Source organism: Candoia aspera, chromosome 3 (assembly GCF_035149785.1).
Source record: "Candoia aspera isolate rCanAsp1 chromosome 3, rCanAsp1.hap2, whole genome shotgun sequence".
In the NCBI taxonomy this organism is placed as follows: domain Eukaryota; kingdom Metazoa; phylum Chordata; class Lepidosauria; order Squamata; family Boidae; genus Candoia; species Candoia aspera.
Window position 1 is genome coordinate 97,404,972 of NC_086155.1, and position 72,089 is coordinate 97,477,060.

At 39.0% G+C, this 72,089-nt stretch overlaps 1 protein-coding gene across 1 annotated transcript; it reads right to left on the reverse strand.

Annotated features, from left to right (window-relative positions):
* Positions 1-14,538: 14,538 nt before the first annotated feature.
* On the reverse strand, positions 14,539-24,296 carry RGS1 (regulator of G protein signaling 1). The gene is made up of 5 exons (XM_063298409.1): positions 24,104-24,296; positions 20,804-20,890; positions 18,488-18,549; positions 17,493-17,656; positions 14,539-16,170 (listed from the first exon to the last, which is right to left on the reverse strand). The coding sequence occupies exons 1-5, from the start codon at positions 24,196-24,198 to the stop codon at positions 15,985-15,987; spliced, it is 594 nt and encodes a 197-aa protein (XP_063154479.1). The 5' UTR covers positions 24,199-24,296; the 3' UTR covers positions 14,539-15,984.
* Between the last annotated feature and the right edge of the window lie 47,793 nt (positions 24,297-72,089).

Here is a 72,089-nt window from a genome sequence, read left to right on the forward strand (position 1 = left end):
AGTACCCAGCTTGCTGGGGAAGGTGACGACTGGGGAAGGCAATGACAAACCACCCCACTATAGTCTGCCAAGAAAACGTCGCTAAAACAGCATCCCCCCAAAGGATAAGACATGACTCGGTGCTTGCATAGGGGACCTTTCACCTTTCACTTTCACAAATAGGTATACCAGTATAAGTAAACATTTCAATCCTTTGGTCTTTGAGAGAACACAAAAGCTTTAGAATGGACCATTGCTCTCTGAGTAAGATTGGTGGTGCCTAGATTTTGTATGTATGTATGTAGGTAAGTTTTAGGAATTATATAAGTTTTAGGAATTATGATTGGGTACCTCTGGAAATGTTATCTATGGCTGTACTGTTTTCTGTGGATGTAAGCTATACACCTAGATATACCAGCCATCCTCCAAGTCACCCTAAGATTCTTGTCAATACATTTTATAGGATTTTGGTGAACTGACTCCAAAATTTTGTGAGAACTTGTAGGAGAATGATGAAATTGCATGAGCGTTGATAATCTTTTCAGATGTCAACCATTTAAAAAAAAAATTAAACCCCCACAAAGTTCAATTTTGAAGAGTTTTCAGATGATATCATAGGGGGTAGCAGATGCCATGGGATGTCATATTGTTGATATCTAAGATAATCAAGCCTCCAGAATGGACATACTAGAAGAGACTGCCAGTGAAGTGACAATCCCATTCTTTCCATAACTGTATGCACTGTTCCTGTTTCCTGTACTGCTACCCAGTGAGTACCTTAAATGGCTGCCACCCCTTCCACACATACTATGTTTTGTGAGCTCTGCAGGTTATGTCAAAATTATCCCTGTGATTAATGCTTACAGGTTTGAAGAAGCTGTTATCATTTTTGGAAAAATAGTACATTAAAACATTCTGCTTACTTCTTGAAATTTGGTTCCCAATAACTTTAGAAAGAAAACAAATATCTGCATTGGTAATTTTCAGACAGGTCCTTGGATACTGTAATTAAAAGAAATCAGATTTGATGTATTACTGATTTAATAACAAGTTTGGAGTAATATAGGCTCTTTTCCAATAAAACATTAAAGGTATCTCTTTTCAGCTGAATGGCTAAATATCCTGATTGGAAGAGGCTTTGCAAATCTATTAAATGTTCTTGTTTTATTAAATTAATGAATCGCCTAATGAACCTCTTGTTGTCTTTCCTCCATAATGCTTAGGATCATGAAGTAGGAAGAGGAAAGCAAACGGCCAAACTCCGAGAGCACCAAGAACTCCACGTGGATCCCTCTATACTCTCCACAATCAGAGTGTTGATAGCCTTGAAATACCAGGTCAGGTAATTAAATGGTGAATGTTATTCTTCTCATTCTCTCTTCCATCAACAGTGGAATAATTTTCCAGTCTGTTCAGATAAAGTATTTCCAAACTAGGCAGTTCATATAATCCACCTTTTTAGGACTGCACTGGAACAAAACAATGTGGGCTTACATTTGTCATGAATAACTTCAAAATACCTTGTGGGAGATCCTTAATCTTCACAACAATTAAATCATGAAGTCTTCAGTTCAGACCTTGTTTCGTTGCACTATGCAGTCCCAATATTTCATTTCAGTACTGAATTAGCAAATAACAGAGAAAATAATAGTTGCTGGAGGTGGAACACTAGGAATATAAATTCTTTCCCCTTTCCTGCCTCCAGGACTTTCCTCCCTTTTTTCTGTCTCTCAATAGGAAATATGGTTGACCTGACTGATAGATTGTACCATCTATTATTAGACACTAGAAATGGCACTGTGTAATTCCGTTCCGTTCTAATACAGCATGTTCAGACCGCTGCAAAACCAACATGAATATGAACATCAAAATAACACTTTGGTTGACAGAGCAAACTTGGTTCTTTATTACTAAAAACAATTTAAAGAGCATTGCCACACAGACCGTATGAACACCAATTTTCCAGGCACCCAGCCCAAGGTAAGGTGCATCTATCACCTCTTGTCTCTATCTCCTTGCTCTTGAAATAAAGAGTAATTATATGAAGAGGAATTGGGCTTTCATGAGTGACATTAGTGCAACATTAAGGAGAAAGCTGTAACACTGAAAAAAAGTTATTAGCATTACTTCTTCCTTGCCCTTGTGAATGGGAAAAGTTAAATATAGGATCTTGAAAACAGAAGGCTGAATTTTTAAGCAGGTTGGCAAGTTTAGAATTTTTTTTAAAAAAACTTGATTATAGGTATCTTACAGCTTGAAGCAAGACATTTTAAGGTCTCAGTCAAGACAGCACTTTTCACTATCCTAGTATGTGCCGTTGACAACCAGACTACGAGCTGAATTCAGCACTAGAGATTGAACATCATGTCATCTGAGATCAGCACATTAATTTAAGGGCAGAGAATAGGGCAGATCCCAGATACAAATCTGGCCTTCAGTACATCTCCATTCTTTTCGGTCCTATGACATCTCTTGTTGAGACGATTGACCCTTCATGCCTGATAATACTAAATATTATGTAAGGAATTTCTTTATTCCTACCTACAATATCGTTATCTGGCTGAGGTAACATGCAAGTTAGCAGTATCAGAATAAGGGATTAAGTTGGACTAAACTGCTGAGAGACTTGTTAGTTGGCAATATAGCAAGTTGAGTAAACATATAAAATAAAATCAACGCAGGTAGAAGCTGGCGGCTTCTGGTTTTGCTAATTATCTTGTGTCTCCCATCATGTGCAGTTTGTGCTTTTACTTATATGATCTGATGTAAATGCACAATCATTCTCAATGGTGAGAAGAAAAAAAATATTGAAAGATACTCCATACGTGAGTGATCATCCTAGCAAGATAGAAAAATGTGGCTGTGGGGATAATTTGTTGGCTAATATTGTGGCATAACTAAAAATATTTTATCTTCCTCCCTCCCAGAGCAGTTTCCCAACTTTTCTTGAAGTGTGCATGAATAAATTATTCTTGAAGTAAAAAAAAAAAAAAAAAGAATGAAATGGGACTGGATTTCTTCTATTTACCTTAATTATGAGACAGATAAGAACCGGTCTGGGGTAGTGGTTAAGGCACCAGGCTAGAAACCAGGAGACTGTTAGTTCTAGTCCTGCCTTAGGCACAAAGCCAGCTGGGTGACCTTGGGCCAGTCCCTCTCTCTCAGCCCTAAGAAGCAGGCAATAGCAAACCACTTCTGAAAAACCTTGTCAAGAAAACTGCAGGGTTTCTGGAGGGGGCACACATTTGGGAAAAAGACAACAGAGTTTTGACACGTTACTCATTTGATTTGTCCTTAGAAGGTCACATCTTGATCTTAAGGAGTAGCAAAAATTGCAAAGGAAGTGGAGTCCACAAATCCATCATACATGGTTGTCACTAGCTTCCCCCTTCTGTAAAAGAAGTGGAGCAAATTAGGGAATCGCTTTGAAAATCAGTGGGCCTGTTTTTATCTTTCACATGATGGGTTGCTGAGCAACAAGAACATTTTTATCCAGACATAGGAATCTCTGTCTAATGGCAGTGCAAATTGCTTCATTATTTCTGCTTTTTGGACATAGCACATATAGCTTCTTTCACTTATGGCACATGTTCTGAGTAAAATATGGAACTATGTCACAGAGTAGTCACACCTCCCCTCTCTGTTCCTGAAATTAGAGACAATTTTGGTCATGTCTGAATGACTGAATATGTGGGAGACAGTTGAACAAGAAATCACAGGGTATCGGGTGCCTTTAAGTCACAGCTGTGGTATCTCCTGTTAATTTTACCTTTTCCCAAAGGAATGAATGACAGCACTTTGTTTAAAAGAGTGAACATTCAGGAGTGATTTTGATGAAATTATATTCCTGGATGGAACATAATTTTGTCTGTCTTTGATAGCCCTGGCTGTTAAGAATAAGGAATAAAATAAATGCTATGTAGCATCAGTCTGGGATTTATTTCTTAGATGCATTAGTAAGTGACAAAACTGACTCTGGTTTTTATAAGTAGGCCTGATTTATCTACCTATTGCTCTCCAAGAATTAGTCTTCCAATTCAAGCTAACCAAGGCAATAATCTATTGGCCATTGCTTTCCACTAGGACTGGAAAAAGTTATGTTGACTATGTATTCCAGGAGGTCTGCAACAGAATCCATTTGTTATATTCCAAAGAATCTAGGATCTATTTTTTGGATTGTAAGTCTCAAATTTCAGCCGTAAACTAAATTGGATAGGCATAAAGAAAAATTGAATAGGCATAAAGAAAAGGCCTGCTTCCCACTCTACAAACTCCAAATATGTGAAACAGTTCATATACTTCCTGGAGAGATGGTTGCTTTGAAACAAAATATTGATTGTTTGATTGATTGATTGATTGATGCATATATCCAGGGTATATTAAGAGTTCAAGGGAGATTTATAGGGGAAGGCTCTTTTCTATTAATGCCACAACAACTCTGTGAAATAGGCTGGGCTGAGAAGAGAGCAGCTGGCCTAAATTCATCCAAGATTAAGTGGGGCCTTGAATCTATGTTTCTTCAGCTGATGTCCAAGGCATGTACTCACACTTATACATACATGCAAAATACTCAAACACACAATCATGCACACATATAATCAAGTGTACGTGCACATATACATACTCTCCACAATGCTCTTCCTGTTGGCTAGCCATCCCCAACAACAGCAGCAAGAACATACTTAGATGGATGACAGCTGGACTACAGATTCTGAAAGTAGGAAGCGAGGAAAAGAAAAGTTGAAATGTGGAGTGGGGCAGGCTGAATCCTAGGTTGGGAGGGCAGGAAGGGAAGGAAAGGACCAGATCCTGGGAAGAGAATTAGGGCTGGAAGTGGTAGAAAGTTGGAGGTTGGGCAACAAAAGGATTAAGTTGGGAAGGAAAACAATGGCTTGATATGGACAAATAAGGGGGTCTGAAAAAGCAGACAACAGCAGGCACAGAGGACTAGAAGCAGACAGTCACCAGAGCAAAGGAGAGAGAGAGAGAAGTTGGTATATGGTTCTATCAAAAGGAAGGAGATTATGGCATGTGGGGGAATGGCAAGGTTGCTCAGGTTCTTTAAAAGCAGACATGCAATCCCAGTGTTTTTCAGACTTTTTAGATTGCCAGCCAGCCAGTTTTTCAGACTTTTTAGATTGCCAGTGTCCAGGAAATATCAAACCTGCAGTAACCCTACTTTTGTATTATAAATACTTAGTAAGTGAATTAAACATGTTTGGTACATTTCCATTATGCTTAACCATCCTTAATTACAAGATTAACCATCCTATGGAGCCTTAACTACAAGACAATTCAGTCCTGGCTTTTCTTTCAGCCTCGTGGTTTAAATTTCTGAACCTTTATCTCTCTTGATATGCAGTATCCCATCCTTATTTGCAAGGCAAAAGGCCTGGCTTCAGTTCAGGATCTATTGTTCTTCTAGGTGTCTTTCCTTGACCAATGAAATCTTAACTACGCACAATAAACTTAATCAGATCGACTAAAGACCTAATGATTGCATTTAAAGAATGTACTAAACTTGGTTAGTGCTAACCTTAGTTAGAATTGTTGTGTATGTATGCATGTTTTATTTATTTATTTTTTATTTTATTATTCAAAGTTTGGTATGTATGTGTGTTGTTAGTGCGTTCTTGGAAACTGTTTAATTAGTTTATCGTTCGGTGTGAATCCAGACAGTGGATTAATTCCATAACTAGGTTAAACATGTTGTGTGTACTCATCCAAATGAGGGAATAATATAGAAATGTTAAACACTTTTTGGTTTATTTTCCACTTAATTGATAGAAAACAGACCTATCTCAACCACTGTGAGAAAAATCTAATTCCTCCCATAATTCCTTTTATTTCCTTAAATTTGTTCAAAACAAATCTCTATTTGGTTGCTTGAGTTGGGAAATCTGCAAGTTAGAAATAGCAGAAATACCAGTGGGATGAAGGAGACTCAAAGTAAAATTTCAATTTCTAGCCACCCTTGCTACTTATGTCTGTTCTGAGTGGACTAAGAATAGGTCTACCATCTCCAGCTTGCAAGAATCGAAACAACCACTGCATGTCAGTAATGAGATGTAGAAAACTTTTCCTCTTTGATGCTATCTAGTGATCATCAGAATTCATGCACCCCAGGTATGGCAATCCTAGTTAAAAGGACGCTAACAATTGAGATCCTATTCACAGCCAACTTCAGGCAAACATTCTCCTCAGTAAGCCAAAAATAAGCCATAATTACAGGTTCTGGTAAACTGCCCAAACTTTAATAATTAACTAAGCAATCATGCACTTCTGTCTGAACCATTCATTAACCCAATGCACCATGGCTTAGTGTAATGTATAGATGCCTCTATGTTTATTTATATATTAATTAAAATCACTCTATAGGTGATGAAACTGGATTTGATGAAAAGCAATTTATATATTTCTCTCTAAAGTGCTTTGAAGAAGCTCCTTTAGCTCATAGGATAGCTGTCTGTCAAGTTTTTCTAAGCACTGAGATACTCTTCCCTTGGTTTCTGAATATTATTTGTTCTGATTGCAAGCATGGATTCATGTAGTCTTTTGGCTAAAATAGCCTTCCTGAATCTTTGTGAAAAGACTGAAACAACTAAGAATAAGTTGCTTATTAGCTGTGGGACAAGGAAGCTCAGTGATAAGTGCTGCCAGGTAGTGGAGTTAGCAGTTCAGTAGTGATAATTATTGTTATGGGATATTTTCTGCGCAGTACAACTAATACACAATTTGTCTCCTCTTAAATCCCCTTGGAATGTGCTTTATGTCCTTATTGCAAGAGTAGACAATCTGTGGCCTTTCAGGTGTAGCTGAACTACAATTCCCAGCAGCCTGCACCCCTGACCATTTTGAAGGGCCAACTTTTGAAGGGCACAGATTGTTGATTCCTCTTCCTTGTACAAATGCAACACTACCATAGTATTACAGTGAAATCTGGAGATGGGGAATTGTTGTATTTTACCAATAGCTGGAATGGAATGGAAAGAATTCTACACATTTGCCATATTCTTCATATACTGCTGGCATTTCGACAACGTTGGCATTTGGACAACATTCATTGGCTGGTTTCCACTGCTTCATTTCATTAAATATATTTATGTGCTTAACACTTAAAATCATGGTAATGCCAATGTTCATCGCTTTGTGTATAGCAACAGATACATAGTACCAGGCTCATGGCTGGCTGATGGAGAACTCTCTTAAGTTTTGGATCTGCTGTTTATTCCTTAACAGAGTGCCGACGTTTTTGCTAAGGAAGCTGGAATATTTGTAAATTGAGTAGGCTTTCGTAGACAGATTTGCTTTAGCTCTTGCCATCATAATTCATCTCAGCTGTAGGATTCAGGGAAGTATGTGACAAAGCAATTTCCATTGGATGTAAGCAAGTCTGTAAGCTTTTCTTCATTTTAGTCTCTCCCCTGACCAAGTTCATGTGAAACTTCACCTGTTGCGAAAACTGATCTGGAATGGCCTCCTTTTTATGATTAGGTAAGAATTTGTAATAAAACTATGATAGTTCCAGATTGTAAACTGAGAGCTTCTAAAGCTTTAAGAGCAATGAGCAATTCACACAAGTGAAATAAATACACAAGTGTAACATAGTGCTTGGAATGTATGTCTGGGGTACAAACCAGGTAGTTATTTCATTTAATTGTAAGCATAGGGCAGCTCTGTTTGGATCAGGGAAAGTATTTGTGGGAAGTGTTGTACTTAATACTTCCCTCCCAAACTTCTTTTATTATCTGTCTATGATCTATCTATTTCTCTATCATCGTCTTCCCCTCACTGATGACAATGGAGCTCTGGAACTCTGCAGTTTTGTGGAAATTAAAAGGGTAAGTCCATCCAGGTTCCTAGAACTGTCTGGATCAATGCCACCTAGGGGTGTTCTGGTGAATGAGGCTGCAGGTAGTTGCTAGATAGATAGACAGATAGGCAAGTGAACAAGCAAACGTATCAGTAAATAAAGGGTACCATGTAAACCTGTAGAATCTACTATCAAGTAATGGACACCAAAGAAAACATGATGTCAGCCTTGCTTATTTTTCACACCCATTCCAGGGGGCTAAATTTGGAAATAAGCTGAACTGGGAATAAATTATTGGAGAGGCATTTTCAGGAAGAACAGGGAGATACCCGAAGAGCTAAGACTGACCTTTATACCTAATATTCTTCTACAAATTGTGTAATCAATGAAACATTGATAGAGAGAATATTTCATTCTACATCTACAGGGATTGCATGCTCAAGGTATGGCCCCCTTCCTCTTGAACACCCTATCCCAAAAAATTCAGACCACTTCTTCACTATTATATTTCAAAGAACTATAATAGTGGAAACATGGTTCTTCAGAAAGGTACATGAAGATTCTGCTGCCTGAATTTTAATACACCAGGTCCTGGTTGATGTTTATGTTCTCGACTTTTTATGTTTTCATTTTGTGTTGTTTGTAAACTGCTCATTCCATTTATTTTGAAATGAAGAAGCATCTCTCCTTTTGGGAGAGATGGGCGGTAACAGAAATTTGAAAAATAGATAAATAAAAATATAAACTAAATAAATAAATAACTACCTTTCATTCTGAGCACTGATTTAGAGGAGATGGTGGTAGTGTCCTGGTGCCTCTATTTATTTTATTTCCTTTTACTCCAGACAGGAGGGGGAAGGAAGTTCTAGCTGCCTTGGCTCCTAAAGAAATCTTTGAACAATGGGAATACATTTCTAAATTCATTCTGGGTAGCAGATACAGTAAGTGCCAGTTAATTATGCAAGTAAGGGCAGTATATATTCCATTAGATAATTAACAATGTAGGCAGGTAATGAGCTCCGCAGTCAACTGGGAACTTGAATCTGGATCTCTCCAGCCCCAATCTTACACAATAACCATCACACCACAGTGGGCCTCATAAGTTGGGTGCTTGCCTCTTGCCTGTATATCCATTGAGACAATAGTACTTGAGAACTTGAATGGTGTGGCTTGTTCCCAGGGCTCTCTTATCTGTCAGTGCTTCACTGTTTCCTTTCTGGAGAGGAATAAAAAATTGATTCATGGCACCTGTAGGGGAAATAGAGTAATTCTTAGACTTCTACTGGAAAGTCAAAAACTCAGGTTGGTGCTTAATTAAGAAGCCCATAGTCCAGGCAATGATAATGCTATTGTGTATCAAAAGATATTACATCCTCCTGTGGCTTTCATTCTACAGGCAGGAATCTCCCCGTTGCCTTCCACTTTATATTCCTGAGGTATTGTAAGCCTTGCGAGGTAGTCCATACAAGAAGCATATGCAGAAGTACTAGTTCTAACTTTTTTGTAAGGTAGCACTAACAGAATCTTGCAAGTCCAAAAATACATTTATCCCCCCCGCTTCCCTTGCTTTACAGTCCAAGAAACTAGGGAGGGTCCATATTGAAATGTTTGCCATACCCGTATCAAGTAATATGAAAATATTTCTTCCTAACAAAATTCTCAAAGAGCCTTCTCCACCCCCCAAAAAAATAAATCATTGAAATGAAGGGGACAGGATTATTAAAAAAAAAAAAAAAAACAGCAACAGAACGATTTCCAGCTTAGAACCAATCTATCACCCAGGACATTAAGGTAGGGCTTTTTTTTTTTTTTTTGGTTTCTTTCTAATGGCTTTCCTGTGAACCTGCAAGGAGGAAGTTCTCTTTAGCGAAGGAGCCTTCAGGGGCCTGTTTACTAAACTATCTCCTGAATCCTTTTCAGTCTGTGAACCAAGCATTACATCTCATCACAAAAACTGCAGTGAGGTTAAGGTTTTACAAAGTTCCATGGCATCTGCATTCTGAACTTCTCATCTTCTTTTCTCCCTATCCTTTGTGCTATCATTTTCTCCCTTATTATAGTTTAGTGCCTCATTCCCCTCCTCAATCTTTCCTTCTTATTTCCTTGTCTTTCCTAATCTTGGCCAAAGGTGTCCTTTGCTTTTTCTCTTAACAGAAGCTTTACCGTGTAGTTAGACAACCTTCAATTTCCTGTGCAGGGTTGAATTCCAACAGAACTAATCTATTGGTGGGCATAGCCCAGTAGTGTGTAGACAGGACTGAAGCATGCATGGGACCAGCATCAGAATTGAGTGGCCATCCATTCTCCTCTGGCAAATTGATTTCTTGCTCTCCCAAAACTGAATGTCTAGACAGGGGATAAATCTTTCCAGATCTGATAATATCACTTGCAGAGGCTTCTAAAATAGGGCAATGGTTCCCTGAGGCCTTAAGACTGTGGTTTCACCCATGTTGAAGTGATTCATATACTGGTTATGCTGGTGTCCTTAATAAGAATTGAACCAAGATTAGATTTGGAGAATGGAAAGACTGAAATGAGTCTGAGCTACAAGTGAAAATGGAAAGGGTGAAACACAACTGTTTATCTGTGGCATGGCAGGATTGCAAAGATGCAATCACAACAGCTTCCTTTTAATTTATGCCCATCATAAATGTCTAAGGAACAGAACAATACTCCTTGCAGTTCTGTTTGGCATCACTTACTGATTCCAAACACAGGTATTATTTTGAGAGTTTGACACTAGCTGTCAACAGGCACTGTGGCCTACTTTGGCAGAGGTTCTAGAATAAAGCAGATTTCAAGCTGAATGGATGTAAGCAAAAATGTAAATTGCTTTTGGAAGGTAATATTGCCATTGTAAATTACTCTTTGTTTTTCCATGAAGAATTCTAACCAGGCAGAAAGAGGCGGGCCTGATGATTAGCTTTGCCAGTTACTGACGTTCTTGATAAATAACCTCTACATTGTGTCTAGAGTTTTTAACAAGTCAACACCATGATATGTAGATTTGATGATGCAGCTCAGCCCAGTCCTACAATTCATCAGCTCAAAAGCTTTTGCCCTGCTTTTCCTGCACACATCAAATGCCTTCACAACTTGTAAATGCTGCCCAACGTCAGTAATGTACTGGGCTTTCTCTCAGGCTCTCAACAAGACTTTAGTTTTGCATTCTGGGGAAGTTGGAGACCAAATAATTTTTATTTATTTTTTTAAACTGACCCTTCATATTTGCTTTCTATTAAATTTTAAAGAATTGGGAAAATATTCTCTCTCTTCACTAAATTCAAGAAGTCCCAGAATCCTTCCATTTTTTGTATATCCATAGAGCAGTACAAATCTTTGAAGGTGGGCTTTCCCTTGACATTGCTTTGAGCAAGCAACCCTTCCAAAATCTCTTCCAGAGTAGGACAACCCCTTTGCTTGTGAAAGTTTGGGAGTTTCGAGCCAGTTCAGTGTAGTGGTTAAGGCACCAGGCTAGAAACCAGGGCACTGTGAGTTCTAGTCCTGCCTTAGACATGAAAAGTGGCTGGGTGGCTTTAGGCCCATCACTCCTCTCAGCCCAACTCAGCTCACAAGTTTGTTGTTGGGAGGAAAATAGGAGGAGGAAGGAGTATTAGGTATGTTCTTCAGTTATTTATAAAAATAATAAAGGTGGGATAAAAAAACACAAAAACAAGGTATGTGGCCATATTGTTTCCCTCTGCCTTGCTTCTGAGTTGAGGCTTCAAGCAATGCAGAGTACCAGGGGCATCTGCAGGGGGTAGGTGGTATGTCAAAGAAGTTGAGGTTGTGGTTGTGATTGAAGCTGTACCCTTTTTGTATGTGAGGTGCTGTGGAATGTACAAAGGGCAGGACTTCAATCATGCAATTGTGACTGCCATTTTGACCCTTTCCTCCACTGAAGACATCCCTGCAGAATACTTTGTCAAGGAAAATGTTCCATGTCTTCACCTTAGGAATGAGAAGCACTTCATCTCTTATGTGTAACACATCTTGTCAAGTTGAAGGCAAGCTGCTTCATGCAGGCCTGTGCAAACAACCTAACAGTGAAATATATGGCTGGCCCTACCTTTAGGCAGAGTTTGGATGTCATGAAAAAAAAAAAATCAATTCTAGTCATGTTTTTCCTAGTTTTGTAATTTTATTCCCAAAGTGAGGGAGAAGTTTTGGGGAGATGTTCTAATTTGTGTGCCAAAATAATAGACTGGCCAAAGGTAGTAAGGTATGTCTTGATTTTTCTAGGTGCTAGATGTTATCTGCTGTTCTGCTTCAGATAACAACAAGTTCTGGGATGATCCTAGTGTACTAATAAAGGCAACACAACAGTGAAGTAATATAAGTATTAAAAGGGTGAAAACAAAATGCTTTAATAGACTTAAAGATTTCAGAAAAGCAACCTCAATACAAAGTACCACAAAACATGAACAAACTGAAAGGATTTTGTCTCATAGCAAAATTTCAGTGTTCTGTGGTGTACTCTAGTGTACTGTAATGGTTTAAGTTTTGATGTGGGGCCAATTAGACCCACATCCATGTCTCCACTCGACCACTGACCTCATTGGATGGCTTAGAGTAGTCCCTCTCTGTCTCAGTACACTGTCACAGGATAGGGATGTTGGGATAAATTAAAGGAAGACCACCATGTTTGTTGCCTTGATCTTGCAGAGAAAGTATAGAATAAAAATGCTCAAATAAAGAATAATAATAGCAGGCCCAGTGCCAAGTGAACTTCTGAGGATAGTATTCCCAAGTGAGGGAACCACAACTCTATAAGCCCTAACTTATTAACATTACTAACGTTATCACTTCCAAAGATAAAGGGAGTTGAAGAAAGGCTTCTAATGAAAATGTTATTATATGGAGACAATTACGTGAGAATAAGCAGCTCCATGTAGTTTCTGGATCCCATGGATTCCACACTGTTTAAGGTTCATAAGGTTAAGGCAGACATCTTGAATCATACTGGGAAAGAGATCAGAAACCAAGATTATCTGTTATAAATCTGGCAAAATATGTTCTATCTTATTCCAGTCAGTGGTCAGATCACTTTATTTTGTGTTTACTATAGCCTGTAATATTAAAGAGCAGCCCCATATCCAATACAGATAGGATATTATCACTCCAGGAATAAGCATGCCCAAGCTATCTCTATCAGGAGAGAAACAGCATCAGGTAGCGTAGTGTTTCATGGGATTAGAATTACACGGCCAAAATTATGAACTTCCTCAAGATATGCAGTGATCTTTTGTTAAGAACATTAAATTTTCAGTCAATCAACCAATGTATTACCAATTTAAAACACCAGTTCAGTGGTCCCATAATTCCAGTTGAATCTGATGAAAAGGACAGTACATCATCAGCATACCGATGACAGTTCACTTCAAATTATCATTTCAGTCTGTGGTTTCTTGTAGCTGTTAAGCCTGATAGGAGGCAAAATATAACTCTGACAGATACCATAGCAAACTTTAGTCCCCCTTCTAGACAATTGGTCTAAGGAAAAAAAAAACAGGTCTGATTGAAAACTGCTTTACACATTTGCATTCTCAGGTTTCAGTTCTAAAAGTGAGGCAAGAAACTGATTGAAATGAGTCCAATCAAATCAGTGTTTCTGGAAATGAGTGGCAACTATCCACCTTATGTACAGGTGTAGATTTTCTTATGGTTCAGTCTTTCTTATGGTTAAGTTAATACAGCTGAGTAAGCAAGACATAAATTGGAAAGCTGGGAAAGGAAAATAACCCTGTAGATTCAGGAGATGTGTCATTATAAGCTATTTCCAATTGCTAAACACACTTGCATAATTCATTGCCATCCATCAAGCTTAACCGAGTTGGGTATTGTGTACTGCTTGCTGCTTGATATCCTTTTCAAAGTTGTTGTTAGTAACAGAGAAAAAATAGTTACTGAAGCACAAGTGACTGCAATATGTATTTTAATCCAGTGGTCATTAGTCATCAGTTTACAATCTGCAATACATTAAATATTAATACATCACTTACTATATGGCTGATATATACTTTTTTAAGTTTTAGCTTATATTCCCAGAAAATCAAGTTCCAGTCTATCAAGATTCACAGAAACAAACAATACATTCAGCTCCATAAAGCTATAGCTATCCAAATATATATTTTCAATGGGATATACTGGGGCTAGTAATGGTCATTTTAGGAGCTTGGCTTAACACACCTAAGCATAATGGCTTGGATCTGAGGTAAATTAAGTTAAGGAAGTTTGAACCAGCACGTACACATAAAGGTATCTGCCCCTTTCTCCTCTTTGTAGCAGTTTGTAGCTTCCGGAAAATCCCTTCTGGAAGGTAAGGAGGCTCTTCAGAACAATGTAGGGGAAGAAGGGAATTGTCCCCAAATCACATGAACTTTACTCCTAAATCCTTCAAGCACAATCTCACATGGTTCACAGCCATATGTCACTCGGTGAGCCAGTGTGTATGTTTGTGTATGTATCTGTGTATCAAGAGTTTATTTACTTTCATCCCGTAAACTTCTTTAAATTCACTAGCTGTAAGATGAAAGCTGCTGTCAGTTTGAAATATCAGTTCAGCAACTTATTTGCAGGGTGGCCACCCCTCATTTCTCTTGCAAGCAGAGTAGCATCTGGGCAAGTCCATTCCTGGATATATTTGGGGGATCTTCCTCCATTCTCCACAATTGTAATGAGACCGGAAGGAAAAGATAAGCCTCCTTATCTTCCAGAATGGATTTTCTTCATTCTCCACAATTTTAATGAGACTATGTGGATTTGAACCAAATGAGTGGCAAGGTTCTGATGGGCCATACCTCCACTACTTGACCCTTAATCAGCTGCAAAAAAACCCAGTAAGACTAGCTGGAAATATATCAGTCTGGTATTGTTTGAATTCAGAGCTCTGCCAGTAGAAGAACAAATAAATAAATCACAGTTCAGCTTTGCAGGGAGTGAGATGGAGGAGTTCTTGGGAATGAGGCCATGTGTCTGATTTTACAGAGGCCAGACCTGTCTTTGAAGGTATCCTCTATTTGAAGGACTGTCCAGTCCAAATCTTCTTGAAAGAGGAAGAACCCTTAGAAGGAAGAGCAGGAGCCTTGAAATAACTCAGCAGCATCAACAATCCACAAAGCAGATTGCGCGAGCGCACATGTCACTAACAGAAATATTTCATTAAATTATAGCATGCATGTATATATGTATCTCAGATCCGTACCCTCTCCTGTCCCTTTTTGGGATGATGCACTTCCCCTTTTTTCTTTTGAAGCAGTGCATAAAGGGTCACTTACTGCCTGGCTGTAGGCTTTTGTGTCTCTAGAGATGGCCACTTACTGTACTATGGGTAGATTTAACACACCATTATACAACTTGCAGCCCAACAAATTGCCCCTATTATAACCTGTTATATGCTTGAAAAACTCCCTGGTTTTGCTGCCCTGGGAGGAAAAATCTGTGGTTGATTGCCAAATGCAACAGTCAGGATTCTATAATTTGTGAATACCAGGTTGGTTTCCAAATCCTTTGATCAAGATTTCTGATTGATTATATGCCATCAAGCTAATGTCAACTCTTAGTGACCATGACAGAATTCTCTTGTTGTACGATATTCTATTTCCTAACATTCCTCATGCATAAATAATGCAATATCTGATAATGATTTGTGCTAAATTCAAAACTTACTTGTGGAGCCTAGATCAACTTGGGAATTGTTCATATATACACGTTTATCTCTTGAATCTATGCAAGTATGATTTGCATCAATTTGCCTGAGCCATGGAGCAGAAAATGAAAGCACAGCTTTGCACTTATTATACTCATTATATCTCACAAGCAATACCTTTCAAGGGAATCTGTTCATACATTTAGCTCTGCAAAATCAAATGCTGAAGAAGGAAATAATGCACATAATGTGAACTGCCTAAAATTAGTCTTGAGAGATGTGCAATCAAACTCAGAACTTTTCTCACAACAAGTGTGACCTGCAAGAATATTAGTAAGATATGACCAAGGCAGTATTGTCTCTCTTTCCTTTTATTCTGTCTTCTTTCTTCTTATAAAAGTATGTTCCAGGCAACTCATCTTGCTAGATTGCAGACTGTCTCTTGTTTGATAGTTCCATCATTTCCTTTCCATCCCAGTTCCAACAATCAACTGGTGTACTGAAGCACAGCCACACTTGAAGCTTCACAGCTGATCCTCAGTTCTCACTTGAGATAGTTGCTTTCAACCTTGTTTAGAAGGTTATGGTAGAGTTGAGATTTAAGGAATCTCGGATAAGAGTCTCTCTCCATCAATACATACACAAGTCTCTGAGCCTCATCAAAACTTGAAGGTGTGGGATCTTGAACCTCCTTAGCTACAGATTTTCTTATGTGAAAGTCAATGTTGACCTAGGGAGACCAAAATGAAACATCAGCATCTTTTTTTTTTTTAAAAACTATCCCATGGATGTAGTAATGTTTGAAGTACAAACTCAATGTTATTTTAACTATTGTGAAGCATTTACATATAAGTGTGGTTCCTACTTTAGATTTCTATTCATGTTAAGGAATTTTGACATGGTATCTTATAGGGGAGCCTTGCAATTTTAGGATTGTGGTCCAACATGACTAGAAACTACTAGGTTGGGGAAGGCATGTCACACTTCATATGGTAAACACTGGGTCATATGTGCATGCTAGTCTGAAACTTGTTGGTGATGGCCATTTCCCCCCCCCCCCCCTGCTCTTAGTAAATTCAGATGTTGCCACCTTTCCTTCCCCAAATTTCTTTTATTGTGCCTTCTCTAATATTAAAACTATATTATATTATATTATATTATATTATCAAAATATGGTCTAAATACCATTTATTTTCAGTTTCACTTTACTTATTTAACAATTGTGTGCTATATTATTCCATATTAAATAGTTTAAGTAATCTGATTAAACAGATTGGAATCCGCATTACACCTTTGAGCAGCTATTGAGAAATTAGATAAATCCCCAAACTGAGTCCATTGTTCTCACTGCACTGATATTGAAATATCTAAGCTATGCACCCCTGGAACTTCGGCATCTTAAAAAAAAAATGTTGGTGAGACTGATTTTAATTAATTAGTAAAACAAAAAGTCTAAATATCTTGGTCTTGCAAGGATAGTAACATACAAATATTTTATTATTAAATAATAACATTTAATGATACATTTAAGATCATGAGATGGACATATGAAGAAGCAAAGATCACTGATTTGTGGTTCTTTAGCACATATTCTATCGTATACTGCTGGGCATGTTTCTTCTTGACACTACATAAAGCTGAGCACAGTTTAGAAAACTGTCCTGTAATGTCTTCATCAGTAATACAAACAGCAATATAGTCACCCATAATTCAATGTACATATAACTGATACAGTTCAGACAGTTTGCAAGTAGCCTCCTTCATTAAGAAGAGAGGTTTGCATGTAATTGAGGGCTTATATCATAAATAGTAAATTAAATAATGATTATGGGATTCCATCCTTAACATAGGACAGTCAGACTGTTCATGATTGAGGAACCTCATCCTCACACAGGGGCCATACCGCCTTATTTTTCAAGATGAAAGAAATAAAAACACTGAAGTGCTACAAAATCAATCTAAGAATATTTTTGACCATGTGAAAATGATTCTATTAGAGCATGAATATTTCTGGACAATTATTCACAGTTGATTGATTGATTTAGACCTTACTTGTTTTCTAGCATCTGACTGGACAAACTCTTGATAAATCTTTTCTGCTTTGTCATGCAAACAATCAGCCTGTGTTTTCTTGTAATCTTCACATGCCAGCCAAAACTCAATGTTTTCATCACTGAATTCTGATTTCAAAAATTCTCTGAATGCCTCTTGACCACCTACAGTGAATAGAAACATCAACATGATTTCAGCCATTGTCTTAAATCAGGTGGGGAGACCTAATCTGAAGATATATAATATTGCTGGAAACTTGTAGTATAGGCATATTAGGAAATAGAAAGGAAAAGAGAGCACCAGAAAGTATATTGGGCTTTGACCACTTCGGTCCTCCTGAACTACTTTTGAATTCCTTTCTCATTCTACTCCATGCAGATTTGATGTTTTGGTCAAAATGGTGACTAAATTTATTAGTGGGTTATCCAAAAAGAGTCAAGTGATCAAACTGTGAGCAGCTTCCCAGTAAATTCAATCACTGATTATAGATAGGTTGAAATAAGAAAAGATGAACATCCTACCAATATTTTACAAAAATAATAGAACAGCTGGGATTAGCTGTTTTCTAGATGGAAAAATACTAGAAAGCTGCAAGCACATATCAGTAACCCTCTGCAATTTCTCATAAATGCAAAAGACAAAGAGGAGAAAAAAACCAATATTGTCTGATGTTGCTTCTTTAAAAAAGATCAGAATTAACAGAACTAATCAACAGATATACATAGTTACAGTCTCCATTAGTGTTAAGAGAATATGCTTTGGATGTACTGTATGTGCCCATATGTACATATGAAAAGTCATTAAACCCGGACTTACAATATTTGGTTGTATAAATGGAATTAGTTGTTTAAACATCTGAAGAAAAGGCAACATCAGTGCTCTGGAGTATGCTTCTCAGTCAAGGTGTATTTTATGAAAGTGACAGCTTCATTTTTCCAAGTTTCTTTCAAGATTATAAACTTTAAGTCACTAAACTGTTAGAAAGAAATGCTTACACTGGTTTGCCAGAAGCTTTTCTAGAGACTGGGACCACTGGATGACTTCTTTTGCAGAAAGCCTGAAATGACATAAAAAAACCCAAACTGTTTGAAATAGAGAGGCCTCCCCTGGAAGAGACATACATTGATGTATGTGTTTGGTGTCTGTGCAGTGACAAGCAGAAAAAGACATTTTTTTTCCCCACCATTTTTAAAAGGTATATATTAACTATACATTTTAATGCTTCTTATTTATTTAATCACCATCTATCCCGTCTTTCTCTTCAACAGAGTATTCTATCTGGATAATGCATATATAAAAACAAAGCAAAAAGCAAAATCTAAAAAAATATTTTTTAAAATGAGTACTAAAATGATTTACTATGGAACTATAGTTGGCAGAAAACATATCAGTGAGAAATGCGAGCATAATATGGTATATTTATAAATCATGTTTACATCCTATCTTCTTCCCCAGAATTGGCAATACTCTGCATGGTCCATTGAACCAGTGTTGCCTTGTGTTACTGGTAACAATTCCCCATCTGAGACTTTTCCCTAGGATTAAATGAAACCAAAAGTGGAGGCCACAGTACTGGAACTAGGGAGGAGAATCAATATCTCTCCCCACTCTATTTATACACTTCACAACTGGTTTTTAAAAGCAATTTAAAGAAACAGGAGTTTCACAGCTGTCCAAAATATTCTTCAGTTTGACTTGAAAATTCTTTGAACTGAGCCTTAGAAGTAGCTCATTTGTTACCAGCCTCCATTTTCTCCAGCAAATGCCATAGCTGGGTGGGGATTTGATGCCATAATTCGATAGATCAGCACCACACGCCACCCACTGTTACATCCTATTGACAACCTACTGAGATCATTAACTGAGATTAACCCAAACAAAAGTATATATTAATACTGAAACCAGCTATGAGAAACCTTTGATTCATTCGGGATATTGTGTCAATATTACAACATCATACTGACCATCCTATCTGATTTTAAACCTGTTCTGTAATATTCTACCCTGCCTTCACTGACCCAGCCTCCTGTTAAATCATCATAGAATAAGCCTAGAAGATTATATTGGGAATAAGATTGCCATTAAAAAAAAACTGCTGTCATTATTGTGCTTTGAAGAGTTGTTAATCAACAGATATTGGGGAAGGATGGGAAAAGTAATATTGGAAATCAATGGCAGTATTAACTGGTTGGCAGATGTCTTGTGGAGTGCATGAATGTGGGCCGATCTATGTGTATGGTTGAATGGAAGAGAAACTGATTTGGATCACAATTGTAACAGTTGAAAAGGAAGATTCAACTCCTCCATAGTGATCCCTGGAAAAGTCCTCCACCCCCACAGTTTCAAATAACAATATATTAATGATCAAGGAAGCTTTTTTGCTCTTTTATCTATGTAATAAACCTGATATACTGCAGACATTATCTCAGCAGTATACAATAAAATGAAAACAAATAAAATAAAATAAAATAATAAAGTAAGCCCATCATAAAATAGTATCTTGGAGATTTATTTGGAGTGTAGCAACTGGGGTGATGGAAGGATTTGGAGTGTAGCAACTGGGGTGATGGAAGGATTAATATTTGGAGTGTAGCAACTGGGGTGATGGAAGGATTAAAACTTGCCTCCCCCCATGTTGGATTGGAGGTCTTTGTGTTCAATATTATTTTTTAAAAAATCTAATGCAAATGATAGATATAAATAAATCTAACAGATGTGGGCTGCAGAATCCTGAAGAGAACTGGATGGCAGCACTGAGGCACAAACACTCTAATCTCAATGTTTGCAGCTCAGATCTGGTAGCACTACCTTTAAAATCTTGCATAATTAGGTCTTGGGCCTCATACTAGCAAATGCAGGGTGGGATGGAAGAACCGTGCTCTGCCTTTGTTGGAAGTTGGGGCAATATGTTTTAGGTAACATGTACTGCATGTCTTAAGCTAGCCTGCTGCCATCAGGTATCCTTTATTAATCTTGTAAGATTTTACTGCCGGTCCTCTTAGTTCAATGGATAGGATGAAGGATCATCATTTTGTCTCTTGACTTAGCTGGCAAAAGGTCTTTTGACCAGCTTACAGAGACAGCTTTTTAAGATTGCCAAAATAAGTCTTACTTACTAATCATTCCTAATTTTTGCCCACTCCTCTTTGGCACTAAAAGATGCACAGAGTCAGTTTAGTGCATTCATAATTGTGAAATAAATGGGGGTACTTTTACATTTGAGCATTCACATGGTATGCATGTGCTTTCTTTACATATCTTTGTTTGCCCTATTTTATACTGCAATTAGAGCAATATAACTTGATACTTACATTACATCTCTTGAGCTGGAATATTTCATGTCAGCTGATTCAATGGATGGCACAAGACCCATCAAATAATTTTTCGCTTCCACACCCCTAAAACAAATGATAGAATATATTAAGTCATTTATTGTGAATAAATCTAGCAGTCCTTTATACAGATATGTCAACAAAATCCCATCCCAAGAAAGTGGTAATATAAGAATCTGAGAGAAATACACTATTCTTATGAGCCTTCATGGAGTAACCATTTTGTGCAAAAGATAGCAACTAATGTCAATGTCAGAATATTTCTGATCTGTACCAGTTTCTTACAATAAGATGGTTAAATCATATCTCAATAAAAAGATGGCTAAGATGGCTTGGGGATCCTTTCAAACTCCAAATAAACATCTGGAGAAGCAAATTCTATGATTCAAATTAATCAAACTGCATTGCTGTTCAGCCCAATTTGCTCAGAACCCAAAGAAAGTACAGAAATATACTAAGCATTCCCCCTGATTTCCTCCCTTAGCTTATTTCTAAGGAAATAAGTTTGATGTGACTTTGGCAGAACTAAATTAATTAAAATTCTTATGTAGCAATTTATCCCTATAGAGTCCTAATGCTAAACATTTTAATTTGTTGATTAAATGTAAATTTGTGGATATGAATTTAACAAATAGCCTAGGGCACATTTTAATTAATGGAAACTGCAAGCTAATCATTTGCTTCTTTATTCATTAATAAATAACACTAATTCCAGTGGGACTTCTTTCAAGGTTAATATATAGAGAGCAGGTTTAAAAGTGTTTTATAGTGGGTGGATGGCTTTCTACAACTTTTATGAAGTCCACAATTACTTTATTTTGCATATCTTCTCATTTAAGGCCAGTCTTTGTATTCCATGCTGTTCTAGGGCCTGGCACTTGATCCTTCATGAGATATATTTTTTGATCAATAAAATGCACCTCATGAAGTAGAAGTCCCAAAGGCTGAAAAGATCTCTTCTGATGTCCAAGGCTTACACTTATCAGCTGCTATCATGGAAGAATGGCAGTGGTGGCTCAGAGAATTCTCTTGGAGATGGAGCATCACTGGCAGGTTGCATCACTACTAAGGCTACCAGATTTGGACTACCAGAATGCATATGGCCATTAGTTGGCAGCAAAGAGTTCTTTATATCTCTTTGCTATCATCTAGAGCAGGGTTTCTCAACCAGGGTTCTGTGGAACCCTAGGGTACCTTGAGAGGTTACTAGGGGTTCCCTGGGAGATCATGATTTATTTAAAAAAAAGCTTCAAATTCAGGCAACTTCAGATTAAAAAGGTAAGTTTAATTATTTTTAGTTTAAGAATCCTGTTAATGCATCTATACAGGCCTACACATGAAACAAATATAACAATTTTGTAACTTCTGGCCTATATTTGAGCCTGAATATGCAGGGGTTCCTCGAGGCCTGAAGAATATTTCAAGGGTTCCTCCAGGGTCAAACGGTTGAGAAAGGCTGATTTAGAGGTTGCCTTAATCTGTACATACTGAGGTTGTCTGCTATGCTCACCCACAACCCTGTTCTACCTGCCAGTCCACCCTCACTGCTCTAGGCATATGTCTAGGTTCATCTATGTGCACACCTCAGCCCTTCAGCACACCATGACCAGGTTTGGGTATTTTTTTTAAAAGGTCGAAGGCCTTGTCAAGGACCCTTTGCCTGAGGATCCCAAGGTGGTGGCCAACCTTGCCTTGACTAAATCTTTTCTACTATTGTCTCCCTTAGTTCTATACTGAATATGAAGTCAAATCAGGAAAGGAATGGAGGAAGAAGAGAAATGTATTTTTATGATTAATAGTTGTGACTTCTAATCTATTTATTTATTTATTAAATCTATGTATTTATTAAATTTAAATTTAAAAGGATACCCAATTCCATATAGACTCTGGGTGGTATTCAACACTGTAAGAATAAAACGAAGAACAATGTGCATCCAGAAAAAAGAAATCACGCTAACATACAAAAACCCCTATGCAGCTACACTAACCAAGACCTGGGGAAACAACCAGGTTTTCATTGAGCAGGTTTTCAGTCATATGGGTGGGAGTCATGTATCTCTCAGAGGGCAGGAGGTATGGCAGAGAAGTTGCACTTCTTGGATCCTGACAGATGCCACTGTTTACTCAATGGGATCCAGAGCACTCCCATTCTGCCTGATCATACAGGACAGGCAGAAACTATCAGAGACAGGTACTCATACATGAGAAAGTGCTAAGAAAAGAAGGGGGAGGTGGCACAACAATAATTTCCATCTGAGAAAGAACTGAAGACTTTTCTTTCACAAAAAAACATTGCCCTGTTGAACTGGCATTTTGCTGATGCTTTAGCTAAGACCACAAAAAATGCCTAGGGGAGCAACTGTGTCTCTAAGCTGGAAAAGATGCTCTGGCGTGTGCACACACGCATGCACGCACACACACAAACACACAAACATATATTCTGTACTGATTCATATGAACACTGACATGTTGATCCCTTCCAAAAACTGAATGCTGCCTATATTCTTCTAAGAAATAAAAGTAGTGACATTTTTTTTTTAAAAGGAAGCTGCTTATTTCAAAGATTTCTGTACTGACTTTGATTGGTATGACATTTATTCAAACCTCATACCTTCATATGAACCCTAAACATTGGATGTTTCTGTAATGATTGCCTATCCTAAAACACCGTCAGACCCATGAACAGGTTCATAAAGATATCTGATCTATTAAAGAATAGTATGCAGGATCAGAAAGAAAGCTGAGAATGGAAAAAGTGCGCCAAATGCAAACTAAAAAACCCTCGGTACAAACGCGATCCCTCCCACTGTAGAATCTTCCCAGGCTCACAATCCCAGGTGCTCCTAACGGCTTCTGATGGTCCGTGGGAAAAGTCCTTGAGCAGAGCACATAACCCAAACACATTCCATTGAAATGAACATAGATACAGAGCTTGGCACAAGGTTTCACAGCAGCTCCCTCCCAACAGAAACGCGTGTTAGCACCATTAGGTTGGTTTAAACAGAACTGGTGACTCATTTTTATTTGGGTTACTGAGCAGAAACTCTAACTCCTTGGTATCTATTGATCGTCCAGAATTTGCACACAGATCTGATCTTTGGAATTCTGACTGGATGTTTGGATTCCTGCCTTGAAACAAACAGGAAGGCTCCAAAACAGTTGGAGGTTAAGCTTTTGCCAATCTGGGGTCCAAAACCCAGTCATGTGATCTGTGTAGAAGAAACTTCTCCTAAGTAAGTTTTTGCTTAAAATACATTTCAAAAGAAAAGATGCACTTACAAAGCCTTCGTCTTCTTGCGGTGATCTTTGCTGTCTGAAATCTCGCATTTCTTTATTTCAGTTGAAGTGGTGTGCCACATAAACAGCCGAGGCATTTTTAGTTTTCTCTCTCCTCAGATTGTAATGCTTCTACAGTCCTAACATGCAGAGGTCTGACCTCTTGCAGTGCTGATGGCTTTATATAGTGACTCATATCACCTGTCTTGTAAGAAAGAAGCTTCTTTCCCACAAGCAGAGATACTTCCTTTTTTTTTTTAACTGTCTGATGACATACGTAGACATTGGGACTTAAAAAAAAAACCACAAACTATTTGTTGCTGTTAAACTAGATGGGACAGGTTTCAGAAGTTAAACATTTTTTTTTAATTCTTTCCTGCAGGAGTTCTTTACTTATTTACAGTCAAAGACCAAAACTGTTATACAATACAAATAAACATAGATAAAATACTATTAATCTTATATACTGTATACCTAAGTAAAAAGCTGGAGATTTTACACACACACACACACACACAAACACATGAATGATGAACTACAATTTATTTAACTACAGTATATTCAGAATTAATTCACTATGAGTTAATACTTAGGCCCAAGTCCTCCTTATAGCAATTGCCACTGAACAAAACTTAACCACCTTTTTAGAAATGTTCAAAAGAGCAGTCCACTAACAGGTGATATACAGTAGTTTTCCTTATCTAGAAAATACTTGGAATATTTTGGAATTTGATTTAGACATTTGTCTTGCAGGCTGTATGCACAGAAGTAATAGCAGCACTTAGCTGAGCCTTTTTTTTTTTTCCTAATCTGTTCAATCATGTTGAATTATTGGAAACTGCCTGGACACGTCCCTGCAGTTTTCTTGGCAAGGTTTTTCAGAAGTGGTTTGCCATTGCCTCCTTCCTAGGGCTGAGAGAGAGTGACTGGCCCAAGGTCACCCAGCTGGCTTTGTGCCTAAGTTGGGACTAGAACTCATGGTCTCCTGGTTTCTAGCCTGATGCCATAACCACTACACCAAACTGGCTCTTAGCTGATCTCAAAATGCTGAGGTTGGGCCTACATCAGCAGGAAGTCTGTAGGGTCTTGACTAGACTGGGAAGTCAAAAACAACTCCAGGTCATGGCAATAGAAAACCACTTCCATACTGTTGCCAAGATATCAACACAACACGGCCATGTTCTTTATCTTTTCTTTTTAACAAATAGAGAGGTTTTTCACATGTAGGTGCTCACAGTACTACAGTGGTTGGGGCAGTGAAGAGACGTAGGAAAAAGTCTTAAAGTGGGTGAAGACTAGCTTCTAGTTCAGAGCCTTTAGCTACTACACCAAACTGGCTTTCAATTTTAATTCAGTTCATTTCTATATATGTGGATCATGTCAGAGATGGTGCAGTGGTTAAAGAGCTGGAGTAGAGAGGACAGACCCAGGTTCTAGTTCTCCCTTAGGTACAGAGGCCAGCTGGTTGACTTTGGGCCAGTCACTCCTTCTTAGCCCTAATCAGCATCAGGCTCTGTGGTGAGCTGGTTGAAAAATAAAACTCATGACATCATGCATTGATAGTTTTGCTATAAGAACTGCAGTAAGTGCAACTAATAGACTCTGCAACCAAATTGGGCAAACACTTGGAATAGCAAAATATGTGGACCTTGTGAAATTTCAGCCTCAAGGGGTATCAAACTACAGAAGCACTTTACAGATTTTTAAAAGCAGGGCCTTTCATCAGCAATTTTCCAACTGAGTCAGTTCACCTTTTGAGAAAAGGAGGCAACCTGTTTCCATCTCTAATGCAGACTGTGATAAAATTATACTTTTGAGTGTGGAGGAGGTAGTGATATGAAGGAGGCGTGATGTTTCAAGGCTTCAGTTTTCCCCTCCTTTCTATCAGGAGGTTAATTTATTTATTTTTAGCTTTAAATAGAACAAGAGGGATCCCCCCCCCTTTTTTTCCCCTCTGGCATTTTTTGCATCCCTCTCTCAGGCTAGGTATGCATGTTCATAGGAATGCAGATGGATATTATTTATTTATTTTGGCCCTTCCTTTTCTCCTTGAGCTTATGGCAGTATGTATAACACCTTCTCCTCAAATGTTTCCCTACCACATCAGTGTTGAGGCAAGTTGGACTGAGTTTCCAATAAGCTTCCATACTTGAGGGGGGATTTGAATCTGATGCCCTCAGCCCTGGTCAAACACCTCAACGCTCAACCACACTGACTCTTTGAAATGAGTTGACAGAATCCCAATATGTTAGAATGAACGGAAATATTTGTCCTTGTAGAGTATGTGTGTAGGTGTGCGTGCCTGTGTGATGTTATGTAAAGTATAAAAATAGAAGAACAAGGGGTGGCCTGGAACAGAACCATTTTGTCACTGATATTCCAGATTTTTATTTGTAGAAAGTTGCTTTCTTTTTCTTTTAATATTGGGAAGCATTAAAACGTGATCTCCCTAACTTACCACACAAAGGGATAGCAATACATTTCACAACCTCACGCTTCCCCATGTGTAGAAAAAGCATCCTTTTATAAGGACAACTCTTTTGGAGATGTGTCTCAGTCGCCTTCTGTTTCATCTAATAATGAAATGAGTTTCAGTTTCCTTTAAATGTTTGGCTCACATAAGTAAAAACCTGCATTTTCTCTTTGCCGATCAGATCCAGCCACATCCACTTCTAAGAAGTCACCTGGTTTTACAGTCTGAGTTTTGCTGTGAAATCAGCAAATTATGTTTCAAGAACCAATGCTGTACAGTCTGATGTTTTGGTTATCATATGCAAACATTATTCTTCTTTGCTGGAAATTCCTACAGATAGGCCTTAACCTGCAAATGAGTGTTGTTGTTGTTTTTTTGAACAGATCTTGTTCCCTCAAAGGACATGGCAGTTTCTCTATAACCAAGCGTGGATTGACAGAAGCTAACTGTGTGATTTCTGTATATTCTGACTTTGTGCTGTGGTCTGCCAATTGTTCAACAGCAACTTTTGTTTGTTTTGCAATACCAGGACATCCAGAAAAGGAGATCTAGTTAACAAGTGCTTGGGAGGAAGAAGCCACTTGCTGTGCAGGCCATGTGTAACTAGAATGGGGAACATTTTTTTTTAAATACATATATTTTTATTAGAATATTTTATTAGAATAGAGGTATAAAAAATGAAAAGAAAAAGAAAAAAAATAGGAAAGAGGAAAAAAAGGAAAGTGAAAAAAGAAAGCCTAGAATTTTGACTTCTGCCCTTCCTTCTATTGAGTAATTGCCATCTTACTCTTTCCTCTCCCTCTTTAACCCTTTCTAATCCCCAAATCCATAAATCATCAGTTCTGTCTTTTCTTCTTTCAGCAAAAAGTCTATATAAGGCTTCCAGACTTTTAAAAAATCTTTATTGTTTTTTTCCCTGTCCAAACTGATCAGTTTTGCCATTTCCACAAGCTCTGTCATGTTAGAATCCAGTCCTCTACCATGGGTATTTCATTATTTTTCCATCTTTGTAATCTTGCCACAGTTACCACATACAATATTAGTTTCCCATATCTCTTTGCTAGTTCAGCACCCATAAAACTGGAATGGGGAACACCTTGAGAGTTCCACCTTCCTCTTGAAATAGTGATTAGTGGAGCATCAGGTAGCTATTTGAAGTTAAAGAAAAATGGAGATTGAAGGGAGATTCTTTCTGTTCTGGAAACAGTAATATAATAGGACGCTTAATGCTGCTGCAAAAGAAAATTGCTTTTTGCAATAAGTCTCTATTACAGGCCACTGTAAATCAGTGGCTTATTCAGATATAGGAGCAATGATGTGTGATAGCAGTACTAGCCAGAGAGTTGAAATCAGGAAGTGTGGGAAGCCAGGGAGGTGCCAGTGTAGTGGAGATATATGCTACAATAGTCAACAACAGTAACACCATCACAGTCATAAGTTAAACCTAGAAACACTCCCTGCTCAATAAATTAAATTAAATTAAATTAAAATCTAAAGACATTCTAAATCTGAGAATAAGCTAGACAAGCGTATTTCTCTTTCAGGGAAAAAGAAAAAAAATGGCAAATTAGAGGATAAGTTTTAGCTCAGTACTGATTAAAATAAGTCTTCTACATGTGTCATCAGTCTGGGGTTTACAGTTGGAAAGCACATGTCCGACTCAGTTCTGTGAAACCCCGTGCTTTTTATCAAGGTACCAGACATGTGAATAATTAAAACAAAAAGAAATAAAAATCCGGATATGCCACCTGCTGTATGAGTATGCAATATGATTTCCTGTAGTTTGATGTATTGCTGTACAGGAAGCTCATGCAGATAACCAGCTGCAAAGACTGTGAAAAATAGATGAAGTTTTTTTGTGCCAGGTTTTATGCAGAAAACAACAGGATATCAGTTCTTACAGTGCCCAGGTATTGCTGAGAAATCCAGTCTCTTTAGATAGTGTGGAAACTGATGCTAGGGTTCCAGGAGAAACAAACCAAATTGTTTAAGATTCCCTGTAATTATAAAAACTCTACCATGAAAGAGTCTGTCTGCTGAGTGAGGCACTGCATTGCCTTTGCTTCAAGTTCACATACCCAATTCTGCCTCATTTCTCACGGGCAATATTATTAACTGAGTCAGTTACTACTAGAAAAACGTCTGCACTGATACTTTTGGGAACAGTTAGCCTTTGCTGTTCAGATGTTAGATTGAAGTCTACCAACCTTTTGTAATTTACACGAAAGGATCCCCAGTTGTCAGATGCTTGGGAAACACTACCCCTTAGCAGATGTTCAAAAATCCAAAGTGTGGAATGCTCCAGTTAAGTCCTGTCTTCTGCTGATGTCACTGCTGAGCCGTTACAGAAAAAAAAATATATATATCTGAATCCTGGGAAAGTTGAAAGTACAGGAAAGAAACTCGGAAGAACTCTGCCTTGATTGTGTTAGGTATAAGTTGAAGTAGAGAGGTGCTTTAACAAGCTTTCAAGATTCTGTTTCCTGCATTAACGTACATTCCTAGATTCTTAGTGACTCCTGTTTCCTGATTTGAGTTCCTCAAAGGACTGACAGTCACTTAAAATCATCTGTAAACCTGCATTATGAAATGTTTACCTCATGTAGAAGCCCATGTGGCATACATGTGAAGGACTGGTTCCTGCACAGAAAAAAAAAACTGAGTTATATTTGGGGGTGAGGATGGGAAAGGGCGAATGTTCCAGATGGTGAATGTTCCAATGTTTTGAATACCTGAGTAAGGCTACTGACTGATCAGAATGGGATAATCATGATCTTGGATGATTTCCAATTGCCTGGAGTTACAATAGTTTATCAAAATTCACCAATAAAAATTTTAGGAAGAGGGAAGATAGGTGAGTCTACCTCAGGGGTCCCCAAACTCTTCAGTTCATCAACCCCTTCATGAAGTCTCAGATTGTTTATCAACCCCCAAACGTTTATTATATGAAAATAATTTAATAAATATTACTTTAACTAATAGTACAGGTAGTCCCTGACTTGATGCTGATGCTAGGGAGAGTGGAAGGCAAAAGGAAGAGGGGCCGACAAAGGGCAAGATGGATGGATGATATTCTAGAGGTGACAGACTCGTCCCTGGGGGAGCTGGGGGTGTTGATGACCGACAGGAAGCTCTGGCGTGGGCTGGTCCATGAAGTCACGAAGAGTGGGAAGCGACTAAACGAATAAACAACAAAGTCCTTGACTTACGACCACAATTGTGAGCGGAATTTCAGTCATAAGTTGTTGCAGTCATAAGTCAAGTCACCATGTGACTGGACCCAATTTACAACCATTTTTATGGAAGTCATCAAGCAAATCACAGGTTGTTAAGAGAATCACCATGGCCATTAAGCAAATCTAGCTTCCCTGATCAATGTTTTTTGCCATTTTTTGCTGGAAACTGGCAAAAAAGGTTGCAGATTGCAATCACATGACCGCAGGATGCTGTGACTGGTTGTAAATGTGAGCTGGTTGCCAAGTGCCCAAATTACATAACTATGGGGGTGGTATGATGGTCATAAGGGTGAGTACTGGTTGTAAAGCACTTTTTCTGAGGCCATCATAACTTTGAACTGTCATTACATCCATGGTCATAAGTTGAGGACTACCTGTACTACAAATAATAATAACAACAACAATATCAACCCCTTGGATAGTCCCATCAACCATTGGGGAGTCAATATTGACCACATTGGGGAACCCTGGTCTACCTAGTTGTTATTATCATACATAGAGCTGTGTTACATAGAGCTGATCTGCATGATCAGGCTGCCCCAGCATGAATATAGGCCACTACTGTTTCTCAAGGTCAAGAACCTACAATGTCATCCTCTACCTGCCCTCAATACACTATAAAGGCAGCCTCCACTTATCTTTTCCTGCTCCACATCAAAAGTAGTGTTTTCTGACTTTTGCTTATTAATTTCACCTGTGGCATTTCATTTCACTTCAGACACATTATGCAAAGAGCTAGCTCTCTGGAGAAGCCTCTAAGCTGGGAAAGGTGGAAGGAAAGAGAAGAACATTATGACTAACAGCAAAGTGGATGGAGTCAGTTACAGTGGTGATGAGTACCCCACTGGAAGACCTGAAAGACCAGGTTAGGGATAGATTGTCATGGAGAAAATCTATGTGGTTTCTAGGAGTAAACAACTTGATGGCACATAACCAATCAATTAATTTCATTTCACTGTTAGGCAAACATCTCCACTTGAACTGGCTGCTATGTGTGTGACAGGAATGTTCCCCCTACTCTCCAGTAATTTTGTCCTGGGTTGCTGGACTGGTAAAATGGTGAAATGATTTTTTAAAGCCAGTCCTCTTGCAGACTGGTGAAATGGTGTCCTCCCTCCCTCCCTCCCTTCCAAAACCAGTTCCACAGGAAGAATAGTAAAGAGAAGTGGGTGGTGGGAGAAGCAGGGGATAAAAGGGTTGAAACCAGATTGTTGCTGTGTAGGTTCCTTGATGTTCTAAAAAAACCCACCTTCTCTCCACAAAACAGCCTCATAAAGATGAGGAAGAAAAAAACCAGTCCCCACCCCAACACACAAACATTTCCCAGTATGCCTGTGTCTCTCACTTCTTCTGGGCTGGAAATCAATAATGTGTTTGGCTTGTTGAAGTTCTCCTAAAAGGACTTCGAAAGCAAGTGCTAGGAGAAGGACTAAGAGGTGGGGTGCAACAGTGGAGTTTCTTCCCCACCAGTTCACTGATCATACATTGAGAGCAAGCAACTCCTGCACCAAACACCAGAAATCCTCTAAGGTCCCTTCATCTTTACGATTCTATGGATGCCTGGTATTGTTTGTGCAAATAAAAATCACATGTCCGCAAAGATCTGCCCATAGATTGTAAAGTTATTGGCAGTTGCTTTCCCAGCATGGGTAGGAAGGGTAAAGAAGCAGAGGAATCCACCCTTTGCAGCATGGTTAACTGGGTCTGGACAGAGCCTTGGCCATCACTATGGCCAAAGTAGAGAAAGGGATTTTTTTGACATGGTTTGATTTCCAGTTAGTTTACATAGTGGAGACAATATGATTAAGGCCTCAGTGTGGGAAATCCCTTTGATTTGCATTAAGTCCTCAGTAATTCATCTTCTGTATTGTTAAGAGTGAACTGTATCAATAGTTTTAAAAATGAATTTTACTAGTGTATTCCATCAGGGATATGCATGAATGTATGAACTGGATATGATGGATGGATTTGCACAACATGTTTAACCTGGTCACTTCAAGACCTCAAAGCTATATTCTCACCAAACCTAAATTGTTTGCTTTTTGTTTTGTTGTTGTTGTTGTTATTTTGGAGGGGGGAGCTCTGTGTGCTGTGTGAACCTAGTCGACTTAACTACTTTATGATTTCGTGCATTTTATGAACTCAGGTTAATTCAGTGGCAGATTGTGTGCCATGTGAACCCAGCCCATCTGCAGTTGATGCCTGTGATCATTATAGGTACTTGTATACAATCTCTGCACTTGCAGAAGATTGAACTAACATGAATTATGCTAATTCAATATCAGTGATCTACAAATGAAATATTTATTTATTTTATTTAATAAATTTATAGGCCACCCATCTCATATGCATGACTCTGGGTGGAAATAAAACATAACCAAAGGAAAACAATATAATACTTCTTTTTTTCCACTCAGAAGCTGGTTCTTGTATAAACTTTATGATGGCTATTGATTTAATACCCTGCTTTCCCCTCCAAATGGAAGGACAAAGTGGTTAGCATTGTACAAAGCAAATGTGATCGCAAATGACAAGCAACCTCTGTGAACAATGCCGGGCAAATAAAGACAGGCAATAACCCTTTAATTCAGTGTTTCATGTAATTAGTTCCAAATATGATGGGCAAAAGACAGATTAAAACCAACATTTTAGCTCTGGAAACCCATCCACATCCCATTTTAGGGCAAATCCACAGCCTCTCTGCCCCAATGTGAAGATGTTCCACTAACTGCTTCTAGAAGACATGTCTGCATGTCATTGCCTGTTTCTCATTGTCAGAGAAGGAAGCCCAATGATGGTTTTAGATGTTTCAGTTTAGATATAATCCCTCTTATTCTGCCTTCAGATGCTGTGTGAAAACAGTGTAGGGTGTATTAATGCATATAGAGGTGATTGTCAGAAATGTTGTGTTCCATGTTGGCAAACCTGTGGGTTCAGCTGGTTCTTAGTTACCTCTAGAACTATATCTTACATCTGATCTCTGACCTATTCTCCCATCCTTCAATCTTCTTATAGCTTTGAGAAAGCCCCTTCCACAGTCACTTTTTCCCCTCTTTTTAAAAGGGTTGTTGACCTAGAGCAGAGTTTTTCAACCAGGGCTCCGTGGAACCCTAGGGCACTAGGGGTTCCTTGGGAGATCACAATTTATTTAAAAAAATATTTCAAATTCAGACAACTTCACATTAAAGAGGTAAGTTTCTTTATTTTTAGTTTAAGAACACTGTTAATGCATATATACATGCCTACACATAAAACAAATATAATAATTTTGTAACCTCTGGCCTATATTTGAGCCTGAATGTGCAGGGGTTCCCCAAGGCCTGAAAAATATTTCAAGGTCTCCTCCAGGATCAAAAGGTTGAGAAAGGATGATCTAGAGTGCAAAGCCATGAAATTGATCAGCATCTCCCTGGCTTAATGCATATAGGTAGTTGGAAATGTAATTGAAGAGACTTTCTTTTACAGTTCTGTGGCATGCCTGGTAAGGAATTTCATTCCCAGTTGCTGCTGCTCCTAGAACACTGATCTCCTCACTTCCTCTCTTCACATTATGTTTTTAGGGTAGTGAATATATTTCAGACTGTCAGCACAATTAATCTCAAACTCCAGCTTTTTCAAAAGTTTATATGCAATGGCTGCCCAAATTTGGATGACCACTAGATGGCAGCCAAGAGATACAAACCCTTTTTGCTGCCACCCAGTGGGGCAGCAGGTCAAACAGCTGATTGGTCAATGCATGTTTTTTTTTTTAATGTTCAGTTGGTCAAGTGTACAATGGGAAAGAAAAAGGAAAGACAAAACAAAACAAGAACTGGTATATGCAGTAACCAGAACATTGTGCATGCCAACTAAAGGAGGCTTTTCACATGGTGTATGATGTTGGGCAAGGCTGCAGTTTCAGTCAAGGGAATCACCAGTCACAGACTATAATGTGTTGAAGCTGCATGGATAGTGGCACAGCCCAGGTTGTGTGCAGCTTGGGTATGCAGTAAGGGCATGCTATGAGGCAGCAAGGTTCAAAGCAGCATGATTTTGTACTGGTTCTAGGATGAGAGCATGACAAAGCAGATGTATGGATGTGCATTTAGATCAGAGTTTCTCAACCGGGGTTCTGTGGAACCCTAGGGTTCCATGAGAGGTCACTAGGGGTTTCCTGGGAGATCATGATTTATTTAAAAAAAAATATTTCAAATTTGGGCAACTTCACATTAAAGAAGTAAGTTTCATTCTTTATTTTTAATTTAACATTACTGTTAACGCATATATACAGGCCTACACATGAAAAAATATAATAATTTTGTAACTTCTGGCCTATATTTAAGCCTGAATGTGCAGGGGTTCCCCGAGGCCTGAAAAATATTTCAAGGGTTCCTGCAGGGTCAAAAGGTTGAGAAAGGCTGCTTTAGATAATATAGGCCTTAGATAGTATAACTGGCCAAGAAAATGAGCCAAATTGTTCATAATAGGTTTGGTGGGATCAATGAGAAGCAATCACCTCCTAACCCTAGTTCCTTCTTTCTTTTTGGGTTGTTGAATATTTCAGACTGGAAACAGCATGGCTAATCTTCTTGGATAAAAAAGAAAAAAAATATCTTGGGTGAAACTAAGGTGTCTCTGAAGTCCTTATAAAGTTGTATCTCTGGAAAATGGAGCAGCACAGTAAAATTGTAGAATCAACCAGGTTCGCAGGAAAGAAAGCGATGTCGACAGAATTATGGGATGCTAAAGTGGTTACTTGTGTGATCCATACTTGCTTTGTTTGATGAGCTCTTTTTTTTTTTTTTGCATGTTCCCCTGTTGACTAGCAACGTTAAAGAAAGGAAAACACTAAGAAGTAGATGGTGGCAAAGGGGAACTGAAATGTATTTAAAACTGCATGGATGTGGGTGTTTAAATTAACCAAGTGCTTTTCTACGTAGGGCCTGTTGGTGTTGCTGCTGTAAAAACACCTGATTTTTAGTCATCCTCCTTTGTCTTGCCTGTCTTCATGCTTGGTGAATTCTCACCAGTGGAACTCTACTGTCATTGAGTTTGGTCTTAGCTAAGCTTCTGTTGCTATGAAACGTTCCAAATATTAGGGAACTGCAGTACAGAAAAACAGAAAGGCTCATAGTGTCCCGTCACAAAGCTGACTACCTGGAATAACCTCACTGGAATTGCTCAAGCTGGCTCATTGACCCAAGCAATTTTTTTTTTTTTTTTGGCCTCTCCTGGCATCTTGTACGCTTATGAAGAAGCTTTGTTAGATTTTTTTCCCTATTTTCCAACATTTTCCCATCTTCTGTTGAAATGGATTGACACTTGTTCCAATGCTTTTAAAGGGTCAGGGAAAAGGCTGCATTCACCGATAAATCAGAAAAGGAATTGCAGTCCAGAGGAAAAAAACCCACACAGTCTGGGCAGCGAGTACATAGATGCCTCTCAGCATATCATGGATCTAAGATAGAGATGCGTATCTTGCGCTGTCAAAATCCTCATATGCCCCTAGAAGCCTTGAGAGCCACCCCTTTTGTAGATTCCCTCCCAAAAAATTGCTAGAAAATTATAATTTTCATCAGAGGCAAGGGAAAAGGTATTAAATATATCTAGCATAATCACATGGAAATAATATGTGGATTAAATGTGAAAGTAAACTAAATTATCTATTGCTTTTGTCTTGTTCCCACCCACTTATTTCTTGGCAACCTCTTCAAGAGTAGCCTCCAACAGTATGGCCCTTGAACTGAAAAAGAACAGTATGTCTGTGGTCTAAGATCATTATACTTACATGAGAGGAAATAAATTTCATTTTCTTATTTTAAAATGTGTATCTAAAGTCATTTATATTCTTCTGCACCCAATTGGACTGAGCTTCCTCTTAACGTGCACATCTGTACTGAGTTTTGCAGGTAAAACTTCCTAAATTTACTCTTGAATTTACAATATTGGTTTCATTGTTCCACAGAGGAAGAGATCAAACTTTTAAATGTCTGTGATAAATGTTGATAAATTTATTTATTTTCTATCTTGCCTTTATTATTTTTATAAATACCTCAAGGCAGCTAACACACCTAATACTCCTTCCTCATCCTACTTTCCCCACAACAACATCATTCATGTTTTAAATGTATTCAGTTTCTGGGGTGGCTTTTCATATCAAGTTTGATGTTCCTCTCCAAGACAGGCTGTCCACATCCAAGTTTCAGGTCCTCTTTTTTTCTTAATCAAAGCAAGTTTCATTAGATAACACAGTTGACAAGGAAGTCCATGCATGGGGTACAGTTTGTTACATGAAACTGCGAACTTCCGGTATAACATATCTTCATTTTGTATCTTGAGTTTGTCATAAGAACTGAGGGTCATATGACACCCAACTTCCACACATCTGTGTCATCTGTGACCAGGGTAGCAGTTGCAGCACAAACACAAGTTATTTTTTCAGCCTTAAAAGCATCTCCAGGGAGCTTACAATATTAACACTTTAGAACAAAAAAGCTAAGAATAGTGGGCAATGCCAGGTCAAAAAGCCAATTAGTATGAAACAGATTTGAAAACAATAGTTTCTCCTCCCTTAAGAATGCTATCCTATACATATTAACCGGAGTGGAGACCTCATTTAATTCAGTGGGCTACTGCTAAATGGGCATATATAACCAGATGTGGGTAGAGTTCAGCAGATGTGGGTACAGTTACTAGAACCTGAAGGCCCACCAACTGGAGTCATGAAGGTCAAGTATAAATGTCAGAGTATTGCACTGGGATTGTGAGTGGCATGCCAGGTGCTGTGCTCCAAAAAAAAATAAGTGGAGCAAGAACAAAACTAAAGTCGATTTTATTTCTTTTAAATTTTTAATGTTTCCTGGTGTAGGATTCAATGACTGAAACAGGCTAAAGGCTTGGCAAAATAAATAATAACAAAAAAAGCTTCCCAGCTAAAAATCACCTACTGGATTATCATGGACCACTAAAAGCATGACAACATGCTTTCTAGGCCAGCTAGCTATGCCTCCATTGGTTATAGCATATGGAGCAAAGGTCAAGCCTGCACAATTATCCTTAAGGCTTTGGGATGGGGATAGAGAATTAAAAACCACATTGTCCCATGGCTAATTTCTTGGGGAGCACATGCCAATGATGAGGAGGGTCAAAGAAAATGGCCCTATCCCGGAAAAATACTTGCACATTTTGGCTCTCAAATAGAGCTCTTCAATGCAAACCAGAACTTAAACTGGTTCTAGAGACAAACCAGAGATTTCTTTCACATGATCCAAGAAGCAAACACTAGAAACAGCCCTGACAGCTGGATTTTGCATGAATTCAAGATGCTAAGCTCTTTTTCAAGGAAGCCCCACATAGATTATATTTCAGCTGTGTGATCTTGATGCGTCAAGGCATTTAACAGTGGCCAGCTCTGCTTTTCTTTGACAAAATATACAATTATAGCACCAGCCAAAAAGTAATTCCTGGCTATAGATGCCATGTGTCAGCTTTTGAGGTAATCCAGACAAGAAGCACCAACCATGAGAACTAATACTACCTTTATTGTAAGGTTGCAGTAACAGAATCTTGCAAGTCTGAAAGTACCTCACCCCTCCTTTTTACTCTCCCGAAAACTAAGGAGGGTCCTTTTTGAGATGCCTTCTTTATGCGCCACCCCCTCCTTTGGACTCAGATGTCATTTATCAGATCATTGTCTGAGCTGCAGTTCTTCCTCCTGTTTCCCAAGGTCATTCCCACATACCATTATATAACTGAACATCCAGAAACAATGATAAAACCTAGGAAAAAAAACAGATTAGATACTGTGTTGAAGGCAAACCTAAAATCAATAAGAGCTGCATAGAGAGATGGACTAAGTCTACGCATATACTTTTCTATCAGGTGTTGCTGCACCGTAGCATGGTCTAATACAGTGTTTATCAACCTTGGCAACTTTAAGATGTGTGGACTTCACCTCCCAGAATTATCCAGCCAACCTCATCATCCATCAAGATGGATTTGATTTGAGCAGGCAAGACATTTAAATTGTAAAGGTTTAGCATACATTTTGCTGATTTGGCTCAACAAATTGATTAGGTGGAAGTTATCAGGATCCTGTCATGTTCATCGTTTCAATGTTAAAGTGCATCATAATGTTTTGCATGTCATTGGGCTGATGCGTGTTTCGGTTGGGAGGGGAGGAGGACTCTGTCTTCTGGGATGTTATCTGTTCTCAGCAGGATTGGAATGTGTTTGGGTTATCTTGTGTGTTCAAGGTTTTCTTCCCAGGACATCAGCAGAAATTGTTACCAGCACCTGGGGTGGGGAATTTGAAACGGTTGGGCGAGGGGAGGGATTACGTTTGTGCAAGGGTTTTTAGTTTGTATTTGGCGCGCTTTTCCTCATTCTCAGCTTTCTTTGTATTTGCATACTATTCTTTAATAAATCAGATATCATTAAGCTTATACTTGTGAGTCTGGTTTTGTTAGGGTAGGCAATCCTTACAGATCCTTTCTCTTGTCTTTATTGTTTGTCAGAATTATTATAGTCAAGTTCCAATCCTTTGGAATCTTGGTTGAGTGCTCTATTGAGCTAAAATGAGAAAGCAGAACTGGGGCCCACCAATCCAAATTACCCTTCATAAATGATGAGATCTGAGCTGCGGGCTTTTCCTGATTAAGGAATTAAGACTGCTTAATTGTGTCCTTAAATTCTGAACACAACATTGGGGGCCACTGGGGTTAGTAGGTTGTATCCAGCTCCAAATCCACATAGGAGGTCTCCATCTGGGCATATGAAGCAGCAAAATGAATTTCCCTGATACCAGCAGCTATGTGGGAGGAAGGACAGAAATTATTCTTTGAAAAAGACAAGGGATACCAGCTGTCAAAAAATAGCAGGCTTCTTTGCATAGGCTTCAGCTGTCAAGCATTGCTTGGCAGGCTCCCAAGGTGTCAATTATCCCTGTCTCCAGAGGCTCAGCAGCAATCTGTATGCCCATCCTTATCTGAGGCTGTTTGCCTGAGGAGGCTAGTCTCAAGGGCACTGCTAGTTCATCATCATAACAACTCTTTACAGCTGCCACTTTTTGTTTTACATTGAAAATACTGATGGCATCCTGGTGGCTTCAGAAAGGAAAGAGAGCTAGGCCTTACAAAAGACATCCTTTGGAAATATGGAGAGAATGCTCAAAAGGGCTTCATTTTAAACAATATACTTGGAAGGGAAGGGTGTTTAAACATCAGTAAAATTCACCTGCAGCCCAATTGTGTGATAATGATAGTGAATAATTGTCCCATAGAGAAATGGACTGCTTTTTTGAATCACTGTTGTGCAGGCTGAGAGTGATCTGTAAGTAAATCTGGTTAGTTTGAAGATTGCAGTTCTTGTTATTTCTAGGTCTTCTGTCTCTCATATCTTTTCTTTTTGCTGTTATATATTCACAAATGAAAATTACACTCTGTGCAGCCAATAAATGTCATGAGTACTGATGGCGAGCAGGAGGGGGCCTCTATCCAGGGGGGAAAACGCATGCGTAGTACTGAGGAATTAAGCAGCCATTCAAAGAGACACAGATCAGGCCCGCCTTAGCTTTTGGGGTTTATCTGTCTGGGTTTTCCCACGCTTCCTCAGTTTGTTAGGATTTTCTGTCTTATGTAGCAGCAATAAACACTAGAGACCTATTCCTCATCTCAGCGTGATTCCTGACTGTTAGGACAATAAACACTGTCTGAATATAAAACTTGTGATATCATTTCGAAAGGTCTCTTCCTGGCAACTGTTGGTGATAAATCGTGCAGCTGAATGGGCAACAGCTGCTTCAGAAGAAGAAGCTATTGAATCTAGGGAGCCCAGGAACCAAAGTTTGGAGTCTTGCTCCTCATGGTGGGGAGGGTGGAGAGTGGTGGAAGGTTCCACCTCACTTTTGTTTGGCAAGTCCCATTCTATTTGCTTAGAGCTGTGTTTCTCAAGCCAGGGCAAATTGGACTGTGGTGTTGGAGGATAATTCTGAGAGTGCCTTGGACTGCAAGAAGATCAAACCAATCCATACTCCAGGAAATAAAGCCAGACTGCTCACTTGAGGGAATGATATTAAAGGCAAAACTGAAATACTTTGGCCACATAATGAGAAGACAGGACACCCTGGAGAAGATGCTGATGCTAGGGAGAGTGGAGGGCAAAAGGAAGAGGGGCCGACCAAGGGTAAGGTGGATGGATGATATTCTAGAGGTGACGGACTCATCCCTGGGGGAGCTGGGGGTGTTGACGACTGACAGGAAGCTCTGGCGTGGGCTGGTCCATGAAATCACCAAGAGTCGGAAGCGACTGAACGAATAAACAACAACAAGTGTTTCTCAACCTTGTCAGCTTGAAGATGTGTGGACTTCAACTCCCAGAATTCCCCAGCCAGCATGCTTAAAAAGCACCCAAGATATGTTCCACTATTAGTACTGTTATAATTGTTATTACTTGCATGACCATTCCTCTTCTGAAATGAAATCATTGAAATCCCACCAGATCATTCTTTATTGCTTACAGGTTTAAACAGGGCTTGCACACCAGAATTCAGTCTTCGCCATTTCTTCCTTCTTCCTGTTGCATTATCCTCTTTTCTTATACCAAGGAATAAAAAGTTCTCAACCAGCTAGCCATATACAGTTGATTTCTGGATCTGTTGAATTAATAACAAAATTAACTGATCCTCTATATGGAAGCATTAATAATTAACATGTGGGAAAACACATCAATGTCTAGAATAACTTCATATATAAAAGTAAATCTAATGTATAATTTAATCTTGTTTGGAAACTATTTCTGGAGTATAATCTTATACATGGAATTGTGCCATATCCTAAATTTGGGTTCTAGGGTTCATATTTTAATATGTCATATAACCTATACATTGTTTACAGTAATTTTTTTCAATGTATTATTTATTATTTGTAGTTTTTCTTCTTCCTTGTACTGATTTGAACCATGCTAATCAAATATTTTTACAGCTTAATGGAGACATGACCTGACTAGAAACTATGTATGAAATGTCTATTGCAGTCTAAGTTGATAATGGCATATTAGAATATATTAGCTTTATGATACTTTCGATTTGTTGGTTATTCAAGACCTGTTAGTTATTCACCTCTATTTATTGCTTATATTGCTTTTTCTTTCTTTTGAACTTTTTACTATACTTTCTAGTTCCTTTTAAATCTGTATTTGGAGCAGCATTATTTCTTTTCCTTTTTTCTTCAAAATTATAATAGTAATAAATAAATAATAAAAAAACAAGAAAGAAAGAAAAGATTGCTGACCATAGAATAGGCAACCTTCCAGCAGGTGAAGCTTTGGTTTATATGGGTTATATCTATCAACATTTACTGTATTAGAAATTTAAACTGAGAAATGTTAAAATATATATTTGACTTTGCAACCCCCCAAAAGGGTCTCGGGGACCCCCAGGTGTCCCCAGACAACACTGAGAACAGCTGATCTAGGGGAATAGAGTGTTGGACTAGAATATTAGAAATATAGGATTAGATTGTGACCACTGAGTCCAACTCCCTGCTTATTGCAAGAATCCTAATTAAAGCATTCTTCTAAAGCATCCCTCCAATCTTGGGAAAAGATAGCTAATGAAGTGGGAGCGCATCACTTCTTTAAGTAATGATTTCACACTACCAGATGACATTATTCCAGTCCTGACCTAATGTAGAACAGAGAGCTGTGGTGAGCATAAAAGAGTTTTTTAAAATGTCCTACTCTGTATTCCTTGGGGGTCTAATGGTTAAGGCACCGGGCTAGAATCCAGGAGACTGGGAGTTCTAGTCCCGCCTTAGGCACGAAAGCCGGCTGGGTAACCTTGGGCCAGTCCCTCTCTCTCAGCCCAACTCACCACACAAGGTTATTGTTGTGGGGAAAATTGGAGGAGGAAGGAGTAATAGGTATGTTCCCTGCCTTGAGTTATTTATAAAAATAATAAAAGTGGGATAGAAAATAAACAAACAAATAAATAAATAAACAATTAAAAACAGCATTTTGATATGATTACAGTAGTATTCTTGCACAGTATTTTGTATTTAGCAGCAGGAGTATCAAAAGTGTTGATTACTTGCTTACATCCCCTTGTGTTGCCAATATCTGATTGCTCAAGCAGATCCATTCTTGACTGGTCAAATGGCCAACTGTGGGCTGGTGAAATATTACCTGACTGCTTAAAAGCCTTAATTTGAATTGTAACAGATAATTAAAACTTATTCTTATGGTAAAAGCTGCAGTCTACAGAAGACTCCTGATGCCAGTTGCATGAAGATGTTTTTCGGAGCACTGTGCTAGATCATATGGAGCTCCTTCCTCCCCATAATTAATGAAATGGGGTGGTAGTCATTCTGAGAGCTGTGATTGGTGCTGCTATAGTTCCGTTATTCTGAGAATGCCTTGGACTGCAACAAGATCAAACCAGTCCATCCTTCAGGAAATAAAGCCAGACTGCTCACTTGAGGGAATGATATTAAAGGCAAAGCTGAAGTACTTTGGCCACATAATGAGAAGACAGGACACCCTGGAGAAGATGCTGATGCTAGGGAGAGTGGAGGGCAAAAGGAAGAGGGGCCGACCAAGGGCAAGGTGGATGGATGATATTCTAGAGGTGACGGACTCGTCCCTGGGTGAGCTGGGGGTGGTGACGACTGACAGGAAGCTCTGACGTGGGCTGGTCCATGAAGTCACAAAGAGTCAGAAGTGACTGAACGAATAAACAACAGTAGTTCCATTAAGAGCTTTTACTCTCACACACTCAATCTTTTGAAACATTATTTGGCTTGGGCCAAATAAATGTGCTCCAGCTGTTGTATACCTTGACTAGCTGCACCCATGTCTATGCATGCAAATATATGTGGAAAGAAAGCCTTTGCTTTTTTAGATGCCAAGGGAATAGGCACAATGGTCACCGATGCAAGAAAAAACTTAACACTTCAGCTGGGTTTATACAACACATTTAACTATAAACCTCAGGTAATGAAACAAAATTATAGTTAATGAAACACAGTTACAGTGCTTACATAAAGGCCATTTTAAAGGATGGGGTGTGTGGCTGTTGCACTGGACCATCTATACAGAAGGGGGCTTATCCCAGTATAATAGAATTTGCAATGATCAGATAAAAATTATACATACAGATATAGATTTCCAAGGCAGAAAAACTAGCCAGTTATACTATTATCACGACAATTATTTTAGTATTTGACATTTCCCCACACTGTCCTGGGTACTAAGCTATTGACTTCAATGGTCCATAAAAAAAGAAAGAAAAAAAATACTGTAGGATGTGGCAAGAAGGACATGGGATTGGGAGGAAGGTTCTGATGACTGTTTTGCTTTGGTGCCTCTTAGTCTTAAGAACACCCTATTCATATAACATGTTCATATAACATGATGAGGCAATAGCTGGGTTATCAGAATAGTCTGAACTGCAGACTACCTTCAGTTTAGTCTCTACCAAAGATAGCATTCTATCATGATTAATCTGCAGAGGGTTGCATGTAAATGGTGGATAGGGCTAAATAGTCTAGTTCAGGCTTTCTCAACCTTTTGATGCTGGAGGAACCTTTGATATATTATTCAGGCCTCGGGGAACCCCTGCACGTTCAGGCTCAAATATAGGCCAGAAGTTACAAAATTATTATATTCGCTTCATGTGTAGGCCTGTATATATGCATTAGCAGTGTTCTTAAACTAAAAATAAAGAATGAAACTTGTATCTTTAATGTGAAGTTGCCCGAATTTGAAATATTTTTTTTAAATAAATCACGATCTCCCAGGGAACCCCTAGTGACCTCTCACAGAACCCTAGTGTTCCACAGAAACTTGGTTGAGAAACCCTGGTCTAGTCCATTCCTTCTCTTTTAGATACCTTCTTCTTTCCTTCCTATGCAATGTGTTCCCAGAAATGAGAGGTAGATATAAAATGCAGAAGGCCTTTAAAATTTGGCCAAGGTCTGAATAAAATTGGGTCAATAGGTACAGGAGGCTCCTGATTACCCTATTTCACTCTGTAGCATAGTGAAGATTCTTCATCACATCCAATGACTGAGTGGATTGGTTAAGAGATAACATTTGGTCAGTCAGTTAACCAGCCCTTCCTTGTGATAAAGGTGTTTATGCCAGAGAATATGGCTTTATGAAAGAAATGTGGTTGTGATTGGAAATAAATATTAATATCTAGCCAGTTTGCTTTGAGATTATGGATAAAGAAGTGTGGATTTATGAACATATTGTAAATAACAGTGGGACATGTTTAGAGTGGATGTCAGCTAGCAATGTTCTTTCTTTAATAATCCTTTCCATGTCCCTACCACATTCTTTTCCATCTCTCTTAACAGGAAATCTATATTTCATAATATCAAGTATGGTCAGTCCTCACTGGGTTTAGCTCCCCATCCATTATTTTTACTGAAGGGGGGTTGGCTGTTCCTCAGCAGGTCATTGTGAAATCATTAATGTGAGAGAAAATGTTTATTGTACAAGTGTTGATTTAGAGAGAGCCTAGATCAAATAAATAGGCTTGAATTATGGAACGTTGTTGCACAAATATGGAATTGAAGGTTGGGTGCTGAATGTGGTATGTGTGGTATATGATGGAAGTAAAGCTTAAATGGAATGCTTAACTAATGGTTCAACACTGTGCAGGGAGTCAGAGAAGGATGTGTGATGTCCTTTTGGCTTAATGTATTCATGGACAAGGGTATAAGAAATGTTTGTGGTAATCTTAGAGGTGTGTTGATTGGGGATTTACCATACGTATATTTTTCTATGCAGACAATACCATGTTGTTCACTGAAAACCTGAATGATTTGCAGTACATGTTATATTGCATGGTGCAGCAAGGAACATGAATTGAAAATTAATGCATCAAAGACTAAGGCAGTTGTGTTTGACTGGGAAAATGGAATAAAAACAAGTTATACATGAATGAAAAAAACACTAGGACCAGTAGGTGAAACCAGTACTTTTACAGAATGCTTGCTAAAGATGGGAAAATGGAGAAAAATTTAAGACTTACAAAAACTAGTAGAAAGATAGGGGTAAAATGTTGCCTGTTACAAGAAATAAATATTTGTCAAAAGAAGTAAAAATGGCTGTGTGTAAGAAAATGCTTCTGCCTACTTTGTTACATGGAAGTGAGAGTTAGGAGAAACATAAAAGTATGTTGAATGCAATGGATTGAATGAACAAATGTACCTTGAATGTGAAAGTGAGTAGCCAGTAGAAAAGAAGTATGTTGAGCTGATGTGGCTCTATAGGGAGAATGACGGAGGAACAATTTGCTAAACAAATCAATGAAGGATGAGTGAATAAGTAGAGAAGAAGAGGAGGAGCAAGAAAATAGTGGTTGGATGGGGCTGATGAGATCCTGAAAAAGATGTTAAAAGTTTAAAGAACAAAAAGCAATGAATAAATTGGTGAATGGATATGCTGGAACTGAGGTTGGTTTGCAAAGACAGAAAGGTATGGCGAGGAATAGTGGAGGTATAGGTAATGCATTTTATTTATTTATTATTAAATTTATATACCGCCCATTTCACCATAAAAGTGACTCTGGGTGGCTTACAAATAAAAAGCATAAAACCATTATAAAAATAGAAAAAGTACAAAAAATGGAAGATAAAAGAGAGAAACTAAAACACAGAGAGAGCATCTTAAGCCACCAAGCACCCCCAGGGCTGCCTATCACTCTTTGATCCCCAAGCTAGTTGGCAGAACCAAGTCTTGACACTCCTCCTGAAGGCCAGAAGAGTGGGGGCCAACCTCACCTCAAGGAGCAAGATGTTCCACAGGGCGGGGGCAATGGCAGAAAAGGCTCTCCTCAACCCCACCAGCTGAAATTCTTTAGCTGACAGGATCTGTAACATGCCCTTCCTGCTGGACTGGTTGGGACAGGTCAATGTAATTGGGACGAGATGGTTCCTCAGGTAACCTGGGCCTATGCCATGAAGGGCTTTAAAGGTCGTAACCAACACCTTGAATTGGACCTGGAAGCACACTGCCACCCAATGCAGCTTGTGCAGCAGAGGTATTATATGCACAGTCCCAGAGGTGCCTATAACTGTCCACACTGCCACGTTCTGCACCAGCTGCAGCTTCCAGATACTTTTCAAGGGTAGCCCCATGTAGAGAGCATGAATGTAGAAAGCAAAGTTAGCTCTATTTCCATTCCCTTTTTCTTATCTCATACCTTGATTTTGTTTGCTTACTATTTCCTGTTTCTGCTTTATACATTGAATAACATTGCTTTCTCTGAAAGGGAAGGATGTCATGGATGTGTGTGTGTGCGTGTTCATGTGCATACATGTACATGTACATATACATATACATAGTGCTCTTTTGGGAGGTGCTTCAGCAGTACTTACCTTCCCACCCAGCCAAGTTCCCGAATTTATTTATTTTTATTAGCTTATTTATTAAATTTGTATGCCATTGAATCATCTATATTCATGGCAGCTTACAACACAACATTACAATAAAGCATCCATAGTAAGACAACTAGCCCATAGCCCCAAATAACATCACACCATAATGTGGTTCATAACAAATCAGAACTAAGCACATTCACTCACACACAACCTACAATTGACGATGATGTAAAATAACAATGGTGAACAATCATTATCTCAAACCCCTCCAGAAAACTTCATTCTTCACTAACTTATGGAAGGCCATCATCCTTCCAGTCAACCAGGCAGAGGAGGTCCCCATGGGAGAAGCTGCTGCTGGTGCTCCAATTTTATTAAGTAAAGGGGTCTAAACTGAAGTTCTAGCTTCTAGGGCAGGCTGTTCCATGGCATTGGTGCCATGATTGAAAAGCAGGACTGTCTAGCTTTAGCCCCCTTACCTAATGAAATTAGAGTACCACAAGATCTTCTCTTATGGGGATCTCCTGTCCCTGATTGACTCTGGTTGGAAAAGGTGGGTCTGGAGGAAACTTGGTGCCAAGCCATATACAGTAGCACTTTATAATTATACCTTATCTGTGTGTCTGGTAGGTGCCATTTGATTTCAGAAGGATCCTTACACAGAAAACAAGCTTATTATTCATCTATGGGTCCTGAATTGTCATGCCTGTGACAAATGCAGCAGTCGTGGAATAAAATAGAAATCTGACATTACATCATCCTGCTTGTTTCAAGGTGAAATTCTGCAACATTAAAAATTAACATTTTCAAAAACACTATCATGATATGCAAATTTGTAGATTAGAAGGTGAAACCCTTGAGGGAGCTTTTTGTAGGAGGAAGGACTCAAGTCAATATAGTCTATAGTAGCGGTAGCAGTAGTAATTTATTTATTATGCATTAATAACTAAGTACACTACAGACACAGAGTAAAACAAGTGAAATGACAATCTTACTATTAATTATACCATCATAAGATAAAATAAGGACCATCTAAACAAAAAGGTTTATGACATACAATAACCACCTCTACAGATTCAGAGTGACTGGTGAAATTTACCTCTTTTAAAGCAATGTCAGAGGACCCCACAGAAAAGAAGCATTTTAGTGCTTTAACTTTAAGTGATCCAGTTCCAAGTGTAATTTAGGTGGGAGTCTGCTCCAGAGAATTGGAGCCAGTTGGGAAAATGCTCTTAACCATGACATGACTAGAGCCAGTTTGGTGTACTGGTTAAGGCACCAGGCTAGAAACTGGGAGACTGTTAGTTCTAGTCCCACCTTAGGCACAAAGCCATCTGGGTGATGTTGGGCCAGTCACTCTCAGCCCTAGGAAGGAGGCAATGGCAAACCACTTCTGAAAAACCTTGCCAAGAAAACTGCAGGGACTTGTCCAGGCAGTCTCCAAGAATCAGATACGATTGAACAAATAAAAACAACATGAGATGATTATTCTAGCACACAGTAGAATCGAATAACCCTGGCTCAGTGTTGGTCAAGTGAACAGCTTTATCGTCTGTCTGTCTATTAAATTTATATGTCACCCATCTCACTGTATAATTCTCTGTCCAAAGAGAGAAAATAAGTGGTTTGAGAGAGGGGTTAAGGAATCCATTCATGCAAAAGTGGAAAATCCTTCCCTCAATAGAGGTGGAGGCCTTAGACACAACCTATCCCCCATTTTTCATGCTGCTCTTTCATCAGTCCCCAGGAAGATTAAGATCACCAGGAAGGCCACTCTTAATGATCCACTTGGGGATGAGCAAAGTATTTAGGAGTAAGACATCCCAAAGACAATCCACACCTCCATGGCACAATTAACAGCCATTCAGGCATAGGGACAATGCAGCCACCCTGGAAGACATATATGGGGTCCCCTCACCAACCTTTGCCCAGACTGAAGAAGCTGCTTGGACAAGCAGCGAAACATTTCTACCAAAAAGAAAGAAATTCAGTTGCCATGACTCAACTTACAGACAATTCCACCTGGATGACTGAGAATCTTCATCAACAGGTAAAAAGAGAGTAAAAAAATCTATAAAAATATACAATTAAAACAGAGCCACCAGGAGTTTTTTCAATAGCTGGATGTGCCCAATAAAAATATTTCTTGAAGTACATGAGTGAGAGCCAGGGTAATGTCAGGTTTAAGATTAAAGTATTGGACTAGGAGCAAGTAGACTCAAATTGGAGCCCATTTTCAGCCATGGATGATCATGAATGGGCCATCACTCTTTCTCAGCCAAGCTAGATCACAGGATTGCTGCTGAGGAGAAAAATAATAAGAAGGAATGCTATTAGGTGATACACCATGGGATAAAATAATGAATCTTACAATGGAGGTAAACCTTTCTGCCTTTACATCATAATTATTGCTTCAGTGCCATTACTTGAGGAACCAGCAGCATTTTCAGCTTCAGAGACACCTACTTTATTAGAAAGGATTATTAAATCCTAGAAGACAAAAAAAACCACAATTAATCTTTATAAATACTGTTATCAATAAATAAACTTGATATACAACTTTTAAAGTCTGAGTAGAAAAGGATTCAGAGGTCCCCATTTTATCTAAGGCAGTCACTTGGGTCTCCTGGTTAAGGTGGGGGCTAGGATGAAAACCATTTGGGTGACCTTGGGTAAGTCACTTTCAGACCTAGGAAGAAGGCAGTGGGAAATCTCTTCCAAAATGCAGTTAGAAAACTGCATGGACTTGTCCATGTAGTTACCAGAAGTTAAATCTGACTTGAACTGCCCCCACCAAAACAAAAACAAAAGGTAGTGTAAACCATAGGAGGTTGTTTCAGCATCAGTACCAACAATTTCAATAGATCTTAGATTATGACTCATTCAACAAATGCTAATACTTTGGACTTCCTGGACTGCATTATGTTTGTGTAGAAAAGGAATGATAAATCATCGTGTTGTCAGAAATGCAACAGGAATAATGATTCATTAAAACATAAGTTTTTGCAATGTCCTAGAGTTATGTTTGGGTCAAGAAATAATTACATATATTATTTTAACTCTAGGACAAGGTTTAGTATTTGCCTATATTTCTTTGAACTACCTATTACATAGAAATTGACAGCGGAATAATGGAAATGGATTCTCTGTGCAACTGGTATTGCTGAGAGTCTAGTTCTCCAACACTGGTAAGACAATGGCTTCAATTACTCTGGAGACTGAAAACCTGATTTACTTGTGACTCATGAATGAGTATATAAACTTAGGTTATATATCAATGATTAAAAGAAACTTTCTTGTAAGATGATCGATAAAGATAGAGTTGATTTTGCTGTTGTTTGTTGTTGTTTATTCGTTTAGTCGCTTCCGACTCTTCGTGACTTCATGGACCAGCCCACGCCAGAGCTTCCTGTCAGTCGTCACCACCCCCAGCTCCCCCAAGGATGAGTCTGTCACCTCTAGAATATCATCCATCCATCTTGCCCTTTGTCGGCCCCTCTTCCTTTTGCCCTCCACTCTCCCTAGCATCAGCATCTTCTCCAGGGTGTCCTGTCTTCTCATTATGTGGCCAAAGTATTTCAGTTTTGCCTTTAATATCATTCCCTCAAGTGAGCAGTCTGGCTTTATTTCCTGCAGTATGGACTGCTTTGATCTTCTTGCAGTCCAAGGCATTCTCAGAATTTTCCTCCAACACCACAGTTCAAAAGCATCGATCTTCCTTCGCTCAGCCTTCCTTATGGTCCAGCTCTTGCAGCCATATGTTACTACAGGGAACACCATTGCTTTAACTATGCGGACCTTTGTTGTCAGTGTGATGTCTCTGCTCTTAACTATTTTATCGAGATTTGTCATTGCTCTTCTCCCAAGAATTAAGAGTCTTCTGATTTCCTGACTGCAGTCAGCACCTGCAGTAATCTTCGCACCTAGAAATACAAAGTCTTTCACTGCTTCTACATTTTCTCCCTCTATTGGCCAGTTATCAATCAAGCACTCCAACAACTCACTTCCTCTTCATTCTACAGTATTGGTGGTGGTGGGAGGCTGTGGTAGATAGAATGATGATGGACCTGTTGCACATATTTGGGAGTGGCCAAGATTCTCCATCCTTTCCCAATGTTCAGTGGGAAGTTGGAGTTCTCTTAGTTTTAAAAGTGTGTTAAGTCTATTTTAGAACCACGTTGCATTTGCATTTACTTTGCATCCTACCTTAACATGGTAGGAAACTGAACCACCGCTAGTTAGCAATTGCTCTGCCAAAATTCATTGGCCAAGTTACAGATGGTCAGACCCACATAAACTGTAGGCCATAAGTTGGCCAAGACATTTTTGAAAAGACAAGACAAACTATACATTATATTGCATGCTTCTAGAAGCACCAGTCTTATTTCTAGCCACCTCTCCTTTCCTTAACTCTTATTCCTACATATATGAATGCCAACGCTATATTGAAAAGGGAGGAGCATGCCACTGATCAATATACCTAACTGAAGCATACAAAGTTGAAAGCAAAGTATGCAATGCAGACCAGCTCCTTCTTCAAGTGAGTGCCATCCTTGTGGATGATGTGAACAAGATTACAAATTCAAATGGAGAACTGACCTGTATTTTGGAATTACACAATAATTGTTTTTGCTCTGCTCACTTTACAGTGTTGGTTTTATGGTTTGAGAGGTCAACACAGAGATCTTCTGAAGGTCATTTGATGTGTGAATTATGGAGGAATCACTTTGATGTCCTATACATTTTTTGGGGGAGAAGGAATTTTTGTAGATTCTGTATGTTGTAACCTGCTGTGGCCTATTGGAGTCAGCAGTCTATAGATTTATTTATTTATTTATTTATTTATTTATTTATTTATTTATTTATTTATTTACTGGTTTTGTTTTATTTATGAAATGTATATACCTTTCAGTCATAACAGACTCTAAAAATTAATTATAGTACATAAATAAGACAAATTGTATTTGATTGCAAATCTCTACACAGTCACCTACGATTGGAATTAAGTCTTATGAAACTCATTTGAACTTACTTCTGAGAAAGCATGTTAAGCATGAAGTTTATGGAACAGTAGGAGGAAAGGAGATTGCTGTTATCATAAAAATGAAAGTCTTATGATAGATGAAAGCAGTGTTTCTCAACCTTGGCAACTTTAAGAAGTGTGGACTTCAACTCCCAGAATTCCCCAGCCAGCATAGCTGACTGGGTATTTCTGGAAGTTTGAAGTCCACACACCTTAAAGTTGACAAGGTTGAGAAACACTGGATTAAAGACCGATAAAATTATTATCAGATAATCTTTTATGAATCACATTCACTATATCAGATGTATGAAGTAAGGTTTTATGAGAGGTGGTTTACAAGCAAAAAGAGATTTGGGGACAGTGATATATTTACTCCAAATGCATAAATATTCTATGAATATTAATTAGCATTAGAAAAGATATCTGATAATATTAACTTTTAAGTTTAATTTACAGGTCTAGTATCTCAAAGAACATATACTTTGTAGGTAGAATGAATGGACAGTTTATTAGATCCTCTCAATCCCCTATTGATCAAGGATAGACAACTCTGGCTCTTGTGGTGGTTGAATTACAATAGCATCACCACTACTGTTTGGTAATGTGATATGAAATTGATGGGATTGGAATCCAGCAAGTTCTAGAGATCTCCAGGTTTTTCTCTTCTGCTATTCAACATCAATAACGATTTATTTATTTATTTCTGGAAAACATTCATAAGAGCGAGATGTGATTTGGGTCTGAACTAGACGTTGCAAAAAAAAAGTATGGTTGCTGCTCAGAATAGCCATCAAACAAGGTCCTCTGGATTCTGTCCCCTCCCCCTTACAAATGCAGCAGAAGGTGAAATCAGACACAGAGTTCTATCTGGTGTTATGGAGGACAGCAGAAGGAGTTACACCACTGACCAAATTATGCACTCTTCTTTTGGAATAACATCCAATGATGGGAATGGCGATGACCCCTGGAATACAGTATTGATTTTACAGAATTCAGTTCAGCAGACTTCAAATATCATGGACAAAATCTGAGTTCCAATTTAAGTTTGTCAAATCAGTACAATATTTTTACATTTTGCATACATCACATATCTTTTGCAAACAGTTTAGGTATATTAAATTTTACATATGCATAACATCTCATTTACCTTTAAACATAGATTCAGCTTTAATGTACACTCTTTTTGTAACTTGATTAAATCACGAGTTCACTATACTTGTAAATCAGGATCCTGTGGCCATCCAGATGTTACTGAATTATAACTTCCAAGACCCTTCCCGATTAGCCAAGATGTCTCCTGCTATTTGGAGTTGCAGTTAACCAACATCTAGATGTAAGGATTGCCTATTCTAAAACACCATCAGACTCATAAACAGGATCATAAAGATATCTGATTTATTAAAGAATAGTATGCAGGATCACAAAGAAAGCTGAGAATGGAAAAAGTGCGCCAAATGCAAACTAAAAAACCTTCGGTACAAACGAGATCCCTCCCCCCGTAGAATCTTCCCAGGCTCACAATCCCAGGTGCTCCTAACGGCTTCTGATGGTCCACAGGAAAAGACCTTGAGCAGAGCACATAACCCAAACACATTCCATTGAAATGAACATAGATACAGAGCTTGGCACAAGGTTTCACAGCAGCTCCCTCCCAACAGAAACACGCATCAGCACCATGGCATGTGAAACGTTACGATGTACAGTGCACATTGAAACAGTGAACATGACATACTGGCCCCCCAAAAGAAAGAAAGCATTAAGGGGAAGGTTTTAACGGGTAAGCCAAATGGAAACGGTTAACTAAATCAGGAGCATTAACGTGGTGAGCAGGCACCCATTCAGGATGAGGAAAGTGTTTCCAGCAGATCAGGTACTGGAGGGTGCCTCGAAGCTTGCGAGAATCAACGACCTCCTTGACTTCAAAGTGCTGTTGCCCATCAATCAGGATCAGAGCAGGCGGAGGAGGTTGGGGATGCCAGCAGGAAGAGTGGTGGACAGGCTTGAGCAGGCTGCAATGGAAAACGGTGCAAGCGTTTCAAATTGTGAGGCAGGTCCAACTTAACAGTAACTGGATTGATAAGACCAACAATAGGGAAAGGACCAATAAACATGACACTAGAGGGTCCTCCCCAATGATAAAGTATCTTTCAGTCTTCTCATTTTGTGTTCTGGTTTTTAAATTTGGATTTATCATTTTGTTGGGTTTACTTATTTTATTTCTGCATTTGTATTTGAGATTTATCTTCATTCATATTGCTGAGTATTTTTGAAAAATCCTGCTTTCCAAAATTTGTTGCCATGCCTTTAAGCTTGATTCCTGCTCTCAGTCCAATAACATATTATAGCAGCTATTTTACAGATGAGGGCATTTTTGTATAAATGTTAAAAATGTGGGTAATCCACCTTCATGACATAAAATTAATATGGGGGATTTTTCATGAGTGCAAATATTTCTTACCTCAGCCATAGTAACTTAAAAAAATATAATCAAATCACCTCTGCACGATTAGTCACCCATGTCATCCAGAAGTGAAGGCTTTCTATGAAATCATGGTGAGACAAATTCTAACTTACAAAGGAAGTGTTGGGCAAACTATTTGACTAAAAACCAAAGTGAAAAACTCACAAAACCTCTGGGCCAGAAATTTGGTTTCATATAACATACATACATTAAACAGTATGCATACAGTACACTCAATAAAGGGGACAGTTCCACATTTGCAGTCAGGATATTTACAAGAAATAATGACTGTAAAATTCTTATGAAGAATTGGTTCAGGTTGATGTACTTTCTTCATGCTTCCATCTGTTTTGTTAAAATCCCCTGTTTTTAGTTAGAATTCAGCTTTAGAAATGCTGAGAAAAAGACCCTACTATTTAATGGAATGGGGCAGCCTTTTCAGGAAACTGATTTAAAGGGTCATGATAAAACTATGTTGTATGTGGTTAAATGATTACTATCATCACATTGTTATACTCCTTTAATGGCACAATCTTGAAAAAGAGGGTTGCATAGTAAGACTGGTCACCTTGGTTTGGGAGATGGTGTTCCAGGCATCAGGCACTCCCTCACCCCAAAATCAGGGAAATTGGTCCCAGTGGTGGTAGGGGCACTTGGGGCTGTGACCCCCAAGCTGGGAGAGTGGCTCCAATAGATCCCAGGAACAACACCAGAGCTCTCAATCCAGAAGAGTGCAGTGCTGGGAACAGCTAAGATACTGCACAGAACCCTCAAACTCCCAGGCCTCTGGTAGAGGAGCCAAGGTTAAGGAAGACACATACCACCCATAGGGGTGAGAAGGGAATTTATGTGTGTGTGTGTGTGAGTGTGTGAGTGTGTGCATGCATGTGTGTGCCAGGTTTATTCTTGGAAATCTGGTCCTCTTTGACTCAGCTCCAGCTCCATGGATGAAGACACACACACACACACACACACACACACACACTTAATATATCGAGGTTTTTGCATCCCAGAAATGCTAATTCTTTCAGCAAAAGGAGTGACCAAAGCAGAAGTCATTTGCTCTGATGTATGTGCATAAGCCTGCTGCTGTTCCCACAACTCAAACCTGCTCCTGCTTATGCTAAGGATGAGGTTTTTGAAACTGGCACATTTCATTGCTTCATTCATATTGCTGCAGGTTGCATGTATATGGGTAAGTGCAGATCATAAAATTCACTGGAAATTTCAATCAGTTGACTGCATCCCATAACAAAATTTAGCTGCACTTAGCATACCAGGCATATGGAAAAGTTTTAAAAATGTAAATAGAACCAGTCAAAATATCTGAGAAATTTATTTAAATGTGGGTTATTTACATGAAGATGATGGGTGAAAATAATCAGTATATGGCACTTTTATCATTCTATAGCTTCTACATGTCATAGATAACGATTTCTTTGGGCTTTAAGGTTGTACAAAAACTGGTTTACAGGCCACTTTTGATTGAGAATCATTTGAATTCAGGTTTATTCAGTCTTGGAGCTGTACTGAAATAGTGTCATGTTCACTGTTTCAATATGCACTGTACATCGTAACGTTTCACATGCCATGGCACTGATGTGCATTTCTGCTTGGGAGGGAGCTGCTGTGAAACCTTGTACCAAGCTCTGTATCTATGTTCATTACAATGGAATGTGTTTGGGTTATGTGCTCTGATCAAGGACTTTTCCCGCAGACCATCAGAAGCCGTTAGGAGCACCTGGGATTGTGAACTTGGGCAGATTCTACGGGGGGAGGGATCTCATTTGCACCAAGGGTTTTTAGTTTGTGTTTGGTGTGCTTTTATCATTCTCAGCTTTCTTTGTGATCCTGCATACTATTCTTTAATAAATCAGATATCTTTGAATCCCTGCTCTGAGTCTGAGAGTGTTTTAGAATAGGCAATCATTACATAAAGCTGAGAATCACCAAAGTTGTACAGTTAGCTCCTACCAAGATTAGTTTCTTGTGAGGGAAAATAGTTAACAATGGCCGAGTCCAAGCTCACAACCAAGGGACTTGAGGAGCTGGCTAGCTTGATGCCCGATGGTCAAGAGCGGAGAACTAAGCCTCACCCCAGAACCTTCAGATTTATGGCAGGATTCGAGTTCCAGCCCTGAGGTGGAGGAATCTGACGATGGGGGAGAACCAGAGCAACCGGCACCCAGCGAATTGCCCGCAGAGTTGATCACCTGGGATGAAATGGGAGAACCCCAGCCAGGGACGTCCCAGGCATCCTGGAAGTATCAGTTCCCGCTGACCCTAGACATAGAATCTACCATGGTATCAACAGAGAGACATCCTAACACGCGAGGGAGGGAGGAATCTCAAACCCCTGAAAGGCTAAGAGTGATGGAGGCCAAAATAGAATTGATGGAGTACATGTTAAGAAACCTGTCTCTATCATTGGGGGGGCAGGGGAGGTGCAAAGGAGATCCCAGCTTCACGCAACCATCCCCCATCCTCCCACCTGGACCGCTGGCGGAGTGGGGCTGGAGACGGCTCCAGGATGAATCTCCACCCTGCAGAGCTCGACCACCAGTGTTCCCACCCCGAAGAGGGAGAACTACTGTAACCTGGGGCCCAACCACTGAAGCAGCCACCAATTCCACTCCAACAGGAGTTGGGGTGAGAGACTTTTCTGTCAAGTTTGATGGGGATCCAACCAAGTTATCTTTCTTTCTAACCAATGCTAAAAGTTACATGAGGAAGTTTGGAGCATACCTCCCTTCCGAAGAGGCTAAGATAACTGCCATTGCCACCAAGTTGAAGGGCCGAGCGGCTGACTGGTATGTTCAATTAAGTGAGGCTGACTCCCCTGAACTTGACTATTTCGAGGACTTCATGTGGGCGTTAAAGCTGCATTTTGAGGATCCTCTAGCCAAGGCAAGAGCTAAGAAGGCGCTGAAGGATCTTACCCAGGGCCAGCTGTCTGTAGCTGATTACACCCTGGAGTTTAAGGCTTTAGCTGGGAAAATCCCCAACTGGTCTCAGTCAACCTTAATAGAACAGTTTAAAGAGGGACTCAACTGGTATGTCCTGCGGTGGGCGTTGTGTAGAGAAGACCCAGAGTCATTGTACGAATGGATCTGTCTGGCCAGCAAGGCTGAGCATGCCCAGCATACCTTCATGCAAACCAGATGACCTGAAAAACCACCAGCCACCATAAGGGGACCCTGAAATGCTGCAATTGCTGGCCAGGCTATAGAGCCTGGGAAGAGGAGAGAGATCGGCGCTATACGAGGGGTCAGTGTCTCTGATGCGGAAAGGAAGGGCATAGAGCAGCTGATTGCCCAAAAGCCAAGACTGGAGATCGAGCAGGCAAGCTGCCAGCCAAATCGCCGCCCTCCTCATGGTGGATGACAGCAGCCAAGGGGGCAGCCGAGGAAGTATTCTACTTCCCGGGAGAGGCTGAAGATGACTCTAAGGAGCCAGCGGGAAATGCCAGCCACCTGCCATGAAGAGCACCTGTGGGCAGGTGGAGGAGGATGGGCCTGAGGATGCTATGGTGAGTGCTGACTGTCCCACTTTAGCAGTAAAAGTGAAATTGGGCTCCCTCACAAAGACTATAGAAGTCTGGGCTTTAGTTGACTCTGGGTGTTCCAGGTGTCTAATTCACCCTGATCTGGTTGCTGCTTTGGACCTGCCTAGCTTCCCCCTCCAGCAGCCTTTGATCTTCACACAGTTGGATGGTTCAACGGTGGGGGGGGGCAACCCATTTCACTGGAACTGTCGCAATGCAAATGGGCAGCCACCGTGAGACTTTAAAATTCATAGTAGCACCTACTGGCAATCCCTTGGTAATTCTGGGGATCCCCTGGTTGACCTATTGAAGCCCATATATAAACTGGGACCACAAACAGTGACTTTTAAAGATGGGTTTTACCAAGCTCCTACAGTGGAGAGAGCTTCACGTGCGGGGGTTGGAAGGGCTGCAATCACCACGCTGTGCCCTAGCTTGGCACATTTAGAAGGCTTGTCCGATCAATACCAAGCCTTTGCAGACGTTTTTGGGGAAATGGAAGCAGATCAGCTACCCGCCCATTGGAAAACTGACCGTGCAATAGAGTTGGTTCCCAACGCTCAATTGCCCAAGCCAAAAATTTATCCAATGACTCAGAAGGAGCTTGAGGCATTACGGGACTTTATTGACACAAATCTGTCAAGGGGTTTTATTGAACCTGCAAATTCCCCAGTTGGGGCCCCTGTGCTATTCCAGGAAAAGAAAGATGGCACGCTTCGACTCTGTACAGACTATTGGGGGTTAAATTCCATCTCAATTTGCAACAAGTACCCTTTTCCGCTCATGAAGGACATGTTAGCTCACTTGTCTAAGGGCAAGATTTTCTCCAAGCTCGATGTTCGTGAAGCCTATTTCCGCATCTGCATATGAGCTGGAGATGAGTGGAAAACTTTTTTTAATTGACCACTGGGTTCATTTCAGTACAAAGTCCTCCCTTTTGAGTTGGCAGGGGCGCCCGAAGTCTTCATGCAATTGATTAATGAAGTATTACATGATCATTTGTTTAAAGGGGTCCTGGTTTACTTAGATGATGTTTCCCCAGGCTGCTTACAAGTTTCAAGCCGATAAGCATCGTTCCTTGCAACACAACTTCAAGATTGGGGATCAGGTGTATCTATCTACCAAATTTATCAAGTCACCACAACCCTCTAAAAAGCTTGCTCCCAAGTTCAGTGGTCCTTTCCCTATTGTTGGTCTTATCAATCCAGTTACTGTTAAATTGGATCTGCCTCACAATTTGAAATGCTTGCACCCTGTTTTCCATTGCAGCTTGTTCAAGCCTGTCCACCACTCCTCCCGCTGGCATCCCCAACCTCCTCCTCCTGCTCCGATCATGATTGACGGCCAACAGCACTTTGAGGTCAAGGAGGTTGTTGATTCTCGCAAGCTTTGCGGCACCCTCCAGTATCTGGTCCGATGGAAACATTTTCCTCATCCTGAATGGGTGTCTGCTCGCCACGTTAATGCTCCTGATTTAATTCGCCGTTTCCACTTGGCTTACCCTTGGAAGCCTGCTGCTTAGTGTTTTCTTTCTTTTGGGGTGCAGTATGTCATGTTCACTGTTCCAATGTGCACTGTACATTGTAACATTTCACATGCCATGGCGCTGACGCACGTTTCTGTTTGGGAGGGAGCTGCTGTGAAACCTTGTGCCAAGCTCTGTATCTATGTTCATTACAATGGGATGTGTTTGGGTTATGTGCTCTGCTCAAGGACTTTTCCTGCAGACCATCAGAAGCCGTTAGGAGCACCTGGGATTGTGAACTTGGGAAGATTCTACTGGGGGAGGGATCTCATTTGCATCGAGGGTTTTTAGTTTGCATTTGGCACGCTTTTATCGTTCTCAGCTTTCTTTGTGATCCTGCATACTATTCTTTAATAAATCAGATATCTTTGAATCCCTGCTCTGAGTCTGAGAGTGTTTTAGAATAGGCAATCATTACAAATAGACTTACTTGGCTTAATGGATGCAGGGAGCAAAAAGAGTTATCACTGATTTGTCAGTAGTTTTTAATACCACAGACTGTGAAGCCTGATACCCATTAGATAAATTTTATAAACTCAGGAACATATTGATATAGTAGTCCACTTACTTCCAGTCCATACTGCAGGAAATAAAGCCAGACTGCTCACTTGAGGGAATGATATTGAAGGCAAAACTGAAATACTTTGGCCACATCATGAGAAGACAGGACACCCTGGAGAAGGTGCTGATGCTAGGGAGAGTGGAGGGCAAAAGGAAGAGGGGCTGACCAAGGGCAAGGTGGATAGATGATATTCTAGAGGTGACGGACTCATCCCTGGGGGAGCTGGGGGTGTTGACCAACAGGAAGCTCTGGCGTGGGCTGGTCCATGAAGTCACAAAGAGTCGGAAGTGACTGAAATAATAAACAAAACAAGTCCACTTACACCTGCAGAGCTGATTTCACAAAATAGCTTTGGAGATCCTCAGTGTAATCCCCTAGTTTCTGACCTGTATAGTCCTAAAACTGTATGGTTCAGATTCCCAGGTTGAACTGCAAAATATGAGAGAGAAAGAATAGAAGTATATTAGGAAAACTTTTCCTTCTGAATGATGTGAAATTTGGGTCAAGTAAAAGAAAGCATTTCTTTGTGCAGGATGCATTAAGCTACATCATCTGTTGCACCGTATAGCCAACAATTTGGATGTCTTCCAAATAGGAAAACCTGAAAATGTAATGGTATGTGGGAATGACCTTGGGAGACAGAGGGAAAGCCACAGATGGGACAACTGGCATGTAAAAGATGCCTCAGCCCACAGAAGGGGATATGGCATGGGAAACATTTTAGAAGGGACCCTCCCTAGTTTTAGGAGAGGAGGGGAGAAAAACTTTTAATCTTGCAAGATTCTGTTAATGTAATCTCACAATAAAGATAGAGCTAGTACTGCTGGTGGTGCTTCTTGTCTGGACTACCTCGAAGGGCTAAAAAGTCCAACTAAAGAACACATTTTCTATTACTTTTCCTTTTAGTTTGGGCCTGGTGATGCCCTGAGGGAAGACTGAAAAATGTTTTGTCTTTTATAAAAACTCCCCACCAAAAAATGAACATTTTTCCTGCATTTGTATTTTTGCATCCCAGACTATTAGCCCTAGCTTGACTCCAGGTGACTTTATGGACATACCCATGTAGTTTTCTTGGCAACTGTAAGCTGTCTTTGGGGCTGCTCTCTTCAGCCCAACTTTTTAGTGTTGGTGTTTTCCTAAAGGCTTTCCTTTCAGTTTATCAGATTCTCTTTAGGTGACTGCAACTTCAAGAGACAACATTTCTGTCTAGACATCCTCCCAAATGCACTTCAAAAATTGAAAAACAAAATCAGTTGCATCATTTTATATTATTGGTATGATGACATCATCTTACAAATGACATAAATTATCTTATCGGCATCTGTTTATGTCGTTTGCATCATGACTGATGTGAATATCCTAACTTTGTCTTTAAGGGATATTTGGGAAGGAGAGACATCCTCTTCACAGTGAAAGGTCTGTTAAATCAAGGTTTCACTGTGCTACCTAAATGCATCCAAGTACTAACCAGCTCTTATTTTGCTTAGTTTTTTCAGGTTCAACCAAGTCATCTAGGTGTTGTCTCCTAACTGAGCAACAGCGGTAGTTTCAGAACTATTCCCATTTATTCTTCTTGTGAAACCAATATTACTTATGATCATAGAAATGCTTTGAAGGCATTTTTGGTTGAGACTCTAATCCAGGAATGCATGATACATGGGGAACACAAGGGTTGCTCATTACACTAACTTTTCTATTTGTCACGTTCAAACTTTCACTTGTTTAGACTTATTTCTTGTTCGGATTTGTACCTGGACACCCTCAGCAAATCTTTCAAAACAATATTAGAAATTAAGATTTGCGATACTCACTCTCTGTTCATGCACTGAAACTCAGCTGTGCCACTGGTATTGTTACCAGTTTTGGATATCCAGACATGTCTAATATTTGAGCTTTGTCTAAGCTGTTATAGGCCTACCACATCTGGCCTGCAAAAATCCCAAGTGCTACAAGAGATGCGGAAAAACCTTTTGTCTGAATGTTTACAGCCCAGAGGCAATAGGGCTAGTCTACTAGTTATGACAATAGGCCGTATTAATGCAGGAACAAAGGCACTATGCGTATAAATATCATTTGCTGGGGTAAATAATGGATATATATTCCAAATGCTACAGACATCTTGTTAGCTATGACAAAAACCTTTCTGGTGATCTTTGGGTTGAATTTGAGGTGTATAATCTGAGCAGACATTGAACATATCTGTGAGTACAGGGACTAAACCATTATTAAGCTCATATATGTTTCTGATAAGAACCAATCTTTCAAGATTGTGACCAGAACTATAAATACATGTACAATTGAGTATAGGGCATAGAATTCAAATCCTTAACATTTTATAAAAAGGTTAGGAAGTTTCCAGCCCACATGTTTACTGAGAAGTGAATACATGAACATAGGCTAGGGGTAGACAAGTGCTTTGGGTTCGGGCGATGGCATTGAGAAGTTGAGACCAACTTCTAAATTGATTATTAGTAACATTTGCCCAGAAAGCAGATGGTTGAAGTTACTTCCTACCTTCTCCTTGGACATGTTCTACCACCCTAGCTTTCTTTCCCTTTGTTTTATTTTTGTTCCTGGCTAATAAACATCCTCTGACAAAAAGCACTGAATTGCACTTGTCTCCATTTTTTACTTTTCCATAAAGTTATGAGATGTCCAGAGGTATTATTGTAAATAATGATGGTGCTAGGGGTTCCAGCTAACTTCACAGTGTTAGTTTTAGTTTTACCTTGTTTCCAATAAAGAAATCTTTACTGTTTACCTGGAGGGATAGGGTGACTGGCACATTTGTGTTCCTGAATGTTATGCATTCTTTCCTTCATATAGGTGATACCTGTGAAGAGCAGAATCTGGGTGAGGTTTTGTGCTTTGAATAGGGCTCTAACTGTCCAAACTAGAATAAATGTAAATTGAAAAAAGGCAGTTTGCTTGATCTGCATAATTTGTAATTTTTGAAGAAGAATTTGTCTGTTGATGATAATCCAGATTCTCTATACTAAAATATGGTTTCTGTTCATTTGATAATTCGGTTGACTTCCATGAGAACTGAGAGATTTTGGCAGTTCCAGGAATGGTTGCAAAATGCGTATTACATTATTCCTCACTCCTCATCCTTGAAATTCATGTACAGCTCTTGACAAAGAATTGGTGGATACGCCAGGAGCCAAGAGCTGCTTATGTATTTGTTGATAGCAACGGTGGTTTGTTGCTAAATATGTATCCAAACTTTCTGGGGTCTGTGTATTCTCACTTTCAGTTACAAGTCTACAGGTGTGTGGTAGACATTGTAATTTCCAATGCAATATGAACACTCTGGGGGGACAGACAAAAGGCTTAAATATCTATTTACTAACTATGTGACCATGGTTCAGACCTATGTCCTACCACAGGGAAAGACAGCTGTAACTCCCATCATCCCTGATCATTGGCCATGCTGGCTGGGGGCTGGAGAAGAATCCAGTGGATCTGAAGAACTGCAAGTTTCTCAGCCCTATTCTCTATACCCCTCCTTTCAGAATGCAAAGGAGGTGATTGTGACCCTTTGATTTTTGTTGTTGTTGGAATATTTATGCCACTGAGAAACTGTGAATGGCATTTTTGGTCTTAGAATGAATTTGCAGTATCTTTAAGGCCACAGCCAGCATGCCATATAGATGGAACTGACATATGACATATTTCTAACTTTCTTTTTTAAAAAAACAAGGATTTCCAAGAAGAATTTAAATAACCTGATGGAGAAAATCTACTTTAGGATTTACTGTATTGATTGGCATTTAGATTACTTTGACTGGAGGGCTTCCTTCAGTTTTATAATTCTACATATACTCTGCTTGCCCTACATTTACTGATACCTTTCCTAAAACAAGAGTTTCCTTAAATTCTTTCTTCCCTGTTTAAGCACTGCTATGCCCACAGTTCAAAGGAGATTTCCTTCTGGGCTGCTAAGTCTGAGAAATAATGATCTTGAAAAATCCAAGAATAATCTTGGGGGAAGAGAAGTCTGATTTGTGTGAAAGTCTGATGCATGGAATTTTATATTGTCATCTCATGAAGTCCCTTGTACCCCAAGATCCTTTTTTCTCATCTGTAAAATCCCCATATCTACCTCAGGAAGTGGGATGAGCATTAAAACCCAATCCTGTGTGGCTGTTTCTTTCCCAGACCGTGTGATTCAGTCTCCACTCTGTTTCTCCTATTTCTCCACTTTTAAAAAACCAGATTTACTTTTTTTGGAGGTTGATGGGAGAAAATCTTCCATATATTGTTGGATAAATGTGTTTTGAAGCAGTGATTTACTGCTCTGGAGTACTGCAGAGTACTTATATAAACAGAGCTTTTCAAGGACAATGTTAGAGTCTCTGTTTCATGAATAAAACCATCCTATGAAATTAACTAGAGAATAAGCAAAACTCCAAGGAAAAGGCAAACAAGAAGTTTCCTAAACTCTGCTTTCTCCCAGGGTTGGTGGACACACAAATCTCACAAACCTCAACTTTAAGAAAGGTTTGAATCTGTACAGATTTTTTTCTTAAAGGTAGCAGTTCAGCAATTGCAGTGCTATCGGGTACCAAAATCTAGTGGCCTCTGTAGCATCACTTACTTCCTAGTAACTCTTCCTATATCCTCATGGTCACATTGTAAACACAACGGGTGTTAGGCTGAACTCTTTGTAATATGCTTACTGAACAACAATAGCATTTGGAACAATGCTGCTAATTGAGGTGCTTCACACTTAGAAAGGGGTTAATGTAGATCCTCCCCAAGCATACTCACTTGCTCTCACACACAATTCCACTAATCTGCCTAATCTACTTTGGAGTAGTTTCAGAACAGCACATCAGATCCCTTGCCAGAATTTGGCCAAGCCAAACTGAAATATCTAATTGGTTTAGCTTTACATGAGTAGCCTTTGCATTTCTCAGTACACCACTTGCAAGGGAAGTTTTCTTGGCATCCTTTAAAATCTGAACCTTGCAGTACCTTCTTATTGTGTTTTCTGTTTTGGAGAGATGATATTTGCAACCATCTTATGCTATGGTTAATCATGCAAATATATTGAAGGACCGATGTAGCAAACTTTCCTAGAAGTTTTATGAATGCATTCATCTAGAGCTTGGGTTGCAATAATGTCAAGAACATCTTAGGCAGATTAGAGGCCTGGTTTTATGCAGCCAGTTGCCTGTGGATCCCTCTTATATATGTTTTTTTCAGTCCTGTTAATTCCCTGTTACAGCTTCATTTCCCTTGTAATACAGAATAATATAGATGCACTTGACATGTGATTCTGGGTGGTTGACTATCAAATAAAAGTGACCAAAGAAAATAAAGAAAATTGTAAAGGCCATTAAAAACAACACTGTGTATTCAAAATGATTTAAAAGACATACAACCATAAGACCAAGGTGAGATTACTCATCTTGGCCTGGCTCAATGCCCAAAGAAAGAACCAGACCTTCAGCACATAACAGAAGGTTTTCAGGATTGGGTCCATCTGAATCTTGGGGTGTTTGCTGTTCCATAGGGCAAGTATCATGACATAAAAGGCACATTTCCTGGCTCCCCTTAGATAACATTGTTTAATAGAGGAGAGCCAGACCATGCCAGCCTTATCAGACTTCATGGGATGAGCAGAAATGATTGGACTCAGGTAGTCCTGCAAACAACCTCATCCTGTGCTATGCTGAATATCATGCTGTTTAAAAGATGTGACTTAAAAGGCCCGGTATCATGAGATAAGCTGGATTAATTGTGGGCTGTGATTGTGGTTGCTGCTATTAAAGTGACAGGTATCATTGTAATCTTTATCTACTTTGAGAGTTAATTCCATTATCTTTCACATCCTTCTTCACAATCTTGGACATTTTTGGATCATATTATAGCTATGCCTGCTAGGGCTTATCTGCACTGTTTGGTTGCCTCATTGTCAACACCAGTAGACAACTGTTTCTGGAAGGCAGAAACATATGATGTTGACCTCTATCAATCCTCCCCCTTGCCTGCCCCAAGCATTATAAAGCAACCTCAGGGCATGTTTTCCTTGTCACTTTCAAAGAACACCTTTTCATGTTACATTGACTCAAGGTTCCTGTCCATTTCAAATAGTGTGATTCAGTTTATTGAGACCTAACCCCAGCACTTCATTGGTTACTTTGCATAGGAGGGAACACCCCATTAATTTAGTATTTCCCATGCTCTCTAATATCTTGTAAAACTGATTTTTACCATGAATTCTCTAACAGCACAATGGTTATAACATTACGCTTCTAAATGGAAGGTATTGTTTTGAAACCTGACAGAATTTTTTTATAACTGTTTTTCTTTCCTTGAACTTCCTACTTTTCCCTGTGCTGTTTTTTTTTTTTTTTTTTTTTAATTACTGGTCCCTTGTTTAATAATTTTCCAGTCACTTGAGGTAGAAGAGTTTCACCCTCAGCTGCCAAATAACTCAAGTAATCTCGTGGGTCCTTCTTATAAAAAGGATGTGATGGTTCATGATGAGAATAATTACTCCAGGACTAAATCCATTTTCATACTTAAATAGCTTTGCCCTAGAATATGTAATGTGTTGCTGTGGTTTGCTTGTTTTTTGTCCCTTTTTAAAGTGTGTTGCCTGGTTTTAAAGCATTACCAATCAACAAGTATAAAAAGTTAAGGGATAATGTACTTTTGTGAGTCTTAGGCAGAAAAACCAAGGACTTCATAGTAGCTGTTCATGTCAAGGGGCTTTGAATAGCCTTCAAGGCCTTGCCACTTAACATTTCTCTGCTATCTGGTTCATGAAATCCTCCATTTATTTACAGCTAGACATTCACCGTTGAGTTTCGAGTGCTACAGCCTGATTATTCCAATCATTCTATTTGGCTGCAGTCAAATAGAGGTCAGTGGAACTTACTTTTGAACAAATCTGTACAAAAGTCTCCCAATGCCAGTTGTCTGTGTTTCCTCCAGTCTTCAAGCCTTCTTAAACAAGGCAATCAATTTCCTCTTAGACAGCCCAGATGAAAATGGATTTGGAATTTAGTTACTGGCAACCTGTTCTATTTGTATTTTATTTTTTCCTTTTCTTGCAGTTTCTATGGCACTGAAATTTATTTATTTTTTATTCAAGGAGAAGGGATAGCTATGTTTGGCATGATAGAAGAGAAACATTAAACAGACCAATAACTGCCCCAACAAGTCTGGTTCTCAGTGCAGAGCAGGAAGAGAGTAAGAATGAAAATAATTGGATGAATCAATGAATAAAACATAACTGTTTTGTCACATGGATGAGTTTTCTATATACAAAAGTTCTGTATGAAAGATGTTTATGGTGTAAATCCTTTAAAGGACATTCTTACCTGTTCTGACAAAGCTCTCTGATGGAGATTAAAAGTTGTCTATCAGAAACCTGCAGGATGGGATTGAAGTGAAAGAAGAAAGACTTTGTGTAATTTCTTTTCTTCACCATCATTAAAAAATGGATTTTCCCCTAATTGTAAAGGATGCATTTATCTAAAATAGTTTTAGCTTTGAGTCAGAGAGTAGGACAAGGCAAATCTTCTGGATCCAGCAGCACTTTGATTCCCACCATGTTCTCAACTGGCACAGAATTTATATCAGCTGTGGAGCTGATACAGATCACTTCTGCTTTTATGGCATGATTTCCCTTGGTCTTTTCAAATGTTGGCCTTTCCTGATATTGGTTCTAGAGACTAGTATGGCATCCAGAGTTATTTATTTATTTATTTATTTTTCAAATTTCGTCACTGCTCATCTGACTCAAAGAGCAACTCTGGGCAGTTTACAATAAAAACAAGGCAAATACAGATTAAAATACAGTAAAAACAGTATTTTTAAATAAAATATAAAATATAAAATAATATAAAATATATAATCCAAGATGAAGATATTAAAAGTTCTTAATTTAAATTTATATAATTCATAACTGCCTCTTTAGGGGGCTAACCACCAGCAGGATTGATTACCTCTCCTCCTGCTCCAAGCGAGATGGCAGAATTGTAGTTCTGATTAAATATATGCAAAACTGACAAAAACAGAAATATATTTTTGCACATGATTCCCAAATGTATGTTGCATTTTGCAAATATTTCTATCCAAGAAGAGTATAAATCTTTGTATCCAGCAGGCCTATTCTTTCCATACATTTTGTGGCTTGGTGAGATCATGAGATCATAGGATTTCATGGTAAAAATCCTTCCTTTCAATCTAAAATTATTACCCCTGCCACGTGGGTATAATATTGTGGGACTAAATATTCAGCTGATACTGACTTCTGGATGAATATGCATAGTATCACATTGCAGATTAAGACTATTTTAAATCCTATTCCTTCCATATCCTTTTCCTATAATCCATGTAAATTTCATTTAGAAACGTATATGCATTCTTCTTTGGCATGAAAGTTTTATGGTTTCTGGGTATACATCAAAGGTTGAAAAACACAGGTATTACCTTTTGTTCCACCTATATTCTGAAAGAGATGTGCTGAGAAAGTAATATTTAAAGTAGATTCAACTTGCCTGAATTTGTGTGTGTTACAAGACTGCCCACTGGTGGTCTGAACTTTAAAAATATTTCCCAGAAACATTTTTTTAAAAGGGTAAATTTACAGTGGCTGAGTATTGCAGCAGGTTCAATTGCTAGGAGTAAGTTAGTTTTATGCATAAGCTGTGTAAACAGCATACCTGTGACTTTCAGTCAGAACATCCATGTGATTAAGAATGAAATCATCTAAGTTTGGAATACCATATAAGCCTTAGTAAATAAAGAAAAACAACAACAACAACGTGCTGAATTTTTCACTCCCATTTTTTTTTCAGTCACTCATGCAGGGTAGTGGGTGAAACAAAAATGGTAGTAGAGTCCAATTCCTTATTATTATAGATAAACATGATGGTGGGATGTAAATGTGATATATAAGTAAACAAATTTTTTCTTCCTTCCATTAAACTATCTATCTATCTATCTATCTATCTATCTATCTATCTATCTATCTATCTATCATCTATCATCTATCATCTATCATCTATCATCTATCTATCTATCATCTATCTATAAATTTGACATGTTGTAAAGTGAAGGGTTAGTTCTAGCATTGTCTCTAATTGCAAGAATGCCTCTGGACCATACATAGATCTCCTTGACATTCTCAACAAATAATGTAATGGATAGTCCTTTGATTGGAAGTGACGAGGGAGCGGTGGGATAGCTTGGTTGCTGAGGATATATTGAATGATGCCTTTTGGTGAATTATTATATGACTTGTCATGCTCACAGGGTAGTCATTTTGTGATAGCATTCATGGAATATTGTTAAGATGCCAGGTCTGCTTACATGTTGTCTATCCTTGATAGGCATCCATTCAGAATTGTATCTCTAGTAGCTTATGAAAACAAAAAAAAATAATAGTTGATGATACTTCATCCCTTGTCTCCAAGCAACTTTATTCACTGGTTTCATTTTGATATTAAATAGCATGTGGATAAAATGAAGCAGTTTGAAAACATGCAAATGTGAGTAGATCAATAGGTACCGCTTCGGCGGGAAGGTAACGGCGTTCCGAGTCGTCATGCTGGCCACATGACCCGGAAGTGTCTATGACAACGCCGGCTCCAAGGCTTAGAAACGGAGATGAGCACCGCCCCCTAGAGTCGGATTCGACTGGACTTTACGTCAAGGGAAACCTTTACCTTTACCTTTACCCCTTTCAAAAAGTTCAACCTTGGTCTCATCAGATGATAACACATTTTTCTACATGCTTTTGTCAGACTTGATGAAGGTTTTTGCAAAATGTAGTCAGGTTTGGATGTTTTTCTTTTTGGCCATGATGAACTTTTTGGCCATGATTCCAAAAAGTATGTTTGGCACAAAAACAACACTGCACATCACCAAAAGCACATCATACCCAGGGTGAAGCATGGTGGTGGCAGCATTATGCCATGAGGCTGTTTTTCTTCAGCTGGAAATTGGGCTTTAGTCAAGGTGGAGGGAATTATGAACAGTTCCAAATATCAGTAATTTTGGCACAAAACCTTCAGGCCTCTGCTAAAATGCTGAAGATGAAGAGGAATTTCACCTTTCAGCATGACAATGACCCAAAGCATACCTCCAAGTCAGCAAAATAATGGCTTCAATTGAAGAAGATCAAAGTTTTGGAATGGGCTAGCCAGAGCCCAGACCTGAATCCAATTGAAAATCTGTGAGGTGACCTGAAGAAGGCTGTGCACAGGAGACGCCCTCGCAGTCTGACAGATTTGGAGAGCTTCTGCAAGGAAGGGTGGGCAAAGATTCCCAAGGCAAGGTGTGCCATGCTGAGAGACTCCTACCCTGAAAGACTGAATGCTGTCATAAAATCAAAAGGTGCTTCAACAAAGTATTAGTTCAAGGGTGTGCACACTTATGCAACCACATTATTCTAGTTTTTTATTTTTATTTTTTTGCCCTAAAAGATTTCAGTTTATTTGCCAATTGAATTGTACAGCTTGTATGTTATATTAAAGGTGGAAAAAGATTATTTATCTTGGTCTGATTTTTTTACATCTCAAAACCCTGGCATTTTAACAGGGGTGTGTAGACTTTTTATATCCACTGTATGTACTGCTGTATTTTGAAATATTGAAAAAAAAGTATTTTTGTTACCTCCCTTCAGCAATTTTTTTTGGCAATCATAAATTAATCATAAACTGTGTAAGACTGCAACCCTAAGCATTTTGATTTCAAAGCTGGCCTTCAAAATCAGTAGGAATTACTATAGGGAAAATATGTTTATTCATGTAAAATGTAGTGATATTTCACTTTTCAGAAATCTGATACATAGGATAAGACTTATTGCAGAAATATACTTTTTTGTCCTTGACATTTTGCTGTTTATCATAGGAGTAGGGAACCTAGGATCCTCCAGATGTGACTGAACGTCAACACCCAACATCTTCTTACCATTAGCTATGCTGATTGTGATTAGTGGGAGCTGCAGAACCACATCTAGAGAGCAGTAAGTTTTCCATGCCTACCTTAATTCAAATGATCAGCAATGATATTTGTCAGTTGTGCAAAATATTTCAAATGTGAAACTGTTATTTCAAGTTCAAACATTGTTCTGGCTTTCCAGGATATGTTTTGACTTTGTTCTGACTGTCCCAGAAGTGTTTGAAACAGCCCCATTTTGAGAGGAGCAGCTGTTCTGAAAGTATGACACTTCCATAATGGTTAGTATAGCACTGGAGCACTTCCAGTAAGGTTAGAACAATCTCAAACTCAAAACAACACAAATATTTTGTGTTAAAAACATTTTCCACAGTCCTATTGCCAATCATCTGGTTCTCACAATATTCCTCTGGGTCCAGCTGATGCAGCTAGAACCTGCCTGTCTACTGTATCCTGACTTGAAGGGTAGGCCGAGAATCCCTCATCAAGAGTTTAGAGGGGAGGTGTGTGGAAGCAATTATTCTAGGTAGCATCTCCCCTGTTCTGAAGTAGCTAGCTGTCTGAGGCTAGGATGATGACCTCCCTGTTTACATTTCAGAAGGCAATAAAAACTGTTCTTTTCCAGCAAGCCTTCAAAGCCATCTCCTTAGGGGTGGCAGAGTGGCATGACCCTTTACTGGTGATTTGGATGTTTTTATGGTTTTAGGATTTAATGGTTTTATGGGTTAGTAGTATACTGTAAACTGCCTACGATCAATAGAGTAGGCAGCATACAAGAGCCTGTAATAAATAAACAATGAATAAAAATAAATGAATCTGTTCTTGATTTATTGGCTTAGTCCACATGAAATTTCTGTAATGCTTTTTCTCCTTGATGAACTCTGAGATGACATGACTTACCATATCAAAACACTGCCATCATGCCATTCAGCTTATTCAGCCCTATAAGAAATGAGACCATGCTTTAAAGGCAAATACATCCAATGGGTCAATTGAAGTGGTTTTGATGAACTGTAATCTCTAGTTGATGCTCTGTATGTGCCAACACAGTTGCATGAACTGCAGAAACCTATGCTATAACCCAGCTAAATATGTGGGCTTCTTTGAAAATTCACAATTTCTACTCTAAGGGGCAAGAGATTTGAAATTATGGGTCATGACAATAAAGGGAAGGAGAAACCTTCTTTCTTGCCATTCTTCTTTTTGAAGGTTTATATAGTTGTTACCAGTTCTATAAATTTACCACAAGATGGTATCAGAGGATTTGTAAAAGCAATATAAATACAGAAGCCTTCATGCTCTGGAGAAAATGAGACATTATCGTTATGAGAAGATGCTTCTGAAAACAAAACTATTTGCAATGCTTAAGCATAATGATGTTCCTTTAGGCTACAGAAACTTTGGTATCCTGTGCTTTTGCACTGTATATATAATATATATGCTAGCAATAATGTGTATTGATAGGTAAGTACAGCAGATCATTTTACAGACATACTGTGCACTTCATGGTGCATATAATTCTGCATGTAATTATGTTCATGAAAAAGGAACTGAGAAATGTGATTTGAGAGATTTTTATACATTCTCTGTAGAAAGCACATAATCTCTAAAATGAAGTATTTATTTCTGCTGTAGAAGTGGGCAAAGTGCACATGATGGCTAAATGTACTATAAACAGCCTTGGAAAAACAAGTCCTTTGTTCTATTCTCTGGTTTGGAGCTGCACAGGCCTCAAACAATTTGATATCTAATATATTTTAATCTCCTTTATATATTATTCTGGTTGCAGGATTGCCTGATATGGCCAGGAAAGAACAGAGTACCCAGATTGGGAGAGAATTTTTTTTTTTTTTTTAATGATCCTTCTGGTATAGAGCA

Excerpts from the sequence above, each read along its gene's own strand:
- RGS1 (XM_063298409.1), bottom strand. The coding sequence starts at position 24,198 with ATGCCTCGGCTGTTTATGTGGCACACCACTTCAACTGAAATAAAGAAA. Across the intron at positions 20,891-24,103 it reads CGCAAGAAGACGAAGGCTTT|GGGTGTGGAAGCGAAAAATT; the intron begins GTAAGTGCATCT and ends CATTTGTTTTAG. Across the intron at positions 17,657-18,487 it reads AAAGCTTCTGGCAAACCAGT|GTGGTCAAGAGGCATTCAGA; the intron begins GTAAGCATTTCT and ends TATTCACTGTAG.